Source organism: Eleutherodactylus coqui, chromosome 11, assembly GCF_035609145.1.
Source record: "Eleutherodactylus coqui strain aEleCoq1 chromosome 11, aEleCoq1.hap1, whole genome shotgun sequence".
Lineage (NCBI taxonomy): Eukaryota > Metazoa > Chordata > Amphibia > Anura > Eleutherodactylidae > Eleutherodactylus > Eleutherodactylus coqui.
Window position 1 is genome coordinate 111,054,949 of NC_089847.1, and position 72,089 is coordinate 111,127,037.

The window sequence follows — 72,089 nt, forward strand, 5'->3', positions numbered from 1 at the left end:
GTTATTAAAGTTTTGATTAAAGGGGTTTTCTATTTGTACACTATTGATGGCCTATCCTTAGTATAGGTCATCAATAGTAGATCAGAGGGGTTCACCTCCCAGGACCTCTGTTGAACAGCTGTTTGCCATGCCATTGTGCTTGTGCAATCAGCTCATTTCTGCATGAAGCTGCCAGCTCAGTTCTTACTGCATTGGCCAGATTTAGTAGTGAAGTAAATGGCCTGCAATACCAGGCATAGCCACTGCAATGAGAACAGTGCTGTTTGCTTCTTGCAGAAAACAGCTGATCAGTAGGGGCCCTGAGACGCAAAACTCTGTTGATGTACTATTGATGATCTATCTTGCGGATAAGCCATTAATAGTTTACAACAGAACAGCCCCTTTAATTCAATATGATTAAATTGAGGTGTTTAAAGGTAATCTGTTGGCTTGAACATACTGTCCAAACTGCAGGCATCTTATTATAGGGTAGGAGGAGCTGAGCAGATTGATATATAGTTTCATTGGGAAATATTCATTTAAACCTCTGCACATTCTGAGCTGAACAGTCCAATAGGCGGTCCTGCCAGTGGCTGACTTCTATCTCTGTATGTGCAGTCATTCCCAGACAGCTGCAAATCACTAATAGCTCCACCCACTGGACTATTCAGCTCAGAATGTGCAGAGATATACATGAATATTTCCCAATAAAACTATATATCAATCTGCTCAGCTCCTCCTGCTCCTCTATAACATAATGCCTGCAGTTTGGACTGCATGTTCAAACTGATAGGTTCCCTTTAAAGCAAATGTTTTTGGCTTTTTTGGGTACAGTGAAATCACAGAAAGTTATGTGTCTCCTGTAAAGCTATTGATATTTACCATGGATGTCATTAAAGGGCCACTTTGGTGGTAGTAAGGGGGGTTAATTAATTCATTAGCAGTTATCCCCTCAGTATATATTAGTTAGATAGTATTACCTAAGTTATTTATTCTTTTCTGTCTGTGAGCTCAGTTCTTACCAGCTCAGATCTACTTGGGTTTACAAATTCAATTTCTAGTCCGTTTCCCAATCTATTTTATACTGTTCCATAGATCTACCACCAAAATTGATCAGAGGAGGATACAGGAAGTCCTGTCACAGTTACTGATTATGATTACACAGCTCCTGTCACACAGTTATAATAGAGGAGATGACAGCTCATCCTCCTGACTGTATACTTCTGGTCTGTAGTTTATTTAGGTGACTATAGAAAGCAATGATAATTAAACGGTCACCTTTTCAGGCAAAAAAGTATAGCCTTATCTAGTGCTGCACTGACGCATTCTGGTAATGATTGAAAGTGAAAGTAAAAATCTCACTATCAAGATGGTGTCTGATAAGCATCAGCCAGGGGTATAGATGTAGAGTCCAACAGCACTCATTCAAATAAATAATCAGGCTTAACAAACACCACATAGGTCGAAACATTGCTGGTCCTTCTTGTTTTAATATGGAACGAATAAAGGTTTGATAAAAAAGCTTTTTCTACCTTTCATGCTGCTGTATCTCTACTGATATAAGCATCAGACAGGGGGCCGCACTGCATGGAAGTGGCTGCAATACACCGAAGTGTAACAGGCAATCGGGTGAAGGGGGAAGACATGGAAAACTGTGTTTTTGCCTTTTAATGATCATCTTTATTGTGTTTGGCTGTTTTCTGAGTATACTGAGGTATAGAAATGGAGAGCGCAAAGACAGTAGTGACACCTAGGTCTTGATGTGTCATAGGGAGCCAGTGGCCCTTCTTTGACATAAGAAGACGTTAATATTATATTATGGCGCATAGGAGGGAGACCTTGTGACAGATTTTGCATTAGTCCTCAGGACCTTCAAGTTACACCTCTGGGGTTGCATTTAGAGATGAGCGAGCGTGCTCGTTTAGAGCAATTACTCAAACGAGCATCGCTTTTTTTGAGTAACTGCCTTCTCGGGCGAAAAGATTCGGGGGGGCACCGGGGGTTGTGTGGGGGAGAAAGAGAGCTCCCCCCTGTTCCCCCCTGCTACCCACCGCTCTACCCACGAATCTTTTCGCCCGAGTAGGCAGTTACTCAAAAAAAAAGCGATGCTCGTCCGAGTAATTGCTCTAAACGAGCACGCTCGCTCATCTCTAGCTGCATTCATGGACTTATGAAAACACAATTGTTCTGCCATACCTTAGCTCAAAGAACACATAAGTCACCTTATCGTCACAGACTAAACCTCAAACCAAGCAAGACCCTATTTACTACAAGTATAACTTCCAATGTGCCACCGGACCATTGCACATGACGTGAAAACAAAAAAGTTCATCAATCGGAGTTGAACGTTTGTACAGCACAATCTTTCAGTTGCCCTAATTTATTTAAAAATAAATTACAATTAAAACAAAACGGACTTGACGTCCAATACCGGTAACAAAAAATTTTTGCAACACCACGCTAAAAGGTTTAAATGAAAAAAAATATATAACAAAGGAAATACAAAGGCTTTGGTATGGTTTTTTACAATCAACAATGGTTAATTTCGATATGTACTTGTGAACAACTTGAAAACACTTAAGTTGAAAACTCTTGCAAGCACTTTTAATCGGTATAAGGAATGATCTATATGCACAAGAATGATTGGACTGTGAACATTTTATACAATCTATCTAGGAACAATTAAACGACCTGCTGACCAAGAAAAAAAAAAAAAGTATGATGCATGAAAATGTGTATAAAACATCTATACAGTATCCTTGTCAAATATAAATGAAGTTGACTTTATTATAGAAATCATTTGGGGAGATTTCTAGGGAAGACAAAAAAAAGTACATTTTGACATAAAACAAATTGGATTATATCGAAGACATAATCTACCTTTCATCTACCAAACGTCTCTCTTGAGCTTTTCTTTTTTCCTTTTTTTTTTTTGTTTTGGGGGGAATTTAACGTCAAACTTTAGAGGTTACCAATGAGCGAAGGGATTCGAAAGAGGGCGAAGGTCTCTTAAATAAATTTTTTTGGAGTTGAGTTTTTCGCCAACCGGCCGATACAAATCTGGAGCGTCATTGGACAAACTCTTTGGGGGGTCGATATACTTTTTCTTGATAAATCTTTCGTGGCTTGATCATGGCTTCCATTAAAAAATTTTAAAAAAATTTCAAAACAATAATGACTATCGGAGAGCAGATCCTTCCACCCAGCCTGTGTTGTTCTGTTCGTCATTACATAACAAAGTCAGTTTACAAAGAGTACATCAAATGGATAAAAGTTTGGATATCAAAATGAAGATTTGATCCAAATGATATAATGCTCTGAATGTGCAAATGTCCGTTTGTGCAGTCCTTCCCAATGTTATCAGTACACAGTTGCTGTGCAGAGAAGTCTTTTTTTTTTATTATATCCCAAGACAGTTCTCAGTTTTTTTTCTTTTTGTTTTTTGTTTTTTTTTATAAAATACTGCTGAACATCCAACTGTTCTCCATAAAGTCATTGGTTAAATTAACACGGTTTTTACTGTAATCTTGGCCAGTACTGAGACATGTCAGGTTCACTGCCGGGTACTTGTACTGGGACTGACACTCCAGGGGAAATGAGACCTATAAGAAAGCAAAAAGTTGGAATTAACATTTCATATTGTTCTAGGTTGTTTATACCATACATAATTCATGCACTTTGTGGTTTTCGGACATTCGTAGGAACCGTCATTAAGATGCAGGGCTAAATTTTTGAGCATGCATTGTCTACAGAGTGTGATTTACTTTTCTTATTTTTTAAACTTTTTTATTATTGTTATCCACATATTAATGGACGGTGGGGCTGCACAGGGGCAGTCGTTGCTTGGTGTATGAATGTGTGGCTATTCCATTCCGGAGTGACTGTGTATGAGGAGTGAGAGAGAGAGAGAGAGAGGGTGGAAAATAATGGAATGCCTACCTGTAGAAGTTGTACCAGAGGTGCCCATTGATTGGCTGTTCATGTGTGTCTGCATGTGGGGAGGTGTGTATGTATCATAGCTCCGCCCATTCACAGATGGACTTGTGGGCAGCATGCATGAGTAGGAGGAGGTCTGGCTGGGTACAGGGGGCTGGAAGAAGAAAGAAAAGCAATATATTACTGCTCAGTGCCATTTGTGATGTATAAACACAATCACTGCACCTCCTGTATCCAACATCTGCCCAGTGCAAAAAATTAAAGTGTGTCTGTCTGTATGTGCCTACATAAACCATTGCATTTGCAGGTAAGCTACATTTCCCACTGTTTTTGTTTTAGGAAAATGGAGTTTACCAACAGTTGAAATGCGGAACACCATACTGTAGTAGCATGCACCTCATGATCAAACTGGAGTAAAGGACAACAAGAAAGAAGGGACAGTCGAAGTTGTGCACAGCTCAGCATAAAAATTAGCACCCACAAGCTTAATATATATAGTTTGGTTTAACCATTTCTGATGATCCCATCTGATCCCAGTGTGTAATAATGAAATGATACGAGCCTTTAGCTTACCTAGGTAAACATACAATTGCTCGGAGACAGTCAGATGTTATCAGTTGTGAAAATATTGGCATTAACGTGTGACCAAACCAGGCACACATCCATTCAATTAGTGGTCAGGCAGAATGAAACGATCACCACAGGAACTGTATGAGATCAGAAGAACATGGCTGCATCCAAAAAGGGCACCACTTTTGTCCATAAGCCGTGCCTGGTATTGCAGCTCAGCATCATCCACTTGGATAGAGAGGAGCCGTAATATCAGACACAACCTATGGATGGAAGTGGTGCTACTTATAAAAGTTTGCAGCCATGTTTTTCTAAACTTCTACAACCTCTTTAAGGCTCTTAAAGGAGCAATGTTTTTTCTTTCCTCTATCTAATGGGTCTGAATTTAAGATTTAAAGCAAACCTCCAGTCCCGGACTAACAAAGATGGCCAAACTGCTTCTCTGACTACCTGATGCATAGTGTGTATTAGTATGCATCATTAGTCTAAGACACTACACCTGCTTTGATTGACCAGCACTGCCCATGTGAGCAGTGCTGGCCCATCCGATGAGCATGTAGTGTCTTACATTACCGATGCATAGTGTGCATCAGGTAGTCAGAGAAGTTCTTCGGCCATCTTTATTTGTCTAGAGCCGGAGAGACACTTTAAGATATCAAAACTAGCACTATAGATGTCAGTGAGTTGACCAATGGTTGATCCAAATTCTAATCGGTGTGACTTAGCAATATGGTTAAACATCATATGTGATGGGCCTGGCAATATAATGTATATGATATGCGGTTTCCTGTGTCAGACGTTTTCAAAGTCTGTGCCTATTTATTCCAGTATAACATATCTGCTCCATAAAAAGATGCACTAATGCTGTAATAACAGCACTTAAATACAAGTGGAATTAAAGGAGTTGCTTGGGATTTTAAAAAAATGGTCTGTTTTTTTCCGAAGCAGCAACCCTCTTGTCTATAGCCCGATTTATTGTAATGGATATAAACTTCAATACTAGACACATCATGTGGGCAATTGGCACTACAAAGAAACCTTTCTGATCCAGGAAAGCCCCTTTAAGCATTATGTATCTTAAAGGGAGTTTGTCAGATGATGTATTCCTACCAAATCACTAACAACATTTGATATTGTAAGAAAATAGAAAAAAACTGGCAATGGAGACGGTGCAACACTCCAGATTAAAGCAAATAGGAAGTGACCAAAGGTATGTGAAACTTCTCCTTTTATTTAATAAAGTACGTGATCAGCTTATGAAAACGCGTTTCGGGGACTTCTCCTGCTCCTGCCCTGGCTGACCCGCACTCCACAGGCAAACAGATGTAATCATTAACCCTTTTGGGACCCACCAATTGCCTGTATATTTTAAACACCAGCTGAACTGATGAAGGGGTTATCCCCGAAACGCGTTTTCATAAGCTGATCACGTACTTTATTAAATAAAAGGAGAAATTTCACATACCTTTGGTCACTTCCTACTTGCTTTAATCTGGAGTGTTGCACCTTCTCCACTGCCAGTTTTTTTCTATTCTCTTACTCTATTACGCCCACCCAGGTGGTGCGTCATCTGGTCAGGCAGCACCTCCATTATTGAAGTTACCACTTCACTTCACAACTTTTATAGTATCCTTGTTCACAACAAACACAACGGTACGGGTTTTGCTCCACACGTCTTTTTCCTCCTAGTCCACAACATTTGATATTGAACTTAGAAACATATGGGCACATACCTTTATGGCTGTTCATAGCATCTTCATTGCAGATAAAATGAACTTGATGCAAATTGCTTGCAAGTGTCCCAATGTCATTACCAAGCCTGACAAGAGCTCTGGCTCTCATCACCTAACCCTCCCTCTTGGTGTTGACTGATAGCTCCAGTACTGTGCTACATGGTGCACATAATGACGTGGCACAATCCTAGAGCCATCAATCAACACCAAGGAGAAGGTATTAGTCAGGGTCTACTGACGAGAGCCTTACTGACGAGAGCCAGACCACTTACCAAGCTATGGGAATGACCATGGGGCACTTACAAGCTAATTTGTATAGGAAAATAAAGTTATTTTTGTTTTCCATAAAAATGCTATGAATGGCCACAAAGGTATGAGTCCACAGGTTTCTAAAGCTGTCAATAAACTCGAGAGAATGGTCACCCTAAATGGCCAACTTTGGCCTTTTTGAACAACCATTGACTGCAAAATTAATGCGAATGATTGTTTGCAATGGCCAATGGCAGAATACAGCTTACCAAAGATGTGACCCAACCTGTTGGAAAATTTCAGCCAACTGTGGTCAAAATTGCAAGTGCATGGTGTGATCAGTAAAATCCAGCTAATCATGCCATGCTGCGGGAGCCTGTGAAATAGTGTAATATTAAATATATGCCTATAATCACCTCTTTAGGGGTCTCCTTCTCCAGCACTGGAGCCAATTCACCACTGCACTGAACCCTAAAGAAGCTGGTAGAGGTCACATGCCATTCATTGTGCACGTAACCGATATCCGCTTCTAGGTTTGGCATGGTGGTGAACGGGGCTCCAGTACTGGTTGAAGGGATACTTTAAAGAGTTAAGTATAGGCTTATTTATTTTTTTAAAGCTGACCATACATGTAGGACAGGTTTTGATCATTACTGTAACCGGTAGGGTTGCACGAATGATCGCAATCTCGAATGAATGGCCAGCTTTAGTCCCCTACCAAGCAATGTGACTGGTTAGGCATAACAAATCTGACAGACTCCCTTTAATATTGCATTTCTCTATAGGGGATGTCTAACTCTAAAACAATTTTATTTACTTCTCTATGTCCTGACTATGTTTCCAAAATGTGTGGTCCCAAGCAATTTTCTTGAATGGGAATTTGCTCAATTTTGCCATAAGCTGAAGGAATGTTGTAGCAAAGGAGAAAATGGGGAGATCAATTTAAACTAAGACCTCGAAATGCTGACTGCTTAAAATTCTACTAAACTAAATCTAAATCACTATAGAACTACAGTGATCTAAGTTTGAGTAAGTAAGAGTGTGTACGGTTCAGGTGATGCGAACATGATTCAGACCCTAAAATGTGCCTATGTTATGAATTATGAATACAATGGAGGTAAAAAGCTGTATAGATTCCGGATTTGGAGCCTTTAAGAAGCAAATTGGAAATGTGATATTCAGTTCGAATTGGAATATTTTTAGATACAAGCTGTTCTGAATGTTTTAAGTATTTTCTTATATACTATATTAAATTGATGTGTTGAATAAATTAGCAGTAAATGTAGTAATCTAGAAGAAAATTATGTTTTGATTTATAATAGTTATGCATTTGTGGTGGCTTTTTTAAAGTAAACCTTCTCTAGGTTATAACTAGAGATAAGCGAGCACGCTCGAATAAGACAGTTACTCAAGCGAGCATCGCTCTTCTCGAGTAACTGCATTCTCGTCCGAGCAGGCTCGGGGAGATGGCGCTGGGAGCGGGTGGGAGGCGGGGGGAGAGTGAGAGAGAGTAACTGCCTTATCCGAGCAGGCTCGCTCTAGTTATAACCTGACTGTTCTTCAGTTCATAGAATGGTAGAGTTGGAAGGGACCTCCAGGGTCATCTGGTTCACAATTTGTGAGCTGTAATATTATGAACCATCCTAATTGTATTGTAGTTATGTATTGGCTCTTGATTATCAGATAAGCACATGACTATACTCACTTGCATAGGAAGGTTATTCGCCATGGTGAAGCTAGGCATAGGTGGCAGCGCACTGTACGTGTTTGTAAGAGCTGTATCTGTTCTTCCCAACATAGAACCTGATGTGAATGATGACACTGAAAAAGAGAGAGAATGACGTTAATATAATTTATTACGACTTCCTGCATCTTTTGCGCTCCTCACTTCATGACATTGCCCCTGTTTTCATTCAACACTTTGTTTGCAACTGTACAGTAGTTGCTTCTGCACCATGAACTATATAATAGGCCATCACTGAATAGATTCAGTTCTAAAGACAAGGGCGCACAATAAGTCACCTCAATTTAATGCCTTTTGTATAATAATCATGATGCATCTTGGGTGGAAGAGTTGGCCCCACTTCCCCTCCCGGTAATGACATCACCACCACTTTTCTCAGGGAGTATTTTAGCCTTTTTGCCTCTTGGTTTCTACTCACACTTGTTACATTAGGTGCTAAAATTCAGATTTTAATGTTTCCCCCCCAACTATCCTGTAAACTATCGAGGTAAACGACTTGCTTGGGCAGCTCTTAGATTAGATCAGTTTTGGCAGTGAAAAGTTGTAATTTGGAGACCAAGTAATTCTCTATTTCGACCCCTTCGATAAATCTGCTTTGAGTAAACACTCTACATTTTTCAAGTCTCTGTACTGACCTGGAGTAGTTGGTTGTGGGATTGGCTGGTAGACACTAGTGCTGAAACTACTACTGATAGGAATGTGACTCGGCGTGTTACTGGCTTGTCGTCTCTGGTTCCGTAGCTTTTCTTCTCTTCTCCATTTTGCTCGTCGATTTGAAAACCATACCTGGTAATAAGAGGAGACTCATTGAGTGATCGAAGGATCATCTTACTTAGTCAACCATAGGATAAAGCACCAACTGCTCATATATAGCAGAGAAGGGGTTGTATAATAAATAGAATATTTCAAAGTATTTAACACTTGTGGGACCTTTCAAAAGATACAATAATTTATTATTGTATACGGAAGACATTATTGGCTATGTATGTCCTCTCATTCTTCACATGTGTGGGATCTATAAATGAAAAAACAATGCAATCTGAGGTCCTTACACGTGTGTGTGATCTATAAATGCAACAGTACAATTCGAGGTCCCCACAGGTCTACTTGACTGTTGTGCTTGAACATAAATGTGATGCATTTTACACTGGGGTCAAACATTTTGTTTAATTACATAGTAACAGTTACCTGTATCCTAGCTTCTGGCAAATCTATTTTGGCAGCTAATCTTTCTCTGGCAAACACATCAGGATAATGGGTTCGTTCAAATTCTGCAAGCATAGAAATGAACAGGTTAGTTAAGAGAAATGTAAAGGTTTCATTATCAAAGCTGTTAAACATCTCCAATTAGAGGATGAGCTCTGGTGACCCCAGTTCTACTCTTTTTTTCCCTCTCCATTGAGGGAGGAGTGACTGTATGTATCATTCAGATCCTAGGGTTTATTTTACTTATGAAACTACTCATTTATAAAAACAGAGATCTTTTTTTTTTTAAATATGTCCCTACATGATGATATATTTGCAGCCACAACATATTTTACATTATTACAATGACCTGTACCTTTTTCTAGAGCCTCTATTTGTTCCTGGGTAAAGGAAGTTCTGTTCCTTTGAAGTTTTCGTTTCAGTTGAAGCCTCATTTGTGCTTCGTCTGAGTCTTCACCATTAGAACTGATGGAGTTAGTGTTCTCTGCACCTCCTTCTTGCGGTGGGCATCCGTCTAGAATAGAGTGGGCAAGTTAAACTCAAGAGACCTTCTCCAATAATTACTATTCTATATAACAGTTCTAGTTTTTAAAAAAAAATCCAAAAATATAATTAATATTTTTTGAGTTGTTCTAGAAAGAGACTTGATAAGCATTTTCCGAATGATTATACACCTTAGGCAAACAATTCTTCAACTTCTAGTTAGCCAAGCCTGAAATGGACATTGAATCTTGAAATATTGGTAATTTTTCAATTCAAAAGAGTGGATAAAGCAAATTTAAAATCGGCAAACCGAAATTTTTTAAAAGTAAATCCACAACTATTTTTGCGGCCGGTAGGAACCATTCCGCCCTGTTTACACTTTTCTAAGATTTTCTATAATCAGTAATTGTAATCAATTAAGTGTTGATAGGTTGGCCTAAAATTTGATTAAGAACTCAAACGAAGCTTGAAATCTCTAAAAGAAATATTTATCTAGTTTTCTTTTTTTTAATATATATTTGAATTCTGCACAGTCAATTTCATGTTTAAAGGTTCTGAATTTAGAAGTGCGCGCATTGTTCTACAATTTTATTCAACCATTGTACGAGTGTGCAATTCCCTGACACCTATTACAGTGAACAGTTGTAATTATATCATCAGTAAGAACAGCCTATAATTGCTGAAAATGGAATTTTATATTTAGATAAAGGGACTGTCCATTCTTTGTAATATGGTGTACAAGAAAAGTGGAATTTCTTCAAAAATGCTCTACAATTTTTTACAAGATAATTCGGGGACTTCGGTAACATATAGTAACTTTATAATATTTATGGTGAGCGTATGACTTATGGGCGTTGCATAAAAAAAAATCATTACCCCACCTGTATTTAAAGTAATGAATGTCTAGTAGACAAATGCTAAAATCATTTTAGCCTTGATTACCCATAAGCCTCAAATGTTCCTAGAACTCATCCCAGGCAAATTCAATTTTTTAAAGTTTTGTTAAAATTAATTATGTATTTACTTTTGTGTTTAACTTTCCTTTTTTTACATATTTTTAGCGTGATTTAATGATTTCTACTTATTATGCATTATTGCATAATGATACTAGAGATTTCAGATTTTTTTTTTCAAGATCGGTGTAATGAATTCTAACTAATCTATAAATACATTAATGGGGCACTGGGAATTTCCAAAAAAAATGTTTTAATTGTCCAAAGAAAAGAAGAAAAAAACAGTGACCCTTATTCCTTGAAGGAATATGTACCTTCTGTAATTAAATATTGTGGGAATTAACATCAGAGGAATATCCTAACACAATAGTGTTGCCTTCAAAGGGTTAAGAGAATTGTGACAGAATCTGGTGGGTTCTTTTCAAACACTTTGAAATGTTTTAAAACCCCAACATTCCCTTCCATTTAAATCTAGGGATTCATCTACAGTGAGGACCATATGGACGTTTGTAGACCTATTGAGATGACCACCAACACATGAATAGAATTGGAGCTGCTTTTCAACAGTGCACAATGGCAGCAGAGTAAGAGAAACTATTAAACACTCGGGCTAGGGGGATTGGCAAACTTCCGTGGGTAGAATTTTGAGGACACAATCAGGACGTAGAACAAAAGGATTCTCTTGAATCTCGCAGTGATCTACATTGTATCACAAGGGGTCCAGTCAACAGACTGTTAGGCAAGTATGTTAACCTTTAGGCGCAGCTATCATTAATCACTGTCCTCAAGCCTGGCCTACTCAAAGCTATATAGGATATTTTTTTTGTAACTTTCTATAGCACCAGAAGAAGAAAAAAAATACCTAAAATTGTCAATGGGATAACTCTATACACTCCAGCTATTTACTCAGCAGCCAAAAAAAGAGGCGGAAAAGTACTCAGTTAACATTAGATAAGCTTCAACTCACATATTAACACACAAGTGTCCATCTATTTACTCATCAAATCTGATGTGGAGCTTCTTAAGTATTCTACTACTAATGCCTGAAGTGTGTTTGTGTATAGGAAATCAACTGGCTCCTCGGAGTTATAGTTTGGAGCCATTTTACTTTGTATAGTCTACAAGGCCACAAAACAATTAGTACACCATAAAGAATGCAGTGACAACTGGGAAGTTGTTTGCAATAATTTTTGAAACTTTTTTTACACAATTCGAGAACATTTTCTAGGAACCCCTTATTGCAAATGGCACGTAGAGTACCAACCTAAAAAAAAATGTAAAAATCACATGGAATTAATGAATTCACAATCACACATAGAGTTTAGAAAACGAATGAGCATAAAAACTGTCCCCCAAGCCTGCAAAACTTTTTTACTTTGGAGTAAAAAATAATGTTCTCCTATGAACACAGGATACACAATTACACTGTTATATGATGCTGATATATAGGTTAGCGGTATTTTACTGAGCCCTAAGTATGCAGGGACTTTAAAGGACCATGTATACTGGATCATGTAGGTTCAGCTGCCACAAGTGGAAACTTGATATTCTACAATATCTAGCAAAGGATGTTAATATGTAAGATAGTAGTGATGATGACAGCAGACATTTTTCTATACTTCCCAACAGGTAGACCATTGAAGGACTTGCCTCAACCTATAATGGCTGCTATAGTACAACAATAGAGTGCAAGCAACTTCACTTTAAATAGAGGTTAGACATTAGGTTTAGAACTCATTAACTATATGCAGTTCATAGAACAATGATATAGTAGAAATGCCAGTGGACTAGATAGAGCAGAAGGTACATCACAGAAGAAGAGAAACATAAAGGGGTTGCCTGCTGGTGATGGTTGATGGCATCACACCCCAACATCCTGGGGCATGATGGCTCATGCTTGTTGCCCTTTACCAGCATCTTCCCATTCTCTCTGGATTACCCAGGCAAATAGTGAAGTAGAATATGGCTAGTCAGAGCTGGCATGCCTTTAAGGTCTCATACCAGCTGTATTGGCTATCTCTATGCCCTTGACATATAAAGAGGGAGACCAATCACGTATAGGTGTAGAAGAGCGGAATCTGTCACTTATCTTCTTCTGTTGTGTGTTGTAATAACACATCTTAAAATGGGTCAGTAGGTTTACCTGGGCAACAATAGATTACTAGAATTTACACTACATGACAAACTCAGGTTGACTGCATTTATACATTGTATACGTGCATCAACAAAGTATATACCGCAGTATATGAACAACTGTTATGCAGCAGACCCCAACAGATGTGTCCTTCCTTAACTTGTCTCTAAACCCAACATAATCCGAGGTGTATAGCGCGAGATAGTAAACAAACATGAAAAAGGAACATAGATGTCCAACGGATGCCTCGATGAGCGCAATTTGTTAACGTATACGTTTCCTTTTTTTTACTGGATGGTGTAAAATTGTATTGAATTGGTATTGTGACAAACTGTTTAACTTCGAAAGCAAAATTGTTCCCCATGCACCATCCAGTCCTCCATGCTAACCGGTGTGGTCTTCCCATCAAACCACCATTTATAGTAATATATAGAGAAAAATTCAAGGCACCATTGGTATCCAGAAATAAAATGCAGTCCTTGGCTCATCCTTTAAACATTCAAAGCATATATAGTATATTTACATGTCCAAATATATGCTCGACGGATGCCTTGATGGGTGCAATCTGTCAACGTATACGTTTTTTTTACTGGATGGTACAAAATTGACAAATTGTATAGCTTAATGCAATCTAAGAAAACGTAAGGGTGGACACATCTGTATATCTGGATTTAGCAGAGCTGACTGGCACAATTCATTATAGTATTATTGAAGACTACCATGACGCAGGAACGATGTAACCTCACGGTGGTCAAAGACAAAGTCAGCACTGCTGCATCTGTATAAGAGCATTTACTATACTGCATGAGCCTGGTGGTCGAAATATTCTGTCTCCTGCATTTCCTAATTACACTACTTGTTCTGTCTGTGAAAGAAGACACAACCAATACAAGAGAACATATACAAGTGTACTGTACGTAAGAACTTACTAAACTGCCGAGAGCTAGCCCTTTATAGAAGATAGGGAGTAACATTACTTTTCATCTATCCATCTATCTATCTATCCATCTATCTATTATCTATCATTTATTATCTATCTATCTATCTATCTATCTATCTATCTATCTATCTATCTATCCATCTATCTATTATCTATCATTTATTATCTATCTATCGAATAAACCACAGGTAGCCAGACCATATATCCAAAGAGCAACTATCTATCTCGCTCATATCTATCTATCTCTTTATCTATCTATCTCATATCTATCTATCTATCCTGTATGTATCTATCTATCTCTTTATCTCATATCTATCTATGTATCTATCTCATATCTATCTATCTCATCTATTTATGTATCTATCTAATATCTATCTCCTATCTATCTATCTATCTATCTATCTATCTATCTATCTATCTATCTATCTAATATCTATCTATCCATCTATCTACCTATCGAATAAACCACAGGTAGCCAGACCATATATCCAAAAGTAACTATCTATCTCATATCTATCTATCTATCTATCTCACATCTATCTATCTATCTATCTCATATCTATCTATATATCTATCTCATATCTATCTAGCTATTTCATATCTATCTATCTATCTCATTATCTATCTATCTATCTCATACCTATCCCATATCTATCTATCTATCTCATATATATCTATCTAGCTCATTATCTATCTATCTCATTATCTATCTATCTATCTCATATCTATCTCATTGTCTATCTATCTATCTCTCTATCTCATATCTTTTTATCCATCTCATATCTCTTTTATATCTATCTATCTCATATCTATCTATCTTATATCTATCTATTCTCGTTAATTACTTAACCCAATACAGCTATATACTACAAACATATACTAAGTGCTAAATACAATAGATGCTGCATTTAATGACACTACTTGTGTATGGCATGTTGTATGTAGGGCAGTGTAGTTCTATAGACAGTATCGCGTATGGCATTAGAAACTGTTTCCCTGCTCTCCCAGCAAGAGATATAAAGCCAGAGATAAACATCCTTAGTCACGCAACATCAGCCGTACGAGCCACGCTGAGTTGCACATACGTGCATGTGAAATCTAATGTGATTGATGCAGCTTGACGGGATTTCAAAAAGTCATAAAACTTTTGTTTCATTGCCCGAAATCATATGAAAATCTCTATCGATTTGTTGCATTCAGAAAATACTTTTTTTTTAAAGACTGCACAACTATGACGCCAATGTTATCGCAGGAGTCACGACTGCAGACCTTCATACGACATGTTGCTGTGTAGCCCCCCCCCGGCCTTATCTAGTGCTCACATGTCACCCCCTCCAGTGCTCAGCGATCTAGAGTTACATATACGTGACACTCAATTAAGATATCTGGTTTAAGGTCTCTATAGAAAGGAGTCAGGGAGTGAATGGACTGCTCAGGATAATCCATATAAAGACTGCCCGCCACTATTATCCCGCAGCTGACGCGCCGGCCTGTGTGTGTGTCATGTATGGGATTTACTCCTTGGAAGAAGACGACACAGGAGAGAGAGAGACTCGGGGAAATAAGACTCATTCCTGAGTTTCTTAGTGTCTTAATCAGTGAGGCGGAAAGCCAGTAAGATCAGACAGTAACTCAGCAGCTTCCAGAGGACACACAACATGGCGCCTCCGTGTACTGGGGGGAAAATGGCTGAATCCTAAACAGGAGCTTTATAGTCTTATCTGAGGGGGTAAAGTTACAAAAGTGTCTGAGTCGTCAGTAAAGCGCTGCGTAATTCTCTCCCCGGACTGAGCGGACTCTTTTATGTCTATTATAGAGTTCTCTGTGTGCAGGGCGGTGGTAATATTGGGAACATATTTGTGCCTCGTGAGGCCTCAACTGGCCTTATGCTTCCACAGAAATGGCCTCTTATGGAGCAAGTAAAGAGTGAGGAAATGAGAAGGGCTGGAGACACATCCATGCTCTAAGGGGTTTAGTCAAGACGAACATCTTTCTATATGTATCTATTGATTATCAGAACTGAATCACAGAAATTCAATTGATATATTAAATATGTCATATAAATGATCGATCTATTCATTATCTATCTATTTATCCATCTCATTACCTATCTTATTATCTATATATCTATTTATCAATCATTTATCTATCTCATATCTATCTATCATCTATCTATCTATCTTATAGCTATCTATCATCTATCTATCTTATATCTATCATCTATCTATCTTATATCTATCATCTATCTATCTCATATCTATCAATCATCTATCTATCCCATATCTATCAATCATCTATCTATCTCATATCTATCTATCATCTATCTATCTCATATCTATCTATCTATCTATCTATCTATCTATCTATCTATCTATCTATCTATCTATCTATCTATCCCATATCTATCTATCTATCCCATATCTATCTATCCCATATCTATCTATCTCATATCTATCTATCTCATATCTATCTATCTCATATCTATCTATCTATCTATCTATCTATCTATCTATCTATCTATCTATCTATCTATCTATCTATCCCATATCTATCTCATATCTATTTATCTATCTATCCCATATCTATCTATCATCTATCTATCTATCTCATATCTATCTATCTATCTATCTATCTATCCCATATCTATCTCATATCTATTTATCTATCTATCTATCCCATATCTATCTATCTCATAGATAGTAAAGGCCAACAAAATTCAATTAACTTAATCTACATTAATAGAGATAACTCGTAGATAGATAGACCTCTATCTATTTTCATAACTGCATTACAGTAAAATTGAATTTCTATATAGATATATATGTATATATGATAATGTAGACGCTATCTATCTAGCTATTTTCCTAAGTGAATGACAGCGAAATTCACTTAACGTAGTCTACATTTTATAGATAGACATGAGATATTTTATTATTATTTATCTATTTTTATAACTGCATTACAGTAAAATTCAATTAACATATATGTATAGAATATGATAATGTAGATACTATCTATTATCCTTTCTATCCATCTCTTGTTCTGTCTATCATATAGACATTATATGTCAATCTCTCCACATTATGGGAACACATAGACTCAACTTTTCCATAATTGTAGGTGATCACAGTTTATACTTAGTTTTATTAAACTATAAGAAATTGGTCAAATACTATTGGCAGAGATTCTTCTATTCCCGCCATGTGCTAACATTTTACATTTTATCACGATTAAGGCTGTCTCCTGCCATTACGAATAGTGACGTTAACGAACAATCATTTGTGCCAAATGACAACCTCTGCACTGCCGTATCTATATGCGCGTGGAAGGTTATCGGTACAATGTCTATATCTGTATTACATTGCAAAGTTTCGTCCAAGCTCATCAGACTCAAATTTCTTTCTTTCTTAGTATATCAATAAATTTGGGATAAATCGTTTTTGTTTCTAGAACGTTCATTTTTCATGCGGACCCAATAACCTTAGCTGATCTCCTGACCATGAGATGGAGCCTCATTCAGGGTGATGAGAAGAAGCATTAAGTGACACATAATATAAGGATCAGCAGTGATGGGACTAATCAGGATATGGGTGGGGGGGAGCCCCACTTTCCCATCTTAGCCCCCTTCTTCTTATATTGTTTTTCTAATTGGCAAGTGGAGACGTATCGTGTCCAAGGGTCTCCTGTGAAACATTTCTACAGCTGCCCCTCCAACTAGACGCTTTATTCATGTCTCCTTAATGAGAAACAAAACGATCTCTAATGAGCAATTACATCGCCACAGAATTCTTCTTCCCATAACTAATTCTTGTGTGTGACAGAAACATCTATTGTGGCAGATACTGGGCATATTCCTTCTACGGGGTCCTGTTCTGCTACCTTGTCTGGAATAATGCGCCAAGACAATATTGCGCCACATCTACTATCTAGGAAATATCGGCTAAGGATTATTACTTCCCATCCAATTACATTCCATATGAGCCTTGGGAATAAGTCCGTCATCTATCTCCATTCCCAGACTCCGCCAAAACCAACATTAAGCCATGGAACTACCGCTTTACACTGATGTAGCAGAGGTGAATTGGTTGTAAGAGCTTCTTCGAGGTCAGATAACACAGGCGGCTTCCTTTCAGTCTTATGAAGATATTACCATATGTGTTAGCAAATTACCAGTTCTGCTCTGCTACATCTGACCAACGCATTTGAAATATACGTACGTCCTAGTACTATATACTTATCATATCATTCCGCTATAACTCTAAATTAATTACTACATACCAAGATGGCTTGAAAATACAGAATCATAAGTGGTTGGTAAATGTAAGACAATACTACACCAATGCCTACTATGTAGCATGTCCACACAGAACACCAATAGTACAACCAGGATTGAGCTTGTGCAAATCTTAGCATTTTCTATATAAATTATTGTATGTACAATCAATTATCATACATAATTAACCCAACATATAACTCCGTCACCTATACATGCTCATAAGCATAACGTAAAAATGACTGATCCATCGTAAGCTACCATATACTCTCCAACGAGCAAGACTACTACAATAGAGAAAACATATACAATAAATATTTATAACCATTGTATGCAAATGAGACATCACTAGCCAACAGACTAATTATAATGTTAGCATATTTAGCATTATTACATCCGCAGAGCATCACGTCTACAACCTCCGTCCAATACTGAACACGCATAAATATTTACCTTGTGTAGGTTGGCCTGGCACTGATGTACCCGGATACCAACCAGGCCTGGTCCCCCAAGTCCCTGTCTGTCCGTTCAGCATCCTCAGCTTGTCATACATGCCATCTGCGCCCATCTGTTGCTTCTCGCTAGCCAGGTTGCGCAATACTCTGTTTATTGACGATACCTGCAGGACGAATAGCGATACAGATAAGTTTATTAGCTCTATACTGGGTTGGGATGTGACAATTATCTGAGTCTATTATCTTGGTGAAATAGGGGTTTGATTGAATTGTGTCCTGCCTCGGATTTTGAATTTGATCATTAGTCTATTATACCCAATGCATTTCGGGTTGAGTCTTTAATTAGTAGATATTTTTGCCTATAAGACTCCTTCCATACATTCTGAATTATATGCGTTAACTTAAGTGATTATTTACGATGCTCATGATCCTTATAATGTATGTAATGGTGGTACGTCCCTCTTTCCCAACCCTAGGATGTATTGAGTGCATCTCTGTTGAGCACAGTTGACTTACACTGGGGATGTTATCGTTGGTGCAGACGCCTTCAGACAGTAACCTGTCTCGTATTTCCCAGGCAAAGATGGAAGGGCACTCTCTTTTATACTGGGCTATTTTGCTGACCACCTCTGGAGTGGCCACCCTAGGTTTGCTTCCCCCGATGGCTCTAGGTCTGATGGATCCAGTCTCGTAATATCTCCCTAAAATCTTACTCACGCAACCGTTTGACACCTGCACGGAGAAACAAACAACAAATCACATTATTAATAATTTCAAGACAATAGTACAATTTTATAGTAGGCATTAAACAATGACAAGCTTACGTTTTGACTATCCAGCACTGGCACTTTTGCATCTGCATGGCTCTATAATACAAAAATATACCTTCAATGGTATGAGAACTTATGTCTGTTTCTTTTTCTTTTTTTTTTTTGCTTTTTTTGTTTCTTTTTATAATTACATTTGTGGCCCTAGAAACTCTAAATATTAGAAAACATTTTGAAATATTTTATAAATTTCCTATTTAAATAAATGAATTCTATGGTTTAGGAATAACTTGGGATTAATCAGAGCCAAAACATAAGACTATAATTCGATCTCGAGGCGTGGAGGGGTAGCAGCATATTAAAGTAAATGGCATCAAGCCAATATTATATTGAATTTACTAAAAAAAAATTGGAGAATTTTTGATAAGCAGATGATTGCTGTAGTAATAAGCTGGAGAAATCTTTATATATTGGTAGAAGGAAGGGGTATAATAAGTAACAGATGGGCATCACTTCATAATCAGAGCAGTTGGAATGCAAGAAGTATTTTCACCTGCAAAATTCTCGAAATATCACAGGGTCTTGCTCCACTATGTGCCAGCTCCACTATCTTCTGTCTGGTAGAATCTGGTAAGGGTCTACCGTTTACAAACACTCCACCGAGCTGATTCACTCCACTGTGACCTGAGAATAAAACATAGTAACAACAATTGAATTACTCTATAACACCGCAAAATTATCATGCCACCCCCCCCTTTCCAAGCTGCAGTGGGGGGTTGCACCCTGTAGACAGAGTTATAGTCAACCTTGATATACACAGCAAATAGGAAACCTATACATATCTATATACAACAACTCTCCACACCAATCATCTAAAAGATTCCAAAAAGTCCTTCGCTATTCCAAAAACAAATGGGTTCCAGCTAATAACAACAGGCAGAAAAACAGTTAATTCCTCCTCACCATAGAATGCCTCCATCACGCACACAAAAACGACAAAAGGTTCCAAGACTCAACGCAATGACCACCTTAGCTAATGAAAATAAATGGCACAAAATACGATGGGATTCCAATGCTACTCTATGGAAAAGGTCTCATAAATACCCTGAGAGTCCTCTTCAGACATTGGCTTGAGCTCCCATTCCTTTGTGCTGAGATATTATAGGAGTTTAGTTCATTCAAAAAAAAAAGAATCCTCAAACCTGAAGTCTCAGAGCAGAGACAGTTTCCCTGGAGAAGAAGGAAGGAAGGAGATGCGTGTGCTCCTCAGCTTGCAGACTACTGATAATAAATGGACTTGCAGGAGGCTCTGGCTTCTTAGCAAATAAATAAGCACCAAATATAGAAGAAGGGGGAAAGTATGATGAGTCTTTGTGACATTTGTCTTTAAAATAAAGCTAGCTGCACGTCAAGTTTGAGCTTAATTTCTGGAAATAGGCGGAAGTCGCCCCAGATCATGCATGGAAGGCTAATTGAAAAGATCATTTGAAGTACTTGTGGCAGACATGTCACTTTATGACAGTGCTCTGCTTTTGAAAATTGCATCGTCAGGACAAATGGTACTATGATAAAAACGACCCTTTCTATCCGGATTTGGAGATCACTCAGGCTGGAGATAAGGCTAATACTAGTTACTTCAAGAGAAAGACACATTTTATTTTAAGGTAGCCCAGAGAACAAGATGGGGGGGGGGGGGGCTGGGCGAACACTACAAATGGAGGAGTCTGGATTAATATTGACATCCACTTTTACGTTATTACTGTTATTTTCTATAAGGTTTGCTTGACACCTTAAATATTCCCCCCAAGCTATGGTCTTAAAAATCCAGCCCCCCAAGGGGACCATAGCCATATCCATTTATATATATATTACAGACCGAACTATAGCAACTTTAACATACATGCAGTGTAATTTTACAATATTACAGGTCTTCATGGCCCAACATGGCAAACAAAAACCCAATTCATGCTCTTTTTGCAAAATCAAGACATGCTATTTTTATTAAAGGCCCCAAATTTTTCCGATATTATTATAAAATATCTAAAAGCAACATTTCATATGGATTCCAAGGGAGCTGAGCATTCGTACATGGCCATATAGGCTTGTCTACAATACAACTCCTCTTATTATTGCAGGGACCAGCGTTCAGTCTGCATCCCCTACAGGAATGTCATTTGCAAAGACCATTTATCAACTTAAAAATTGACACTGACAATGGCAAAATACTAAAATTTCACTTAAAAGGTTAAAGCCTTAATCATGATGTGATTTCCCCAGGGAAGGCTGTAGAGCTGGCTCTGTGGCAATCATTAGCCACTCCTAGGCAGCTAATAAGAAAGCATATGGTGTTGATTTGGACTCCTTGAATTTTATACACCCAGGAATTGTTGTCACATAAAGCTACAGAGATACTAGTAGTGACCTTTACACACGTAAAAAGAGGCTTAGTCTATGCAGGACATCTCAGAGCAGATCACAAGGCACCTCGGAACGGCATCTTTCACAACTGCGACACATCCCTCTAATAATACTGCCTTATAGGTCAACACATGAATAAGATCTACAAATTGGTACAAAGTTCTGGACGTAATTAACCATGTAGCAACTAGAAGCTCCTTAAATGCTAACATCTACAAGACGTTATGAGATGTGAGATAGATAGATAGATAGATAGATAGATAGATATAGATATTAGATAGATAGATAGATAGATAGATAGATAGATAGATAGATATGAGAGAGATATGAGATAGATAGATAGATAAATATGAGATAGATATTAGATAGATAAATATGAGATAGATATTAGATAGATAGATATGGGATAGATAGATAGATAGATAGATAGATAGATAGATATGACATAGATAGATAGGAGATAGATAGATAGATATGAGATAGATAGATAGATATGAGATAGATAACCATATCATAATATAAATAGTATGCAACTTCATGTTGATTTTAGGCTATCGGAATTATTCTTAGGAAGTTAATGAATAAAAATTTAAATTTCTGATTTACCCCAATACAGTCACTATATTTGAGGCAAAAAAAGTAGATAAAGATACATCTTCGGAATACATTTTTCTTAAGCACACACTATCTTCCTCCCACAAGAGAGCAAACATTCTTAAAGCAACAACAACAACAACTGATTAAAAATGCACTACACCAAATTATATTTTACAACCAATGGCCAAAGTCCTAAGTGCATCCACATTACTAATATCACAACCAAATAATGACAGTTTCATTTAAACCGCTAAATAGCCAAAACACCAAAACAAAGAGTCAAATCTACTATAGACTAAAACATTCAGAAGCAAATCTAAACCAAACTAAATGAACAACCATAAAAACTAAAAGTAACAACCCAACCTTCCTGCAGAGCCTCCCTGCTACCAGCTGCCATTGTAAATAACTGTGACAATTTTGCCCAAGTCTCTTAACAAGCGCTCAGTAAAATATTAGAGGGGTCATAAAATAAATCACCCACTTTAATTGATTGATGCCCCTTAGATAAAACAATAGACTAATAGCATTTTATTCCATAGTGATTCATTACTTACTGTTCTGCATGGTGGTGGGGATGATCTGTAGTAAATTCCCACGTGGTGACTCCAAGGGATTCTATTAAGAAATAAACACATTTCCTATTAATTAAGGAGCAACTTTGAAATATCCCTCAACGAGCAGAAAATGTAAAGCTATAATTCTGTTTTTGTTTTTTTAATAGAAATTGTGGTTTAAAGGAATTTAAGAAAATATATATGATTTTTCGTTTCCCAAAAAGTGCAATAGATTAAAAATAATATAAGGGAGAAGATATAGTAGCAGTTTATTGCAAATAAGGAACCAGAATCATTCCTAATAATTGGATCATTAAGAATTGATTTGGAATAATTGCCTTTTTTTTCTAAGTAGAGACCAATATAAAAATAGGGAAATGGAAATGTAAAAACTGAGGGTTAAATGGACTCAGTTCTGCCTAATTACCAACTAAACGAGTAATACCTAATTTTAATTTCAAGGTTTTATACTGGACTCTGGCATATCACCATATATCCATATATAAATGTATGTGTGTATATATGCATCTGTGTGTATACATGTGTGTGTGTATATATATATAATATATATATATATATATATTCATACATATGTGTGTATATAATATACATTATATACACACACGGATTTATAGGTATAGAGATGTGTGAATATATATATATATATATATATATATATATATATATATATATAGTATATCAGGATTTATTACGCTATGTGCAGATATATAAATATTTGTATGTGTGTATATATATATATTTTTTTATATATATTTATATACACACACATAAATAAGAATATTGTATTAAAAGGCAAAAAAGAAGGAATGCAAAATATACATAAATTTGTAACAAAAAATAATAATTTTTTTTCCTTTCTTATAAGGCTTACCTGATATTTGCTTTTCCTCTCCCAAATGTAGTGCACGCTTCAGCATCTGCTCCTAGTATCCTTCCTCTAATGCAAAATAAAGGTATATTAGATTTACAAAAAAGTTACATAAAAAATTTCAATACGATTACATTTCGAACTTTTACACAACCCTTCCTAAGTTCAAAACTTAAACTTTTAAAAAAATTTTTAAATGTTTTTGCTTTTTTCAACTTGTCCAAGTTTGTTTTTTTTTTTCTCTATTTTTAGCTATAAATAAGCAACTGCATCAATAATATGTTTTTTTTTTCGCCTCAAGATTTCAATATTTTAGGGGAAAAATAATTACAGGGCAAAGTATTACCATAGAAACCAGAGTCCTGCCTGCTAATTAGATATGGAGTTAACGCTAACAGCTGGGCAAGTGCTGATCGTCTTATTTTAACATTCTAAGCTTCGGTTTCTGCTAACTAACTTTTAGGTTTTAGCAGTTTAGATCTTTACGTCGGTGACTGTACAATGACACACGTTGTCTATCTGGCCTTAAAAAGTAAAACCAGGAGGGGGTGAGGCTACTTAACAAAGCCTACAATGATTTTCATTCTGCACCACCTACCCAAAACCAAAGTCTATGAATGCAAAGCAAAGGCAACAACCCATTTCCAGAATCGAACTTAAAGCAAATATTCCCATTTTCCTCCGTTAACTCTTTCTGTTTTGTGTTACCATGAGGATGTTGTAGCAGATATTTAGCCATAAAACGGGAAAATAGCATTTAATTCTATGAATATTTTTTGGAAGGTAATTGTTTTACTGGTGCAAGTTGTTAGGGGTTTGTTAAAGCCACACAACAGCTCTGTGGGGAGCTCAATTGGCAATAGACAATTACAAAAGACAAGGCTTTGGAGGGTTTTAGTAAAAAGGAATAAAAAGGGGACGACGGGGAAATAAAATAAAAATAAGCGTTTGCCTGTTCAAATTGCTGCTGCCTTACTTCATTTTTGTATAGAGTGAATATTAATGTTCTGGATTCATATTTTGGAAACTTTTAGGCACAGCCATGGGAACCCTAATTGTGACACTAGAAATATTTCTCACAACTTGCAGATAATTGGTAAATATTTACAGTGACTGATATTAATAATGCAGCAGCGTAATCACAGTCCCATTCATATTCCAGCCCTTTACAGTGGCTGTTGGTGGAGGATACGGGCAGGGATTTGTAAACACTTTTTTTTTTTAATGGGTAACCAAGCATATCCCCTTATAAGGCTCCTGCACAGAACACTACTAATCACTTATAACAACATACTTAATCCGTGTAGGGTACAGTTAGCACAGTCCATTTATTATGTAAAGCAAGTCAACGCATTGCAAGCAACATGTAAACCTTCTACAAAGTGCCCCAAAATAATCATTCACTAGTGAAACGGTCAATGGAAGAACTTTTACCAGGGTTTCTATGCAATCTGGTTAATTGCTAAACTCAATTGTGCAAATTACAACACTCAAGGCCTTCTTGTCACACCACTAGTTACCATAATGCACAACGGTGCTCAGTAAGATGCACATAGCATTATTTTGTACTAATATGATGTATGTTTCATACAATGTAGCAAGTTCATGGTTGGCCTTCGTAGGAACATAAATGTAATCTTGAAACATTGGTATGATGTTCTTAATCATATACTAGTCACAGTGTAATAGCATTTGCCACAATGTAACAAGTGGAAGCCTCTATACATTACCAGAGTGTTTACTAATAACACTGAACGATACAATGTAACAAATCCTCCTACATAGACTTCAAAGGCTTTCATAATTATTTATACAAGCGAATAAACAAATCCTTCTGTTCTCTCCACAGCAGCAATTTGTTTGTACACAATGTAAGGACGGTGTTAATTTGCACATCACCTGCTTATGTGGATTACAAATCCCTCCACATTTACATACCACAAACTTTTTAGAATCTCAACCTGAAATGTTTAGCCTAATGAGTGATCAGGGGGTCATTAGTCCACAGCAAATACACGTATATCACTACATCACTGGGTTGCTGTGAAAATGAAGCCAGTTTAAGATAGTTTGGGGAGATATCTAAAATTAAAGTAGATTAAAGATCTAAGATTCGATCTTTTGGGGGGATTGTTGGGTTTGACTTCGGGGTTACATTAAATGTTACAGTAAACTAGGCTAAATAGGTCTGTTATATATATCTATATCTATCTATATTTATATCTATATATTTATATATACATATATATATATATATAGATATATATCTATAGATATCTATCTAGATATCTCTCTCTTGAGATTATATATATATATATATATATATATATATATATATAGAGAGAGAGAGAGAGAGATCTATATATATATATATATATATATATAATATATATCTATGCATATATATATATATATATATATATATCTAATATATATATCTATAGATAGATATATATATTAGACTAGATGATTAGATTAGGTATTACTAGATTAGATTACATATTAATAGACATGTGGTGGAGCTTGCAGAATCCCAGAATCTTAAATCTCTCATATATAGATATATCTGTCATATATAATAGTAGCCAGGCAGGATCATCCTATACTTTATATATATATATAGTTTTTCCATATCGTCACGTATTACAGAGCATCATCTCTAAAAGAAATCATACAAAAAGCCATACGACACCATGACACACACAACCATGAGCTTAGCTGCCAAGCCAGCACTAACAAGAGTATAGCAGCGCCCCTACCCCTTCCATCTATACCAAAGTTCGCCACTTGCCTGTGCCAGAAAGTACTAAAAAATGTGCAAGCGAGATATAACGTGTGCACGGTCCACGAGCCTTGCAGCTTGCACGGAAGCTCACCTGTAAGAGGCATCCTATGCTTGCAGGCTCCTCGGGATAAATTGGTGTGTTGCTTAATAAAGAGTTGCTGATTTTATTTTGTAGTGCCCAGGAAAGATGAAGCAGCTCCCCTCTCTCTCCTTCTCTGTCTCCCAGGGATGAGCCTCCTTGTTGTTGTTGGTTAGATTCTGAGGAGGAGATAGAGATTGACAATAAGAAGAACTGTCAGGGAGGCAGGGAGTGTGTGAGAGCAGTGCACAGGCACCGTGCACACCTATACTGATTGGTGATGCTTCAAGTGTATTAATGTATGTGTGCTTGCTCCTTGTTGCCTCACCTCCACTGTTCTTCACTGGCCCATTAGTAAAGGCTGACCCCTGTCATCATGTCCCAGTAAAACACTTCCTCCTCCTGCTTCTCCTCCACCACCAGAGCGGGAAATGAGGCAGTGCTTGGGCTTTGCTTTCAAACCCACTAATCACTCTAGACATGCAAATGCACTGACTACTCCACACACAAAAATATTGCTTTATGCAAAGCATCGGGGCTAGCCCTGCACATGCCTATTGGCTGCGCCCCCCCCTAGTGCATGCCTCCATTGGCTCCTTTCTTTGAATATGAATACACTTGATTTTTTTTTTCTTTTTTTCACGGCACAGATTTTTTGTTGTGTACTGATTACTCTCCCTATAACTATGTGTGTGTGTGTGTTTGTCACACCATTTGTGAAGCACATTCAAGATTTCGTGATTGGATTGCACTCTTCTTCAGGACTGAATAAGGTGGCTCTTTATTGCAACGTTGAAGACGGATACCCCCCAAATTTTTTTTTTCATTAATGACTCCTCTGATCCACTAGAAGGTATCACTACCTGACAAGTCTTGGTCCTTTTTTTGTTGTTTTTTTTTTTTTTTTTGAATGAAGGCACTGTAATTGTGTACTGCTCACAATAGGAGTGAAATAATTTTCCTTGTAAGCTGCATTTTCCTGTAAAAAAGGCCATTTTGGGTGTGAATGAAGGGAGGGGGGGGCATTTGCATTTTGGAGGAAAAAAAGCCTCAGTAGACAATAGGGATAAGAAAAATATCATTCACATGTTAAAAGCATAAATATTTTGCAGACAGGCGCATTGTAAGCTGGGAATGGCCCCCAGCCATGTAAGAATTCCACTCCCCCCCCCTTTTTTTTTTTTAAAGAAGACCCTGTCTCAAGACTCAAGCAGCAAATTCTCAACTCACTAAGTGTGTTGACAGAGTGGCCTTAAGTGTCCTTGGCAAATACTTACAAACTTCTTCCACGTGTCATTGTTGACTAAAGTGTTTTTTTTCTGGTATCTAAGACATCATCAAAATTTAAGAGTCACTTTTACTTTTATGCCAGATAATATTTGCAAAATTCTTCAACCTGGAATGAATTCTCTTTCCTGCAGGTAATGCAAGAAGAAGCATTATGTATAATGTATGTGATATGTGGTGAAATAGAATATACAGATGTAGCAGTGCTGAGTGTGTCATTGTGATATCCATAGGTGTATCACTAGGAAAATCTAGGCATATTACAAACTCAGCTCTGCTACATCACTAGATACAAATGTAGCAGTTTTGCACTTCTCTGTTATATTTTGCTGCATCTGTATATTCTAATGCTATTGATGGTTTGCTTTTCCTAAAACTGTCAATGTTATTATTACAGTAGACAGGAAGAGGGTGTGACCAAGGCCTATATATATATATATATATACATATGTGCATTAAATACATGCATTACACAAATGAAGCATTTTCTCCATCATTATACAATGGCGCCTTGATTTATGACATTAGGAGGTGACAGCCATCAAGTCCAACCAAGTTAATGCTTTTTAGTATTTTGACCACACACCAGAAAGTACATTTGTAGAGTAGTACACTATTAATACACACCTCAGTACACTCCAAAGCAACCCCTGGGTGCTAGTTTTAAGGTTACATTTAAAGTACCAGCTTGATCTCTGGTTGCCTTAATTGTTAATTTCACAAGTTGCGAGCATGGAGAAAAAGAGAACTGAAATAAAAAGTTAACAATAAAACAAGCCCGGAGAGGAGAGGGATGGGGAATGCGAGGGGAAGGGGAGAAAATGAAGTATTAGATGTGTACACTTGACTTTTCTTGACATGTGAAAGTGTTAAAAGTCACATCTCATCAATAAAGTATGTGGACAGTGAATGAGAGGGCTGACAAGCATTGCATTCTTACATAGACTACAATAGGGAGACAAACGACTCTGCCAGAGAGTTTGCATGTTAGTGAATGGGAGCAGGATAATGAGCTGCCTGCCTGTCACTCTCCGTCCTCTCTCGGCCTACACACAGCTTCTGTGCCCAGCAGTGCCCCCCTCACAGCGACTCAAGCCGTGCCCCCTGACTGTAGTTCCCTCTAAGCTAATGCCTGGAAACCTTCTCCCAATCCTCACTGTCTGGGGTGCCAGGAAAACTTACTCCAAAATGTGGTGAAGATCCTACCCCAGCAGCGGAAATCTAAAGGGGTTTATGCTATATTGTACAGAATAGTGAGAGTCTATCTATCCATCTATCTATCTGTCTATCTATCTATCTCATATCTATCTATCTATCTATCTATCTATCTATCTATCTATCTATCTATCTATCTCATATCTATCTCATATCTATCTATCTCTATATCTATCATCTATCTCATATCTATCTCTATCCAGTTTATATCTATCTATCTCTATATCTATTTCATATCTGTCTATGTATCTATCTTTCCTTTTTCTTCTTCTTGGCTAATGGAAGAATGTCCTGCACATATTTGTGAGAATGGTAAATCCTTTACCCCTTGCGATTTGATCTTTTTTTTTTCCAGACGACTTTATAATTAGCGCATTGCAATGGTTAGGAGAATAGGGAATTGAGTTACAGTGAACTGGTCACACCCTCCACGGCTGCTTATAACTTACTTAAGAAAATTGAATTCTGAAGGAGAAAAATGTGGCCTGTTCTTCTAGAATATCAATGAAAACATCTGCACACTTGCAAAAATATTTCAACAATTTAGAGTATTCCTAGAAAGATCTATCTATCTCATATCTATCTATCTATCTATCTATCTATCTATCTATCTATCTATCTATCTATCTATCTATCTATCTATCCCATATCTATCTCATATCTATCTATCTATCTATCTATCCCCTATCTATCTATCTATCTATCTATCTATCTATCTATCTATCTCATATCTATCTACCTATCTGATATCTATCTCTCTATCTATCTAATATCTATCTATCTATCCCATATCTATCTATCCATCTATCTATCTATCCATCTATCTCTCTATCTAATATCTATCTATCTATCTATCCCATATCTATCTATCTATCTATCTATCTATCTATCTATCTATCTATCTATCTATCTATCTATCTATCCCATATCTATCTATCTCATATCTATCATCTATCTATCTATCTATCTATCTATCTATCTATCTATCTATCTATCTATCTATCTATTTAATAAATGCCTTCTAAAGACCAGTATCTGCCAATGTGATCTAAATACTTAGATCAATCGTCACTTTATTTTCCCCTTATCTAATCACCTCTTTAGTGTGCTGCTATTTGTCACACGTTACCATTTAGTCACCCACAATTATTGTAACTTTGCATTTTAAATTGTATCCATATTTCAATTGGTTTTCAAGTAAGAAAAATAATGAGCAGAATAGAACCAGGTAAGAAATTACTTTTTATCTTTGTGCTATATTTTAGTGCCTGTATCTAAATATCTGTATATATTGGAAGTTTTTTTTCCTTAAAAAAAATCTATAATCCTGCCACTGGCCCTCCTCCCTCATTAGAGATGTTTATTAGAAATCATGTTTATCCAGCTGTCATGCCACAAAAAAATGCAGCATAATTACTTCGAGCAGATAGGCTTTTTATATGCATATCAGTAGAATACAATAAATCGCTGTAAAATGTTGCAGGATTTAATCCAGTCCACTCACTTTATAATCCAAGTGTCTAGAAAAAAAAAAAAGAACCGCTCTGTGCCCATAACCGCCAGCGATTGCCGTCTACCGTCTTGTTGGAATTATAACATCATTTCATGTTGTCTCCTGTGAATTGTTGTTATCAATAAAAGAACAACCTCGGCATTGGATTGCCCATCCTAGTTATTGTAACACTAAGCTGCACTCACATATTCCAGATGTCACGCAGGACAAAGTGGTTAATAAATTGACCTCTAATTGAAAATATATCACGGAGAAGATATGAAGTGTGCAGCCATTTCATCTGACCCGCAGCCTAGGATCTCCAGTCGCTAAGAAAACTAGCGCTGAGCCTTGATTAACACAGAGATTAGTGTTACAAGACTTTTTGGAACAGCTTGTATTAATCAATAGTTTAGCCTATCAGCATATGATGGTCTTTTGTGGAAATCGCTTTTCTTTTAATACCGCTAGGTTATAATTAAATGATGGAGTTGAAAACAAAAGTTAAAAATGAAAGAAAAAAAAATAATAATAATAATAAAAAATGATATGAGTAGAGAGAGGAAGAATAAGCGCTGTTACAATCTATTATACAAAAGTGAATTAAAAAGTAATTAAAGAAAAATTAAAATTGAAGGCAAATTTTCAATAACTTTAAAATAAAAAAATATTAAAAATGTTAAAATCTAGTGTCCTCAATAGAGATTTTTTTTTTAAAGTTCTATTATCTTGTTCCGTAAAAGGCTTCCAAGTAATTTGTTTAAAATAGTATATATTTATACTTAGCTGAATATGCCCAAGAACTGCAACTCTATCTACTATCTATCTATCCATCCATCCATCTATCTCTCTCATATCTATCTTTCTATCTCCTATCTATCTATCTATCTATCTATCTATCTATCTATCTATCTATCTATCTATCTATCTCATATCTATCTATCTCCTATCTATCTATCTCATATCTATCTATCTATCTATCTCATATCTATCTATCTATCTATCTCCTATCTATCTATCTCATATCTATCTATCTATCTCATATCTATCTATCTATCTATCTACCGCATATCTATCTATCTATCTATCTATCTACCGCATATCTATCTATCTATCTATCTACCGCATATCTATCTATCTATCTATCTACCTATCTATCTATCTCCTATCTATCTATCTATCTATCTATCTATCTATCTATCTATCTATCTATCTATCCCATATCTATCTATCTATCTATCTACCGCATATCTATCTATCTATCTATCTATCTATCTATCTATCTATCTACCTATCTATCTATCTCATATCTATCTATCTCATGTCTATCTATCTATCTATCTAGCTCCAAACCAGCCTAGCCACAAGTTGACCAAGTTTCGATTTTCTATAGACTCATATTTCATGAATTTATCTAAATTGTTGGGACTCAAGTACCTTTTAGAAAAGAATAAGATTTTTTTTTTCGATTTTTGCTTGATTTGAAAATCTTCATCCCTATTCAGCATGACTAGGGTTAAAAGTAGCACCTCTAATGGCATGCTGGCTCACTATGCTAGGTATAGGTGAACTATCCAAACTTTGTATATTGGTAAGCTTCCCTTCTAATGTAAATTCATGTATGTGTATATTATGTATATTCTGAGCACATGGCGGACATCAAGGAAAATGACGAATTTTCCAAGTTCCTAGTTGCCCAATCTCTGACTTTTTCTACCATCTTCTCGTTGTCCCTTTGAATTCACATTTCTTTATAAAATAATTAAATGACTTGTACTTCTCCCTCTCTCTTCCATGATTACGAGTAAACGTCTGACCATTTTCAATTAGCAACTGTTGGGATTAACAGCAACTAATGCCTTCTCCTGAATCATGCTCCTATTTCTCCCTGGGGCAGAGTGGGCTTTGTATACCCTCCGAAAAGGAGGAAAAAAAAAAAAGTTTTAGTTTTGGGGAATTAAAAAAAAAAAAAAAAAGCATAAGGGGAGGGTGTAAGTGAATGCAAATTACGTCATTTTAATGGAGACTTGGGGGTGTGTGTGTCAGTGGCACTTACAAAAGGTGAGTGCTCTGGGCGCCTATCTGTATGATTTCATTTACATCGGAGGGTTTTTTTAAAATAAACTCTAGAGCTATATACAATTGCCACTTTGCCAAAGACAAGTATCCAAAGGTGTCACGGATTATTAATTTTATTGAAAACAACAAGGTCAACAGAAAAGTTTTCTTTTACCCAAAAGCGAACATAGAAAGATCTAAACTATCTCAGAACACTTTGTTGTAATTCTCATGATCTCTATGAAAATGATCTAGAAAAGTATTCTAAGTTTTTTTATTGCATACTGTGTTTATGAAAAGTAATAAAAATGTAAATAATAAAAAATTCTAAAAAGTCACTGTGAGTACAATCCTTGGTCTGCTTTTGATGATGAAATTTATTATTATTCTTATCATTATTATTTCTACTTGTTAACCTTAATTAGCTCAAAAAGTGCAGGTTTTTTTGTTTTCTTGTATTATTGCTTTTACATTTGTAATGATCTTTATTACGACTAATGCTGCTGTTGTATTAATATAAAATATTATTTTGAAAATTACTTTTTTTAAATGTTTTCCAAGAAAATCAACTATTGGTTTTATTATTTTTTTTTGTGATTGACAAATATCCAATTTTATATATATATATATATATATATATATATATATATATATATATATATATATGTGCGTATATATATATAATGTGTGAGAGTGTGTATATATATATATATAGTAAAGTTTTCCTATTAACAACTTTCTTTGTCAAAGTCGTTTGTGTGTATATATATATATATATATATATATATATGTGTGTGTATATATATCTATATATCTATCTATCTATATATATATATATATATATATATATATATAGTGTGTCTGTTAAATATTGCAGTTGTCTGAAACTTTTATACATACTCCAGCATATGCATAAAATTAAGTGTTTCTGGTCTTAAGCTCTGTAGTATTCTACTCTACAGCATTTTTGTGTTTCTGTGAATGCTACATTGGTGGCAGTGCTATGTGTGTCTTGTTGCATTAATATCTGTTCTACAAGTCACCTTTTTTAATATCCAGAAAAATGCTTAAAGTCCCCTTGTCCAGATCACTTTGAACCTAGAGATAAACACCATTCCTGACGTGTTAGACTGAAATGCATTTGCCTCTAGGAGAACCAATGACTATTTGTGTATATGGGGCGGTGTTGGAGTTCTGTAGTGTTGGGGACATTGAGTTAAGTGTAAATTCATCATTTTAAAGATATACACGCAAGCCTCTTGCATATCAGAGGAACACAGCCAGGCTGATACTGTCCCAAATATTTCAAAAGGTAATTACATTTTTGATTGCTTTACGATATTAGATTTTAGCTACATTTTTTAGAAACTTTATCAACTTTTTGTTTTAATTCATATTCATTTCTTTGGACTCTCTTTCTCTCTTTCTTTCCATCTATAGAGGATTTAAGCATTAACTTGATTTCTGCGGAAGACCATCCCAAGCTGTTCCAAACACATTTAATCTGTGTTAATCATCGAGGCTTTTAAACAGCTCAGTATTGATTTTATTAATTTGATTAAAGATTGAAAATCCCAGGCTGTAGATCAGATCAGGCGACAGAGTATATATTTTTTTTTTTTTCTTAAAATTTTTTTCTTTTTTCTACTACTTTTTTTTAATTGTTGTTCTCGTTCATAATCCATAAGAAATAAGAGTTAATGAAAAAAATCGCAACTTTTTCAATATTCTAACAAGACCCCAAAAATATTAAATTGTACAAAAATACTTAAACCCCCAAAACTGCATAACTTTTTTTTTTCAACTAATAGTAATAATGGGATCTATACATATAAAGTGACCGTGTTTTTATTTCGATTCCAGTATAACAGGCCATGACTGTTTTGGGGGGTTTTTTTGTTGTTTTTTTTTATTTTCTTGAAATTCAATTTTCTTAAGTAAGTTTTTCAGCAGCCGAGGAGGGTGTGACCAGTTCACTGTAACTCAACTCCCTATTCTCCTAGCCGGTGCAAATCACTAATTATAAGGTCTTCTGAAAAAAAGATCAAATCACAAGGGGTAAAGGATTTACAATTCTCACAACTATGTGCAGCACATTCTTCCATTACACTACAAAAAAAAAACTTCCAACCAGTCAGACAAACCCAACTGGGAACTGTACATGCATTAGGTGTAACACAAATTTCTGCAAGTTCGACACATTTAGAGTATTTTACTTTTGGGTCCGTATTTTATGTTTACGACAAACGGCCAAATCTTCACTTCTATCCTAAGTTTTTTGCAGGACAAAACAGCTTAGGAAATGAATGCTAAGGCTATAGGATATGTCAGCAAACAGGCAGAACAAATACAATAGATAGCGTGGGATTAGCATGATTTACACAAGTATTAGGAAGAAATATTACCTGTTGCAGCTTGCGACGAGCAATTCACATGATCTGTGATGATAATTCTGGCACTTGAGCTTTTCCTTGATAGTTGAGAACTGGCAGGTTTGATCTTCAGATTTTACATGAGAATCTGCCACACAGTTTAAATGTCAGTGACAGGAAAAAACCAGGGTGTGTGACTACACTCTAACTTTCCCTTAATATCAATGCCAGCCATGCCCTGATTGGCTGAGACATGCCAGTGACATCACAGGGGAGAGTAGTGCTCTCCATACTATCCTATTAACAAGAATAGAGGGGACAGACAGGCCCGGGCTAATCTATGGTCTCAGAGAAGAGGTTATGAACTTAAAGTATAATAATAAGTCGGATGGTATTATAATAAATACATTATATATATATATGTGTGTGTATATATATATATATATATATATATGTGTGTGTGTGTGTGTGTATATATATATATATATATATATGTGTGTGTGTGTATATATATATATATATATATGTGTGTGTGTATATATATATTATAATACCAATACATATATATGTATAATATAATGCAAATATGTGTGTACATGTGTATATATATATATATTGGAATAAAAAATGTAGACAAAGGTAAATATATAGAAAGTAGTGTGACGCTATACTTTCATGTACGTTGAGAGGAATTATTACAAATATATTTATGTAGTTATTTCTATAGATATTTATTTGTGTTACTTCTATAATTCTATAGGTTTGTACATTTTAATTATATATGTAACATATATATTATACATACTTACATATGTAATATATAGTTATATGTTATGCATTTTATTTTAATATTTTTTATTATATATATATATAAAATCGAAAGTACGCCTACTATTTATATGCAAACAATAATATATGTAAGTCCTCTTTCTCATCAGTCAATAATCTTGGTCTAATTCTGCTTCTTTCTCTTCATCATTGAATCAAATGTGCCATACTGTTCTTATTACTAGAACTTCATCATCATTGCCTAATTGTATTTTAATCAATTTAATACATGTCATCCCAGTCCTCTCATATACGTACACCTATAAAATGTCCTTGCCATGTTTGATTTCTGGCACCTACTGTATGTATATATATATATTCCATTCTATTTTTGTTACAGGTAGCTCCTATAATATTAGCACACATAATTCAATTTACACATATAAAACAACTGAGTTTGTGAAACAGAACAGAGCTGAGTTTGTCTCCTGTTGCACAACTCATTGTGATAATATCCTGGTGTGGTAACTGTGGTATTACATGGGACTGCAGGTAAGCCCATTGCATTTCACTATGCAGTCACTACAGTGTTAAATGACAAAATCAGCTTTGCTACATCTGTAAGTGGGAATTTTTAATCCCAGATGACAGGCAAGGACAATGCAGTTCCATGTATGTTTAGCAATGAGTAGATTTATGCATATATATTTATGTGTGTGCGTGTATATATGTATGTGTGTATATATATATATATATATATATATATATATATAACAGACGTGCACAGGTCGCAGTAGCATGGGCAGCTGTGCGGTGTGTGTTCACATCTGTAGTTACAGTATTTGCGATTTCTGTCAAGTCAACTAATTACTGTCTAAACACACATGAGCGCACAGCCCGGACAGTGACAGACACTTACCTGTAGCCTGCATCTTACGCTGCTTGCCTGTCACCCATTCCTTGAGCCGTCCTGTTAGATACACAGATGGGAAATATTTTTTTGGTTTCCGTCACTCAGTATATATATAAAAGAAAGGAATGAGATCCAGCAGAACTAGATTTCAGATTTTGCCCTTTGGGGTTGTATCATTTATACATTGTAGTAACTCTCTGAGTGTGTGCAGCGAAAGGTGTGCAGAATGTGTGACTGAGCGCATATACATAGTACACAGCGTATATATACCTATCTGTCTTCATGGAAAACTTCATCTGCTTAACGTAAGCATATCTTGCCTATAGATTTTTGTTGATCTGGCATCTGACAGACTAGAAATGCTGCCACTTCTTTTTGGACACGACTGGAAAAGGAATTGAAATCTTAAGAGAATGGAAGAAGAATAAAACATAATAAAATAGAGATGATTATTTTCTATCCTTGCAAATGTACTTAATATGCTTTTAATTGACAAATAACATATCTATTTATCCGCCTATCTTTCAACACACACATCTTCATCTATCTATCTATCTATCTATCTATCTATCTATCTATCTATCTATCTATCTATCTCATATCTATCTATCTATCTATCTATCTATCTATCTATCTATCTATCTCATATCTATCATCTATCTATCTATCTATCTCATATCTATCTATCTATCTATCTATCTCATATCTATCTATCCATCTCATATCTATCTATCCATCTCATATCTATCTATCTCATATCTATCTATCTACCTATCTCATATCTATCTATCTTCTATCTATATATCCCATATCTATCTATCTCATATCTATCTATCTATCTATCTATCTCATATCTATCATCTATCTATCTATCTATCTATCTATCTATCTATCTATCTATCTATCTCATATCTATCTATCCATCTCATATCTATCTATCTATCTCATATCTATCTATCTACCTATCTCATATCTATCTATCTTCTATCTATATATCCCATATCTATCTATCTCATATCTATCTATCTATCTATCTATCTATCTATCTATCTATCTATCTATCTATCTATCTATCTATCTATCTATCTCATATCTATCTATCCATCTCATATCTATCTATCCATCTCATATCTATCTATCCATCTCATATCTATCTATCTCATATCTATCTATCTATCTATCTATCTATCTATCTATCTATCTATCTATCTATCTATCTATCTCTCATATCTTTCTATCTATCTCATATCTATCTATCTATCTGCTATCTATCTCATATCTGTCGATCTCTCTCATATCTATCTATCTATCTATCTTATATCTATTATCTATCTATTTATCTTTCTATCTGTCATCTATCTATCATCAATTTATCTATCTCATATCTATCTATACATGCAATATCTACCTATCTATTTATCTATTATCTATCATCTATTATTTATCTATCTATTATCTATGTAATATCCGTCTGTCTTTCTATCTATACAATACCTATCTATCTATATATCATTTATTTATCTCATATCTATATATCTATGCATGCAATATCTATCGGTCTATCTATTTATCTATTCCATATTTATCTACACACATGTTCGTCTATCTGTCCGTCTATTTATCTCTATCTATCGGTCTATCTCTTTCACATCTATCTACTATCTATCTACCTATTTATCTATTAGCTATCTATTATCTATGCAATATCTATAAATTTTTCTATCTATGCAATAGCTATCTGTCCGTCTACCTATTTACACACATCTTTATCTATCTATCTATCTATCTATCTATCTATCTATCTATCTATCTATCTATCTATCTATCTATCTATCTATCTATCTATCCATCCATCCATCCATCTCATATCTAATTATTATCTATCTATCTTCTTATATACTAGCTATCTTATGCCATTATGTGCTTTCTTTCTCTTTCTTTTCTTTCTTTCACTTCATTTTCTTTCTTTTCTATCTATCCACTATCTATCTATCATCTTGATATCCATCCATCCTTCTGTTGACAAGAGTTCACTTGCTCAGTGTTTGCTCACATTACAGAGTAGAGGTGCAACACTCCTCCAGCAGGTTTCTCAGGAAACTGGTGGCTAATATTTCACTGGCTTAAAAGGGGCAGCCTGGGAAAGAGCTGTCACAAAGGTGTTTTACTGATTATTTGGAGTTGTTGCCATTAAGGGACTCGGAATCCCTGCAACCCAGCAGGGTTCTTGAAGGAAGCACTGGAAACACCACGGCTCCCGCCTGCTTATCTGTCTGTCAATAACAGGAGATGGATCCTGAGCCTGGACCAGGTGCGCTTACTACCCCCCTATCCAAACGGCACTGCTCTCCAGGAACCGATCAGGCGTGAAGAGAAGTCTGCCTGGCCTGACTACATACAGTGCACACACTGCCAGGCACACACTGAGTGAGCATGCACACAAAGACACACAATGAACACAAGACGGCCTCTGCATACATAGCCTCCCTCTACATAGATACATACTATCTCATACACACACTCTTCCAATTCCATGCATATATACATACATATATATACAAATGTAATATACTAGCCCACACCCATATACAATCTTACCATAGTTTCTGAAAAATCAAGACAATGAAGACCCCAACTGGACTATCTTTGGGAAATTGAACCACCAACAAACATGTCCACACAACTAGGCCTGCTTGCGCGAAGAGTCATGGCAGAGTCATAGCTAGACTTTCCTTCACCTGAGGAAATGTTTGACAACCAGAGTGGTTTGTTGGTGACCCCCTAGTACTCACATACCCTGTTAGACCTTCGGGCTACGCCTATGTCATTTCCTGACCTTTTCTTGCATGCCAAATTCTAAAATAGCCAGAATTATGTCATTACAGAGGAACATAGTCAACATATAACTACTACACCCCACCACTCATAGGGCAAAAGTGCAGAGCTGAGGTAGTCATTTGGCCTAACATATTGTGATATGTATCGTCTATGATTTTATATAGGACTGCAGGCCAACCTGCCACAATATCTTATCAGAGGCAGTTTTCACAGGGTTATATGACAAATGTTAATATAGTACATATATATTCAGTGGTGCTGAACATCATGGGGTTTTGTCCCCATTGAGGCTCTAAATTCACTTATTGGTATGTTTTTAGAGTGTGGGAGGAAACCCATGCAAACAAAGGGGGAACATACAAACTCCATGCAGATGTTGTCCTTGGTCAGGCTTGAACCCAGGACACCAGCACTGCAGGACAACAGTGCTACCAACTGAGACACCTTGCTGCTCCCCTGACAAGTCTGCTACATCTATATGATATAGAAAACTAGAGCAAGTCAGAAAGTATTTGAATAGATGTTACCCACAGATATGTACCACAGTATAGAATGATATGTACTGCAGGGTGCACAAATGCTGTATAATAACACTAAGTAACATACAAGATGGAACAGCAAAAATATTTACAGAAACACGATTGGCTTATGCCGGATCTCTGAGGCCCAATGTCCACGGGCGGATTTGATTTGAAGAACCCACGCGGGATCTGCAAATCAAGCTGCCCATAGGGATGCATTAGCATCCGCAAAACTATTTAAAGCATGCGGATGTGATTTTTTTCCCGGCATGCGGACTCCATGCGCGGGAAAAATAGCAGTATGCGTCCATTAAAATCAATGGAAGCCATCCGATCCGCGGCACAGCCACAGATGTCACTGTGGACGTGCCACGGATCCGCGGGAAAGCAGGTTAAAAAAAAAATTGCACTGCAGCTGGCACGTCGCTGGCGGGTCTGGACGCATCCGCCATGCTGAAGAAAGAAGATCTGGCCGGCACGGAGGAGATCTGCGCTAGAGCTGGACAGGTAAGAAAAAGTATTTTCCTGTCCATGTTCGCGGGCACGGCTGGATTGCGCTGCGGGATTCAGCAGTGGAATCCGTGCATGCAAGTGGACATTGGGCCTAACTCTCCTGTCGTTCTCTCTTTCTTGCTTACTCTCTAACTCTCTCCTTAATCACATTTATCTCTCCTCCTCCTCCATATTTCTGTCTCATCCTATCCTTTCACTCTCTTTCTCTCTCTCATCTTGATCACATTAACCTCTCCCTGTATACAACTCTCTCACTCTCTTTCCTTCTCCTTCTGATTTTCACCCTTTTTTCTCTTTCTCTCTCCCTTTGAACACATTAACCTTTCCACTCTCTTCTTCTCTCTCACTCTATCTTCCTCTTTCCACCACTCTTCCTCTATCCCTTCTCTCTTCCCCCTTTCTCCCACTCTCATTTAACTCTCTTACACTATTTTCTTTATTTGCACCCTCACCCTCCTCTTCCTCTCTATCACCCCTCTCTTATCCCTCTCTTCTTTCTCACTCTCTTCCTCCCTATTACTCTTCTCTCTTTCCCTTTTCTCTATCACACCATCTCACTCTTCTCTCTCACCATCACTTCTTCACTCTCTCCTTTTTACTCCCTCTTTTCCTCTCTCTTTCCCTCCCTCTCCTACACCTTCTCATTCTCCTCTTATACTCTCTCTTCCTCACCCTTTGCCCTTCTCTTCCTCTCCCTCACCATCTCTTTTTCTCTCTAATACTCTCTTCTTTCCCTTTCTCTCTTACCCTCTCTCACACTTCCTATTACTCTCTCTCTCCTTTTCTCTCTCACCCCTACTCTCTTAGTCTCTCTAATCCTCTCTTCCTTATCCTCGCTTAGTTCCTCAATGTCTCTTTCTCGCCCTCCTCTATTACTCCCCTATTCTACCCTCTTTCTCTTTCCCTCTCTCTATTCCTTTTTATTACTCTCCTTCTTTCTCGCTTTCTTTCATCCTCCCACTCCCCTCTTTCACCCTCTTCTTCTCTCTCTTCCTTTCTATTACTCTCCTCTCGCTCGCTTTCTCCCATCCTCTCATTCCCGTCTCACCCTCTTCTTCTCTCTCTCTCTCTCTCTCACTTTCTCTCATCCTTTCACTCCCCTCTCGCCCTCTACCTCTCTCTCTTTCTCGCACCCTCTCCCTCTCCTTGTGATATTAACCCACTGGTCTTATAGTGTCACAATGTACAACAACCCTCTCACCATATGGTGATCAGGGTTAGAAGCCTCCAAGTAACTGTAGCTTCACCAAAACTTTTGAGATTTAATTTGGGTAAAGTCTGTGTAGCTAATGGGTTAATCCATATTTTCTAAAGGCTCACTTTATTTAAGACACGTAACATATATTATAATGACCACATGCAGCAGAGCTGAATTTAGGTTTTGGGTTGAAAGTCAATGCAGTGGGTTTACCAACAATCTTATGGGATACCACAGATAACATTTGTGCCAAGTGACAAACTCAGCTCTACTACATCTCAAAAATAGGTAAGCACATTGATTGGTGAATGCATTTGCCAGTCTTTGAGATATTGACAACACATGCATATCGCTGCATTGCCCAAGTCCATACATTTTGCCAGTAGAAGCTGTCAGCCAGACCCAGTTCTATGTGTTAGAAATGTATAATGCATCTTTCAGTTACTTTGCAATGTGAAGTTTTGAAGGATGCCCTAAGCCCATGTGTTCCCATAGACTGAGCAATTCTCAGCACACACACTGTAATAATGAGCTTTAATTCTCTATCCAAGCAGAATCTGAGCAATAATAATAAGCGCATCAAGACAATTTGTTTACTGTGGCATTACACAGACTGCAGAACCCAAGAGAAGCCTCAGCTCTGCTGCACTCACAGCATCCCTGCAACCCAGCCAGCTCCAGCACCAATCATTCTGCCTTGGATGTGATGCCCATCAAGTCACACAACGGTAAGTGTCCATCAGGGTTCCCTGCTGGATCACCTGTGCCCAACATTACACCCTCTGAGAGCCAATCCTCATACAAGGTGGGTAGAAGGGAATGGAAATAGGTTAGCAGTTGCCTAAACTTCAACTTTTCTATTAGGTAAAAAATATTCTAATACAAACTTTTGATATTCTTTATTTTTGGGTGAATTTTTATCATTTGTGCTTGACTAAAATAAATGTATAATATCTGCATTACATGTTGCCAAGGACACCTAAGATGATATATCATGTGTGTATATGTATATGTGAAAGTAATGGCATTTCAGAAATTCCACATTTATATACAAGTATTTCCCAAATCTTTAAAAACCGTATAAAATAACTTGCAAATCAATGAAAAATTAGCGTAATAATCTAATAAATACTTTGATAAATAACGAGGCGGTCATTGGAAATGACATGTAAAGTCTGAAAATATATATTAAAGGCAGAATAGAATGTAGTTATAGTAAATGGATAAAATGGTTGTAACACATGTTGTAACACGTAATTACATAATAGTATAAAATGCCTAAAATGATAATAAAATATACAATTTTTTGATATAAAATGATCAGCAGCATTCCTTATATACCATAATAATACTCCACAGCTCATTAATACGTAGTGGTAATAATAATATTATAACATTAAATATAAAGGGCCTTTCTACCATTGAATTAAAAAAAAAAAAAAAAAAAAAGATATATATATATATATATATATATATATATATATATACATACACACATATTTAGATATATTCACAGTTAAACAATAAAATGTATCCTCGCATTTACGGCAAATGATCCCAACTTCTCCCATTTTATTATTAATAGTAATACTAAGCTTGTCCAATAGTTGATTTGCTTTTGTGCCTCCTCCTGGCTCTAGACTGAGACATTAGCTGGATTCCCTGGGGGTGATTGGAGGCAATGAGCACAGAGTAGACAGTCACGTCGTTGATGTTACGAATTCACTTTTGCTCAACTTGACAAGGCAGAGTTCGATCTACAATTGTATTTGAAAGCCCATGGAGCGGAAAGTCCCCCCCCCTTCATCATCATCATTACCCCCACCCCCACCCCCCACCTTCTTCTACAGCAACATAACAAGATATTACATTTAGGTTCAATCCCGCATCTCTATAATAGAAATTAGAAAACCTCTGTATAATTCCAAATGAGATATTTAAATACTGCCCCCCCTTCTTCTCGGCCATCCATGTGATCACACTGACTTCAAATCTTGAATATTAGACAGGAGATGTAACAAGGGGATTTGCACTGATGCCCTGACCCTTGTAATTGGATTAAATATAGACTGAATCCTCCAAAACATAGCAAGACTGACACCTGCCAAGTGGACTCCCCTATGATTGATAGTGATGATTCGTGTTGGACACAATAATGAAATAAATTGTATGGATAAAACAAGCGCATTTGTCATCCCTGGGCCATCAAAAGGAAGTCAATGTAAGACTCAAGCTGTTCTATGACAACATACAAGAGATGGGACCTTACCAGGGGGCTACAGGCATTAAGGAGACAAATTACAACTTGCCACCTCTATTTCCTATTCTATTAACATATAGATTGCTGTTACATAGAAGATTAGGGAGACTTGAGATTTGCATTTGGGGGTTTCGGCTTGGATGTTGCCCTCTGGGCACTGGTAGAAAACCCTAAGTACCATGTAGAGGGTGACATGTGGAGCGAATGTTGGCCTGGGCCCAGGACACATGGAAGAGGACCATGTCAATCTCTTCTGGATTCTCTCCATGTATTCCGGTTGTTACACAAGGTCCATTGTTTCTTTTTTGATTCTGTATTCTTATTCATCTGCATCGTCTTAATGTTAATCTCCTTATTAATCTCATCTCTCTTCCTATCATGATGCTTGTGATTTGACCTGTCTCATTTGTACGAGTGTTCTGATTCCTGCTCCTGGACTGTAGGTCTTTTCTTTTAGGTTTTCCTTCCCCTCCTTCTCATTATTATAGTGTTACATTGTAGACCATATATTTATATTCATGTGATATGAGTATAATGTAGGCTCACTGAAGACGGATTTAGACAACATATGATAATTGTGATGTGTGATCTTGCACTACGAGGAATCATTTGAAGTATTCTACTGTAAGGACATGCTACATGCAAATTTGTAATATTGTATACTTTTAGGTTCATTATGTAACAAAATGAACTGAACTTTTTTTTCCACTGTAGATCTGTCTGTCTATACATCTAACTCATAGACAAATATAATAGATATCAGTGAGATGCATTAGATATTTTACATTTTAGATATATAATATCTAGATAGATGGACAGACAATATATATGGATATAATGGATATGTGATCCAGAGATGATAGATTGATAACTCAACTGTATCTATCTATCTATCTATCTCATATCTATCTATCTCATATCTATCTATCTCATATCTATCTATCTATCTCATCTCTCTATATCTATCTATCCATCTCATATCTATCTATCTCATATCTATATATCTGTCTCATATCTATCTCATATCTATATATCTGTCTCATATCTATCTATCTATCTCATATCTATCCATCTATCTCCTATCTATCTATCTATCTATCTCATATCTATCTATCTCATCTATCTATCTCATATCTATTTATCTATCTATCTCATAGCTTTCTATCTCATATCTATCTATCTATTTCATATCTATTTCATATTTATCTATCTCATATCTATCTATCTATCTCATATCTATCTATCTATCTATCTCATATCTATCTATCTATTTCATATCTATCTATTTTATATCTATCTCTATTTCATATCTATCTATCCATCTATCTATTTCATATCTATCTATCTATTTCATATCTATCTCATATCTATCTATCTACCTCATGTATATCTATCTATCTCATATCTATCTATCTATCTCATATCTATCTATCTATCTCATATCTATCTATCTATCTCATATCTATCTATCTCATATCTATCTATCTATCTCATATCTATCTATCTCATATCTATCTATCTATCTATCTCATATCTATCTATCTATTTCATATCTATCTATCTCATATCTATCTATCTATCTATCTATCTATCTATCTCATATCTATCTATTTCATATCTATCTATCTATCTATCTCCTATCTATCTATCTATCTATCTATCTATCTATCTATCTATCTCATATCTATCTATCTAATATCTATCTATCTATTTCATATCTATCTATCTATCTATCTATCTATCTATCTATCTATTTCATATCTATCTATCTATCTATTTCATATCTATCTATCTATCTATCTATCTATCTCATATCTATCTATTTCATATCTATCTATCTATCTATCTATCTATCTATCTATCTATCTATCTATCTATCTATCTATCTATCTATCTATTTCATATCTATCTATCTAATATCTATCTATCTATTTCATATCTATCTATCTATCTATCTATATGTGTTTCCTAGCTTTTGTCTGCATACCTTTAATTGTTTTTGCTAACAATTAAAAAATGTCACAGTGTAAATATCTGGTCATTTCTTTCATATTTAGTAATGCTGCCATCTGGATAAGTATACGGCCTCATGCATAGAAACTAGTATAGACAAAAACTGAAGGTGTTACAACCAGTCCCATGACTGATTGCATTTATATTTAGTGCAGGTTATGCTATAGAAGCAGGGATCTGATTACTTGTATAATTACTATGGGAAACTGTCTAGTTTTTATATAAGGCCCAAACCCTGTTGGGTTTTTTAACTAATACAGAAGATAGGCAGGGAGACTTTCATGTAATTAATACTTAATGTTTGTTTCCAGTGACATATATCAGATGACATACAACCTACATATACCCTCCTAGCTGTGTGTCCCTGGACTCCAAGCCACAGGGGTGTTTATAGGAGCTGAGGAAGTAGCTGGAATGTAGTAATAATAATAGTCATGATGATTACTGGAAGTCTTCCTGCAACTAGACCCCAGAGCAACAGAGGTTGCTTGTCCCGGCAAGGAAGGGGTTACGCACCTCCAGTTGACCTGCTATAGAAGCCTCTTGTTTGTCTAACATCTACTGACGTGTTCAACACAAGTTCCTCCTAAACAAAAATTTACTCAGTGAAAAAAAACCACAAAAAGTAATTAAAAAATGATAGATATGAGATAGATAGAAAATGAGATTGATATGACATAGATAGATAGAAGATAGATAGATAGATAGATAGATAGATATGAGATGGGAGATAGATAGATATGAGATAGGAGATAGGTAGATAGTTATGAGATAGATAGATAAATAGATATGAGATAGATAGATAGATAGGATAGATAGATAGATAGGATAGATAGATAGATAGATAGATAGATAGATAGGCCAACTACTTGCCCATTGTCTCTGGATCACATATCTATTATATAATATCTATTCTCTGTTAATCTATTTATATATTATATATCTAATATTTAAAATATCTATCTTGAAATATACAGATATCCATTGTATCATATCTGTTGTCTGTCTATATCTTATTCATCTAACTGACATCTATAATATCTGTCAGATAGATAGATATGAGATAGATATTAATGAAATAGTTAGATATGAGATAGATATGTAGATGGATATAGATGTATAGATAGATATGCGATAGATATGTAGATGGATAGATAGATATGAGATAGATAGATAATAGATATGAGATAAATATTAAAGAGATAGATGATAAATAGATACAAGATAGATAAATAGATATTAGATAGATAGGAGATTAATAGATATGCGATAGATAGAAATGAGAGAAAGATTTGAGATTGGTACATAGATATGCAAAGAGATAAGTAGATGGAATGTATCAGTATATACGTAAGAAGCTTTGACATTCAGGAGTCTGGGAAAGCTGGGTTACAACCTTTGTAGGAGCTTTAATGGCCACCATATTTGGCACCACCCAAATTTTGCAAAAAATTATTCTAAGGGTTATTCCTTTTTCGGCCAATCATGGCCATGATGAGGATACTCATGAGACAGCTGGGGTAGTTGTTAGTAGTACTGAGTGATTATTGAAAGAATGGACTGACTGGATTAAACAATAATTGTGGATCTAGACTCCTGATTTCGACTTGCTTTGGAGTAAAATCAATGGGAGTAAAAATTGGGCTCTCTAATTTGACCTCCAAAATGTGCCTTGAACAATGTTGGAGATGGAGGCGCTGGTGGCAGCGGCCCAGTGGTTAGCTAGTGGTTACTCCCAGTGAAGTTCCAGGTTCAAGTCCTCATCAAGTTCAGAGAGTTTGGGAAACAGCATAGCTCAGCAAGTTGAGGAAACAGTGTAGCTTGCTGTGCTACGCTGTTTCTATAACTCCCATTATTTCTATGGGAGTTACAAACACAATGTAACGCAGCCCACTCACCTGTTTCTATATCTCCCAACCCCCCTGGTGGCTGCATGCAACCGGGATGCAGCCATGGGGGTAATTCTCAAGATAGGTTTGTGTCCCGTAGGTGCAACCCACACCTAACATATTTTTATGACAAATTCTGTGCATATGACCTAAAAGTCCCAGATGGGACTACCCCTTTAAGAAAGAGCATCAGAGTGCTTAACTACAAAAAAGAAATTCAATCTGTAATCATCGCTGATAAGTAAGGGATCATCAGAAATAGCAACGTTTTATGCCGATTTTTATGCAGTTTTTGATGTTAATGGGCAACAAATTTCACACTTTCAATAGAAGGGGTGAATTCTGCTGCAGAGCTGCAAAAATAAATGCGGAATCCAGTGGTGCGCATTCTGACGTGGAATTTGACACAGATTTTGGTGCGGATTTTTCTCTGCAGAAAATCCACACCAAATCCGCTATATGTGAAGTGCCCTATGCAGAGGCATAACCTGAAGCTTCTGGGCCCCAAAGCAAAATCTGCAACAGGGCCTCCGACTATAATGCTTTATTCATAGTACTGGGCTTCCTATATGGAGGATAGAGGCCTTATGGGCCCCCTAAGGCTCCTGGGCCTGGGTGTAACCGCATCCCTGCATCCTCTATAGTTACTCCAGTGCCCTAATGGTATGCTTAGATGGTGGAATTCATCATTGAATTTTCTACGGGCATTCCGCCCCTAAAAACTGCATCAAATTCCAAGGCTTTCTGCTACAGTTTCTGGCACAGATCTGAATGTGGATTTTGTCCTTGTTTCCATGTCAGAATTCTGTATGCGGGTTCTTGTCCATTGACATGGTAAAATCCGCCTGCGGATTTGTGCCAAAAACAGTGGCAAAAAGCCACGGATTTTGACATCGTTTTAAGAAGCGGAATTCACAGCGAAAAATTCCACGGCGATCCGCCATATGAACATACCCTAAGGCTTCCTTTGTATGTTGCTACTATGCAGCGGTTATATAGTCTTGTAAAGAAATGCAATAAGTTTTATGTGCTTTTCAGAAACTTTTTTTTTGTTACATTGCAAAAAAAATGGTTTGTTCTCATAAGAGAACCGGGACTTCTTTACTTAGACTGGTGTTTCACATGCCGATCTAAGAAAAACCTGCACCTGGCTGTGAGCAACAAATGTATGAGGGCTCAGTCACACGGGCGTTGTAACGTCTGATTATTCGCGCTTTTAAAAAGATCGCACTATATAGAACCAATGCTTTCCAATGGCAGCGGTCACATGTGCAAATTTTACGTGCGCAAAAACATCAGCGGCGAAAATTATAGGACACCGTTTGTTAAACCGCAGGTAACTGCAGCATCAGTGTTTTTTGAACGAGAAACCCCTGGATGCTGTCGCATCCAGGGGTTTCACCTTGAGCTCAATGGGGCCGGCGACAGCAGTGCCGACCCCATTGAGAACATATAGTGAAGATCACGATCCTCTGCGACAGCTGTGACAGCTGTGGCAGAGGAGCGCTATATTCTTCAATTAAATTCAATGGAGCCGGCGCTACAGTCGGCTCCATTGAAAGCAATGGGCTGCTGGCAAGCCCTGCAGTGATTTTCGGGGGAATGGCTTTAAATATAAGCCCTTCCCCAAAAATCATCCCTAAAATGTGTAAAAAATTAAAAAAGATATATACTCACCTCTCAGCAGCTGCCGTGATTCAGGCATATCCAGCCGGGTCTTCTCCTTCACTGCTCTGAAGTGCTTTCAGCAGGCAGGGGTTTAGAATCCCCGCCTGCTGAAAGAGCTGCCTCTGATTGGCTGAGCACTGTGACCAACCAGAGGCAGCTCTCAGCTATTGAATGACAGCTGAGAGCTGCCTGTGATTGGTCCCTGCACTCAGCCAATCAGAGCAGCACTCACCCATTCATGAATTCAATTAATGGGTGAGTGCTGCCTCTGTTTAACCAGCGCTTGTTCAGTCCCTCTCAGTCACTTATACAGCGAATGTGAAAGTCTGAACGATGCTCCTTTGAAGGAGCCAACGATCTGTCTGCCTGTCTCAACAAGCTGAATAAGAGCGAATGAGCTAGCGGTGACGTTACTCGCCAGTTTGCTTGTTCAAATCTCGTCTAAGAGGACCCTTATCAAGACAGGAAAGAGATTTGTGATGTTGCTTTTGTATTCAAACGTGTAACTTGAAGTTTCTGGGCCCCAATGCAAAGTGTGTACCAGGGCCCCCATCTGTAGTATTATGTGCCATTTATAACACAGGTGTCTTTTTATGCAGCAGAGCAACCTTTGGGTGCCTTGGTGCTCTATGGCTGGGTGCAGCTTCACCCCTTTTAAGCTTTGCCCCTAGTTGTACACAGGATGGGCCACAGAAAAGTACCCGGAACCAGACTTTTATGAAAGCTGCCTAAAAGAAAATCTGTCCTTGCTGCCCACAGTGACCCATCATTTGAGGACCCAGTTTCTGTCCCATACCCATTTTTTAATCCCTTTAATGTTTCTGTCGGGCATTTATTTTCTTGCTTGTACAACTAACTTTTGCTCATTTTAATGATGATCCAGTTTTTCTTCAGTCATTTCCGTACATAAATTTGTCTAACATGTGATCATAATTTATGTTCATTCGACTAATGAAATTCATAAAATTTTTTATTTATTTATTTTTTATCTGTCACTGCGTATTAATGGAGTATTATTATCTCATTTATGTCATGGTGACAAGATATGCCGTAAGTCTGTTATAGAGGCTGGTCCCACCGCTGGCACCTGCACCTAAACAGGGTCCAATCCTGTCCCAACTCCCCTCTACTATCCTAGGTGGCTGAGATTATGGAAACAGCTGAACTGGCTGTTCTATGCAATTTCCTTAACCCCTATAGAAGTGAATGGGAGCTGCAGAAACAACATAGTACAGCAACTACACCACTTTGCATCGGAGAAGTTACAGAAGCAGCATAGTTTGCTGTGCTACTCTGTTTCAATGGTTCCTGTTCACTTCTATGGGAGGTATGAGAAGAGTGATTGGCTGAGATGGTAATACCCCTTTAAGGCTTGGGATCTACCTGAAAACGGATGTATTATCTCTGTTAAGAACAAAAGCCATACTGGTACTATGAATAGGGAATTATTATTTTTTTTCTTTTCTCTTCTCTTCTTGTTATGTCCGAGCTGGACGTAAAACACCTCATCCGAATCAGACATAATATATTGCCTTGAAAGACGGATATTCACACAATATATTAATGTGGGTAACACAATACATATATAATGAAACCAAAAAGTGGGGAAATGAGGAAATCTGATCCTAACTTACTAATGCAAGGAGACCCTACCTAAAAGCGGAGCGCTCGCCTTGATCGGGGCAACCCCATGTCAGGAACCTGGGGCGACCCAGACTCTCTCTAATTGGGAGCAGAGATATTGACTACAAAGAATGCACAATAGTATATGCAAAGGTAGATATTACCCAAGTACACAATGAACCAGATGTTGCACAAAGGCATAAATAGCCAACAGATGGATGCAATAGTACCGCAGATTACACTTACAGCCAAACAGACTTATCTGAACTGTGGAATAGGAAAAGACCTGCCAACTGGATCAGAAACGGCTTCAAACAAGGAGTATCACCAGCGTCCTCTCTGAGGAGGAGCCAAAATAAATCTATACAGGCAAGCACTGATTGGCTTCCTGGAACTCCATCCAACCAATCCATCCACACATCAGCAGAGAAATGCTCATGTCGGCGTCCAGCACTAAAATGACATTGAGCATGTTCTGGCGTGTTGATCACATGGACCGGGGCTGATGCCTTGAAGTCACCGCGGTCCCGATCCAACATAGCCAGCGAGCCGTAACACTTCTCTTCTTTTTTTCCCCTTTTCTCCTCAATTCCTCCCTGCTTACTTATTTTTCTTCTCCTCCATTCCTGTGTTTTTTTTTCTAACATTCCATCCTTTCTAATTTTTCTTTCTTTCCTTGTTGTACTGTATGTTCGCTTTCTCCCAATTTCTCGGGAGAAACTCTTTTTTTATCTCATTTCATCCAGGCTAATAAATATCAGGGTGCACAGCTAGAAGTTGCTCCCAGATCATGAAGCCCGTGGTAGCCCTAAGACCCCTCCATAACATTAGAAAACTCCAGTATTATAAATGGCACATGGTAGGTGAGAGCCCATAAGAGATCTTGCATGGAGCCCAAGAACATAGAGTTAAAGCTCTGCTTCTCTCCATTTTCTTACTTTTCTACCTTCCATGACAGTTTTGCTATATTAATTTTTAAACAGATACCAGTAAATGCTAATGGCATCTATTGCCTTTAATGGGATCCATCAAGGTGTCTTCTGGGGTTTGGTATTTTTGATAATGTGGAGAACACTGCAGGCTGTGCTATTCTTGCTGTACAAGAAAAACCTGAAAAGTCAACAGAACCTTCATTCACAAGTGTGAATAGAGACTTACAGTACTGGGTAAAAGTTTTGGGCAGGGGGTGGAAAAAAATGCCGCAAAGTAAGAATTGAAAAAAAAAATAGAAGCATCTGATTGACTCCAAATTTATTCTGCAGCAGAAAAACAACCCCAAACGTACAGCCAATGTCATTAATAACTAGCTTCAGCGTAAAGAAAAACAAGGAGTCCTGGAAGTGCTGATATGGCCCCACAGAGCCCTGAGCTCAACAGCATCCAGTCTGTCTGAAATTAAATGAAGAGACAGAAGGATTTGAGCAACTCTACATCCACAGAAGATCTGTGCTTAGTTCTCCAAGATGTTCAGAACAACCTTCCTGCTGAGTTTCTTCAAAAATTGTGTGCAAGTGTATCTAGAAGAACCGATGTTGTTTTGGAGGCAAAGAGTGGTCACACCAAATATTGATTTTATTTACATTTCTCTTTGCATTTTGTTAATTGACAAAAAACTATAAATATTTCTATTTTTGAAAACAATCTCACTTTGCAGTATTTTTTTCGCACCTGCCTAAAACATCAGCACAGTACTGTATGTTACTGTACAAGCAATACTTGTGCAGGAGAATACCAGTGTAGTATAAAGTACCGGAAATAGTCCGCTTGGACGTTTCTGCATCACAATGTTATCCCAATGGAGCCTGAAATCCGCAAGATTAAATTCTGCAACGGAAAAGCTTCCTGTTGTGGAATTAAGAACGCCTTGCAGAATTGTTGTTGCGGATCGCTAACAGATGTAGTTCCATAATTAAAGTCTGCGTAAAAAATGCAAGAAATTTCGTAAGACATTCCGCAGTTTAAAAAGCAACACAATCCACATCAGCGCAGCGTGCTGCGAACAATTCCGTCCCGTATGAAAGGCTCTGAAGAGTTTTGCTCCTGCTAATCCTCAGGAAAACCATAGGATTGTATATCAGTGGTGCTATGGAGGCCCATAGAAGTCTACAGGTCCCAGTATTATGGATCTCTGTTGCACATGAGCTCTAAGAGTAGAGCAAAATGTGGTATAATTTGTCCAATATGGATCACACCGCCATTCTAAAGCAAAATCTGCACGTGTTACATGGATGTAACCTCTAAACAATGAGGGGTTGAAATTCGCAGAAAAAAAGGGCTTCTGCAGACGACCGTATTTGCTAATGTTTTTGCACCTGTAAATGTACGCGCCCATTGCACTGAAAATAGAACCCATTGGTGTCAATAGATTCATTTTCATAAGCGTATTTTGTGCGCACACAAAAAAAAAGGTACTGCTCTATTTTCCTGCGTATTTGCGCAGCCGTGGGTTCCATAGAAGTCTATGTGGGGTGCGCAAATATGCACTCAAAATGCATGCAGATACACAATACGCTGCACAATTCTGTGAAATGAAGAACACATCTGGACCTAAATAATGGAAGGGTTGTGCCGTGTGTATGTGTGAACTGTGTGCGCAAAAACTACAGTACTGTGTGCAGACTCGTGTGCAAACTACATTATTAATCCGCATTCACTGTGCAAATGCGTTGCACTGAGACGGGCGTACATGCGCATACGCTTGTGTGAAGCCACTCAAAATCTGTGGCGTTTCCTCAGCGTACATGTGTATGGCATTTTCAAGACCCCTTCCATATATATTGTACTGCAATTTGCTGCAGAGTTGTCTGCAGAAGAGTCTAGAACAAATCCACCGCATCCACGCCGCGAGTCTAGAATAAATCGACCGCATCCACGCCGCGAGACTAGAACAAATCCCCCGCATCCACACCGCGAGTCTAGAACAAATCCACCGCATCCACGCCGCGAGTCTAGAACAAATCCACCGCATCTACGCCGCGAGTCTAGAACAAATCCACCGCAGCCACGCCGCGAGTCTAGAACAAATCCACCGCATCCACGCCGCGAGTGTAGAACAAATCCACCGCATCCACACCGCGAGTCTAGAACAAATCCACCGCAGCCACGCCGCAAGTCTAGAACAAATCCACCGCAGCCACGCCGCGAGTTTAGAGCAAATCCACCGCATCTACGCCGCGAGTCTAGAACAAATCCAACGCATTCACGCCGCGAGTCTAGAACAAATCCACAGCATCCCCGCCGTGAGTCTAAAACAAATCCACCGCATTCACGCCGCGAGTCTAGAACAAATCCCCCGCATCCATGCCGCGAATCTAAAACAAATCCACTGCATCCACGCCGCGAGTCTAGAGCAAATCCACCGCAGCCCCGCCGCGAGTCTAGAATAAATCCACCGCGTCCACGCCGCGAGTCTAGAACAAATCCACCGCGTCCACGCCGCGAGTCTAGAACAAATCCCCCGCATCCACGCCGCGAGTGTAGAACAAATCCACCGCATCCACACCGCGAGTCTAGAACAAATCCACCGCAGCCACGCCGCAAGTCTAGAACAAATCCACCGCAGCCACGCCGCGAGTTTAGAGCAAATCCACCGCATCTACGCCGCGAGTCTAGAACAAATCCACCGCAGCCACGCCGCGAGTCTAGAACAAATCCAACGCATTCACGCCGCGAGTCTAGAACAAATCCACAGCATCCCCGCCGTGAGTCTAAAACAAATCCACCGCATTCACGCCGCGAGTCTAGAACAAATCCACAGCAGTCACGTCGCGAGTCTAGAACAAATCCACAGCAGCCACGCCGCGAGTCTAGAACAAATCCACCGCAGCCACGCCGCGAGTCTAGAACAAATCCACCGCATTCACACCACGAGTCTAGAACAAATCCCCTGCATCCATGCCGCGAATCTAAAACAAATCCACTGCATCCACGCCGCGAGTCTAGAACAAATCCACCGCAGCCCCGCCGCGAGTCTAGAACAAATCCACCGCGTCCACGCCGCGAGTCTAGAGCAAATCCACCGCGTCCACGCCGCGAGTCTAGAACAAATCCACCGCATCCACGCCACGAGTCTAGAACAAATCCACCGCTTCCACGCCGCGAGTCTAGAACAAATCCACCGCATCCACGCCGCGAGTCTAGAACAAATCCACCGCGTCCACGCCGCGAGTCTAGAACAAATCCACCGCATCCACGCCACGAGTCTAGAACAAATCCACTGCTTCCACGCCGCGAGTCTAGAACAAATCCACCGCATTCACGCCACGAGTCTAGAGCAAATCCACTGCATCCACGCCGCGAGTCTAGAACAAATCCACCGCATCCACGCTGCGAGTCTAGAACAAATCCACCGCGTCTGAACTCTCCCTTAGTTTTTCTCCATTCTCTCTTCTTTCTCTTTATTTCCTCACTCCCTCTCTCCTTTTTTCACATAAATCTCCAAAGCTTCGCTCAAAAGCAAGCTCCTGCCAATATTGTATTACAATCGATTAGCACTGCTTGTGTAATTTTAAACATAACTTTTCTTTGTAATTAACTGCTAGAAAGGATTAGTATCTCCACACAGGAAAAGGAATCAACTTATATTGAATGAGCCGTACATTACCCCCGGCTCCCTTGTGGCAGAATATATTAACATTATAATCTCCGACACTATTTTTTTATGTTACACTATTGTTAGTAAATCAACTCCTCGGGTCCGCAGAGACTCTGACCCTTGGCAATTTAGTGAAAGTGTAATTATCTCCCCGAATCTTGGACAGATTTAAGAGATTACATTTCAACTAAATCTATATCAATGCTAATTTTCTGTTCTTTGGGCTCCAGGTGTTCGGAAATAAGGCTTCAGCCTTCCTGCCCGGCCTGCCTGGGTGTACAATAAAGAGAAGCCTTGCTGAGCGTAGGGTAAAAGAAATGCAACTCTACATCAAATTATACCTATTTTTTGTTACAAAATCTGGTCCTTACAGGACAAAGTTAAACAAAACAGCTATGGTAAATTAGCGTTAAATAAAGGCGAGTTTAATGCTCTGTTACAGGCAACTGGGGCATACACGATGGCTAATTGGCTATCACAATTAAAAAGAATAGAGCAAATGATTCATTCGAAGGGGAGGACAAAAAGGAAGCTCTCAAATATAATATTAGGGGTTGTGAAAGCTGTTCAGTGAAAGCTCTGACTGGCAGAGGCCTCGGACCCTTATGGATACAAAAATTGTTTGTAAACAGGTCCCCGAAACAAGGCTGTAGAAGATGTGTGTTGTGTCCTTCAAGTACCCTTGAGATGCGGTCATGGCCTTGGCCCTAATTTGGACTTAGACTCTTATGGATTCAAAAATTGTTTGTAAATAGTCCCCTATAGAAGGCTGTAGAAGATGTGTGTTGTGTCCTTCAAATGCTCTTGAGATGCAGTCATGGCCTTGGCCTTAATTTGGGCTGAAACTCTTAATTGTTCACAGCAGAAGTGACCTTTAGAACAAGAGCAACAGTCTATCGTATCTAAAAGTATCATACACGAATCTTAGATTGTGTTTTACCATTCACGTATAGGGTTAGCTTTTGGACCATGGGTTTAGATTCAACCAGGGCACCTTCATTGAGTTTGTATGTTCTTCCCATGCTTAAATGGGCTCTTCTCAGGTGGTTTTTATTTCCTTCCAAAATTCCAAAAACTGATATGACCTGTCAGATTTTGGAAGAAAATAAGAACACCTAAGATAAAGTAGAAGGATAGATGTCCAGCTGGCTGCATCTACGGGCTCACCTTTGGCTAGTTGTGTTGAGACAGTAGAAAAAATGCAAATAGTCCAGCACTCAGATGATCCTGATGCAAATTTTATGAAAGACCATGTATAAAAGCTGGGGTAACAGAAAATAGAGTATAAAAAAAAACCTCCTGCACATTTTGGACTATCACAAAGTGCTCAATCATGTGATAGTCCGAAATGCGTAGGATTTTTAACTACGTTTACCGTTGCCCTGACTTTTATATGTGGTCTTGAACAAGGTACCGGGATCTTCCAAGTGCTGGACTGTGCATTTTTTTCGACCACCTGAAATGAACCTACACGTTTTTCTAGCATATTAGGGCCATCATCATAGGAAACCAATTAGCTTAATATGCCAGAAAAATTTAGACAAATGTATTAATTTTACTATGCCAGTGTTCTTTGGTAATTAAATGGACGCCATATTTATCAAGCTTTCCCACCACTTTATCTGACAGATATTTTTATGGGTTCTGGAAAAAAAAGGGGGACAATTAAATAGAAAAGTGCATGTGAATTACGAAAGGTAGAACTTGGCTTAGGTCAGTAGTCTGCATCATATCCTTCAGTAGACATGGGTGTGTGATGGAATAATAAAGAAATTAATTGTATAAAGTGATATATCAGTATTTCTCAAAATACATCCCCAACTCAATAAATAGCATCACAGAACCCACAAGGCTATATGACCCTAACACTTTTAGAAGCACAGCATCAGTAGAGTGAAAGAACCCCATACGGATAGGGTGTGTACCCTTGTTTGAAATGTAAATTCTACATAGAAATGCAACATTAACCCTTTGCAATCCAATTTTGGATTCAGGGTTTTCTAGGGGGCTTTCTCTTTCTGCCATTATACAATGGCGCCACTTGCTGGCTAGAGCCAGTACTGTGGTATGTGACTTGCTGGAGAGGCCCCCGACAACAGAGCGGCCAGTAATCTACAGTAAGAATACCCTGCCGGATGTCTTCCGATATCGAAGCTGTACAGCCTTCAATCAGAATGTCTTCAGATGTCAGCCAGTGGATTGGAAAGGGTTAACAAAGTAAGATACAAGTAAAGTTGTTTCAAATGGCAGTTATTCCACTGAGGAAAGCTTCAATGGAAACTTACAATGAAAAAGTAACCAGAGATGTAATAATTTTTCATACGATATGACTCACTACTATATCTATGGTACTAATATGATCAGATATGATCACTGAAATCCGTCTAGAATGTAGCAGACATTAAAATTGATTGTTGTGTACTTGGAAAATGTATTTTGACCCTGGAGGTCCCTTCCAACTCTACCATTCTATGATTTGACGAGTCATAAATACTAATTTTCTATGGCGTACCTAGAACATATTTTCCATGTTTTTTTAGTAGTCAACATTCCTGATATTGAGATGTTGATTCATTGGACAAGTTGAAGAAGGGCCTGGATGCCTTTTTTGAAAAACATAATATTACAGGTTATGGGTACTAGATTTCTGGAAAATGATCCAGGAATTAATTTGATTGCCATATTCGAAGTTGAGAAGGATTTTTCCCCTAATATGAGGCAATAGGCATTCTCCTCATAAGTTTTCTCTTTGCCTTCTTCTGGATCAACACGATAGGATTAGACTTAACAAAGCCTTTAGATGGAACAACTGTTTGGTGCATAAACGCCCAACAGTCGTTCCAATGACTATCACTCCTGTGCTTTCACACAGAAGCGCTAGTCATTCATTGACTGGAGGCAATGTGTGCCAAAGATCTCCTATAGCTGCCCACCTCCATTCAAACAGGTAGACAAAGACATAAGTTTGTCCCGTTCAGCCCATTACCCCCCCTCCAATGTTGATCCAGAGGAAGACAAAAAACAATGAGGTAGAAGCCAAGATTCCAATCTGGCAATCGGAATAATCCCTGAATCACCAGCCCTTCTCAAGTAATCAGTGACTACACCATTAAATATTGTAATGGCAATAATCACCCCAAAACATCGGCTTGTCTATATCGATACATAAAATAAGTAAAACTGTAGTCTTTATAAAAGATGGGATTCAAACATCTCCGAATTGTCACATTGATAGAACCTCCCCTTATCTTGACCATGGCATATTGATAGGCTGGCACTAGGAATAAGTGAACACTAATTTGGTATCAAATGTGACATTTCCTAAGATAAAGGGCAAGTCCCAGAATTAACTTACAGATTTAGCAAAGTTTAACCCAACACTGATAACTTGCTGAAAGTTATCTTACTATAACACAACAAAAGTCACTGAAAAGTTACTGAAAAGGCAAGAAAAAGTTCTGAGACAGTTTATTCAATACATTAAGTGTTAAGTAAAATTTTGCTGCATCGGTACTTGAAGCCACATTTATTGGTCCTCTAAAAAATATCTGACCAACTGTCGTCTATTTCACGAAGAGAATGAAGCCAATAGCAGCGACATTGAATGCATCACTCCACCGTTTTTGGTTGGGGATTGGTCATCTATCCTCTCCTCGCCTCTTCTCTGGTCAACAGAGATGGTCATGTGATTGGCACCAGTGACGTCTGGCACATGTGGCCAATTCCGAACCACAGATGGCGGAAATGCTGCCGCTATTGACTGCACTGAGACAGACTATAGCTGGACACAATTTAGCATGACAGTAGTCTAAACAGAAAGCCTTCAGTTGCTCATGCTGACTAGTTAGGATACATCATATATATTTAACATAGTTCGAAAAAGGGCAGGAATGGCTTGAAATGTTTCATTCCTGTTGACTTCTCCTAAGCAAACTAAGGGTTGTTTCGCAGGGTTTCGGTTTCCTTCTCCATTCGTTGAGTAGGAAAGAGGAATACCCATGGCTGAACGGCTCCGTCTCTAGACAGAACCACACAGCACCAGACGGACTCTATTGACTATAATAGGGTCTTTTCCCCCAGCTGCCCGGCTTTTCTTCAGATATTTTGACCGGATCTGTGGTGGAACCTCCGATCAGAGGTTTCAACACAGATGTGAAACCGGCCTAAACAATATAGTATATCAGAAACATCCAGTAGGCCTGGGTCACAGAAACATCAGGAAGGGCTTATTGTGAAGAAGAGAAAACAAAGATGATATTGAAACCTGTAAATATGTTTTTTATAAGGTTCAGGTGGGCATCCCCCCCACCCCTCCTCCCCCCAAAAGTGAAATCAACAAAAAGTATAATATTACACTTGAAATTGGAAAGATCAGGTTGAACATTACATGGTATTTATTTTGCTGATAGCTAGTAGAAGCTTGGAAGAAGCTTCCTGCTGATGTAGTAGAAAAGTTGACGGCAAGGGATTTAAACATCCCTCGGCTAGGCATAGATTCATCAAAAACAAAGAAAAAGATTTGAAACCCAAAAAAACAAAAAACAATAAAAAAAGTAATACGTTAGAACAAAGCACACACAACAAACACACTGGACAGACCTTTTGTACTTTTTACTTACTTATTTCTCATGAGACTATCATAAAAAGTTTCACCAACTCATTGCAAGTCCACCACCATGTTGGCAGGTCTGACCGCAGACCAAAATCGCCACATTTTTTACCCATGGCTTTGATATGTGATAATTAAACTATTTGCTACCCTAAACTTACTAGACATTGACGGTGTATACAAAATGATTAACTTTGCTGTACATGTGAAACCACCGTCAGTGTCATCTGTGACCAGAGATTTTAGTTACAGCATGCCATAACTTCACACACCGTCACTTCTGCTTCATATACGGTATGAGTGATCAGAAGGTATTTCTAGAGCTATACTGCCCCCATATGCCCTCTTATCACCAGCACATATTTTGATCCGTCCCACCCAGCACACCTGTACATTCTCCACATACTCAAGAAAGCACAAGTCCCGGAGTTGAGTTGCTGAAGTTAAGGAGCTCTATATTATGTGTCCGTGACAGCAGAGTAGTCATTGACTATATGTCTTATATACCATTACCAGTGATTTATCTACTGATTGATAAGCATTATACATTTATGGTGGAAATCATAAGCATACTGCTGGCCATAGACGGAATGCTTCTTCAACTAACACTACAAGATTTTACAGTGATCGTCATGGTTCCAAAATTATTGGGTAGGATCCATGTACACCAAATAGAACTTAAAAAAAAAAAGAATTTCAAAAATATACCAAATGTGTTAAGTATATTTTGATACACATGAGCTGTAAAAACTTCCCTGACATATTTGGATTATTTAGTTTCATACACATGAGAATTCTTAAACCATAAATTACAAACAAATCAGTCAGAAATTTACTTCGTTGAGCTCTTCTCTACTCTCACGTTTTTGGCCATTTTTTATTTAGGGTGCATTCAGCACTGTCACAGTGTTCAGTGACAAGGGGACTCCCCGTGAGGCTGAAGAATTCCCCTGCCACAGCTGTGGCAGAGGATCGTGATGTTCTCCCGTTGCTTTCAATGGGACCGGCGCTTCCCATTGAATTCAATGAATGGCCAAGTGCTGCTTGTGATTGGCTGAGTGCTGTGACCAATCACAGGCAGCACTCAGCTGTCAGTTAATGAATGACTGAGTGCTGCCTGTGATTGGCTGAAAGCTTAGCCAATCAGATGCAGCCCTTTCAGCAGGCGGGGATTTTAAATCCCCGTCTGCTAAAAAGAGATTTAGAGCAGTGCAGGGAGAAGACAGGCTGGACGTGCATGAGCCCCCGCAGCTGCAGAGAGGTGAGTATATATATTTTTTTATTTTTAACACATTCTAGGGTTGATTTTCAGTGAAGGGCTTATATATAAAGCACTTCCCTGAAAATCCCTGCAGGGCTTGCCAGCAGCCCATTGCTTTCAATGGGACTGCAGAAGCGCTGGTCGCATTGAAAGCAAGGGGATTCTTTACTCCCCGCTGGGAGTCCCCTTGTCACTGAACACTATGACAGTGCTGTCATAGTGTTCAGTGACAAGGGGACTCCCCACCGGGAAATATTTACTTGCACCACGGACCTATAGTGCACACACGTTCTATCTTTTATGTGAACACACCATAGGGAACCAATGGTTTTCCAGGCTGGTACACCATTTTACTGAACTGAATTCTGCAGGAAGCAGACAGTGCCGTCCTTTCTTTAGTGGCCATGCTTGGTGTTGCAGGCCAAGTTCCCATTGAAATGAATGGGAACTTTGCCTGCAATATCAAGCTTGGCCACTGCAGTGGGAATGGAGCTGTCTGCTTTCTGCAAAAATCAGCTCAGTGCACAAGCACACCAGCGTGGCAAGCAGCTGATTGACACGGGTTCCAGGCAGCAATGACTGAAGAGAGGTCATAACGGTTTACAAATGGACAATTCCTTTAACTTACAGGTAAGTCTTCTTATTGTAGGGGAAGCTCTCCTGACATTCCTGTTTTAGTAAATACTTGTATTATTCACATAAAATACAATTTTTCTCTTATGTTATTCTTCCTGGAAATGCACGAATCAATTAATAAGTGGGTGTTTCCATTTCTGTTGTCAATAGGGTGAGTCAACAGCATGTCTAATAATGCTGTGGATTTATGCTGTGGATTTCAACGCTGCGGCAGACCTGCAACAAAATCCATAGCAAAATCCGCACCATTTAGATGACCATTTGGCCAGTGTGGATTTTGGGTTTATTTGCTGCAGAAAGCCCATAGTACATAGGCTGTATGTGAGGGAGGCCTAAGTATTTAGTAAGACTGTCATGTCAGGAGACATGAGAAGACCCCTTTAAGGAAAGGCGGGTGTCATTATTTTGGTATATTGTCTGTCTTATGTATTATCTTGATCAATCCGATACTTTGCTCATATGCTATAAATGCCCCGGCCACACGTATCAGACAGACGGCTTTACATTAAACCCCCTGAAGGAGGCCACTCTCCTCTTACCAGGCCGCATTGACATCTTCTCCACACCATTGCTGTCTTTGTGCATCAATAGAAAATAATGCTTCTTGGAGGAAACACTAAGACAATCCAAGTATGCAAAGAAAAAAGAAAAACAAACTTAGTCAAGCAGCAGGAAGGACAAACCGACTGGAAAATGGAGCCACAGAGCAGCAAGAAAGTACTTTCTTCCCTTTGACAACCTGAGTCCTATGGAAAGTATCTTGAAGATAATTGGAATGATTATAATTCACTTCTGCCTCGCTTTGAATAAGATCAACTCAAATAATGCAACATTGAGAACGGAAGCCAAATAATTTTATTTTACTGTTGATTGTCTGCCTCGTGTTCTTGGAAATTCTCCGCTAATACATAATTCTGTACAGTGCTGAATTATTCATATCTTGGATTGTTCCCCAGTAATGGTCTTTGCAACTTCAAGGTGCGGATGTAAATGAGATGTGGCTGCTCCAGATCAGGATGTATTATACAGCAAACATCTCATCCCTGACTTAATGGGGTCTCCACCAACTTGTTCCAGTAGCTGTATGGCTGATTGAAATATGATTAACCAATTATTATGGAACTCCCCCCCCCCCCCCCCCACACCCGAGTAGGACTGGAATACATTAAAGGATATGGATAAATTATGTTGCCAAAAAATAGCTTCTATGATAATGTCAGTGTTAATTTAAATCTCAGTTTCTCATTATACAGAATATGAAGAGATATAAAGAAAGAATCCCACTAGAATTGTATTTAGTGTTATTACATCGTGTATGCAGTGTCTATATGTATCCAAAATATGTCTCATAATAGAGTGTCTCTACTCAATCTTCTCCTGAGAGCCTGGATTATCATACAATTCTATAGTGTTGGAAGCAAGTGCCGGATTATCAGAAGTTGAGGACAATCAAATTCTATCTATCTATCTCATGAAAGAGAAAATTAACTTTCTGGCTTGAGATAGATAGATAGATAGATAGATAGATAGATAGATAGATAGATAGATAGGAGATAGATAGATAGATATGAGATAGATAGATAGATAGATATGAGATAGATGGATAGATAGATAGATATATAGGAGATAGATAGATAGATAGATAGATAGATAGATAGATAGATAGATAGATAGATAGATAGATAGATAGATAGATAGATAGATAGATAGCGGATGGATAGATGGATAGATAGATAGATATGAGATAAATAGATATAGATAGATATGAGATAAATAGATATAGATAGATATGAGATAAATAGATGTATATGAGATAAATAGATAGATAGAAAGATAGATATATTGATTGAAGATAGATATGAGATAGGGATAGATAGATAGATAGATAGATAGATAGATAGATAGATAGATAGATAGATAGGAGATAGATAGATAGATAGATAGATAGATAGATAGGAGATAAATAGATAGATAGGAGATTGATAGATAGATAGATATGAGATAAATAGATAGATAGATAGATAGATAGATAGATAGATATGAGATAGATAGATAGATATGAGATAGATAGATAGATATGAGATAAATAGATAGATAGATAGATAGATAGATAGATAGATAGATAGATAGATAGATATGAGATAGATAGATAGATATGAGATAAATAGATAGATAGATATGAGATAGATAGATAGCCTTGAGATACATACCATAACATTAGAATAAACATGTCTATTTTACAAATTATTATTATTATTGATAGATATGAGGATGATAGAGAATATCTGGATAGAAAGATAGATGATACATAGACATGAAAATGATAACATACATATACGAGATATGCATAGTTTATATAAATGAGAGGATAGATAAATAGATCATAGCATTAGAATAAACATGTCTATGCTGCCAGTAAAGGTTAATAATAATATTATTTATTACAGATATGTGAATGATAGATAATATCTGTATAGAAAAAGATAAAGTACAGAACATAACATTAGAATGATAGTTATGTCTATATCGCACATTATTATTTTATTGATAGATATGAGAATGATAGATAATATCTAGATAGATTAGGATGATAATGATAATGCAAATATAAGACATATGCACAGATTATATAAATGAGATGATAGATAGATAGATATGAGATAAATAGATAGATAGATAGATAGATAGATAGATATTAGATAGATAGATAGTATATGAGATAGGTAGATATGAGATAGATAGATAGATATGAGATAGATAGATATGAGATAGATAGATAGATATGAGATAGATAGATATGAGATAGATAGATAGATAGATAGATAGATAGATAGATAGATAGATAGGCATGAAAATGCTAATATAGATATGAGAGATATACATACATGATATAAATGAGACTATAGATAGAACACAGCATTAGAATAAACATGTCTATACTGCAAATAAAGGTTAATATTATTATTTATTATAGATATGAGAATGATAGATAATAGCTATAGAAATAGATAATAAAACTGAGTTATGCATCTATATTTTAATTAACAGCTTTAGTGTATAGATAAATGCAAACAGAATATATTACCAGTCACTAACAGACTGGATAGATAGACAGACAGACAGATAGCATAGTGTATGAGTGTATTGTAGGCTATGTCCTTTGCTTAGCATTGTGATTGTATTGGAGAAGGTGAATCTTCTGACTGTAGCTGTACATTGTGGAGAGGCAGGCCATCTGCTAATTGTCCTTCCTCAGATTTTCCTTAATTATGCTTTTAATTAAAGATGGTTCAAGGCATGGGACCACATAAGGGGAGTAATTACAAATTACATTACAAACCCAACAGATGTAGCTGTGCTGGGAGAGAAGGTAGAGCAGGGAGATGATGGCACTACACTGTGTACATAGTGCAGCCCAAGCAGGATGGATAGATGGAAGTTGTGTGTCACCACTACTCTCATATGTGTGACAACTATTGATCTAGAAGCAGCTGCACAGCTCTGTCACTGGAGAGGGCCCAGTCACAATGTATTAGTGTGATGGCATAACTGGGAAGGGGGCAGCGCCCATGTGACTCAAGCCTGGCACCTCAATGAGGAGATTAAACATTCATATACATGCACTTTATACTCTAATACACCTAATGCCAAGCTGAGGCGTGGGAAACAAAACATATGGACTTGTACAATGTGTAAAAGCAAGAAGTAATGGAAGAAATCTGTTATTTTGTGCCCCAATGCTAGTGTACATGTATGAGGACTGCACTATGTATCTTCATTTATTTACATGCAATTTATATGTAAATATATATATATACACACACACATATATATATACATAAAACTATCATCTATTTTCTGTTTATATGGTACATATCTATTTCATATCTATTTAATATTCTACATTGTTTTCTATTTATTATCTATTTATGTAACATAACATATTTGTATATTCTATGTATTATCTATCTCATATCTATTAGATATTTATATTAAATAGCTCTGATTGTATATGTGTATATATCATATTAATACATAACCTAAATATTGTATATTAATTATGTGTGCATGTATTTTGGCATTGCTATCATTGCTTTAAGCATCCTATCGGTGTATTATGTCTAGTATTATGTATAGTAATATGTGTTATAAGTGCTAATCTGTATTGTGTGTAGTAATATATATTAAATGTAGCAATGTGTGTCATGTGTAGTATTATGTGTAGCAATATGTGTTATATGTTCTAATATGTTTTATGTGTAGTAATATGTATTATCTGTAGTAAAAAGGATTATATGTAGTAATATGTAGTATTCTGTATTGTGTGTAGTAATATGTTTTGTATTTTGTTATTATGTATAGTAATATGTGTTATGTACTAATAGGTATTGTGTGCAGTAAAATGTATTATATGTAGTAATATATATTATGTGTAGTATTATGTATAGTTATATGTATTATGCATTATGTTTAGTAATATGTGTTGTGTATCGTATTATGTGTAGTGATATATATTATCTGTAGTAATAAGTATTATATGTAGTAATGTGTAGTATTCTGTGTAGTAATATGTTTTGTATGTAGTAATATGTATCATGTGTAGTATTATGTATAGTAATATGTATTATGTGTAGCATTATGTATAGTAATATGTATCATGTGTAGTATTATGTATAGTAATATGTATTATGTGTAGCATTGTGTATAGTTATATGTATTATGTATAGTAATGTTTATATTTCAAGATATTTACAACACAATTATAAGAAATATAATTGCCGGCAATAAAGTCCTGATCGTCCCTTCTATTACCGGAGATGATGTGTGTATGTATGTGTGTGTGTGTGTATATATATATACATATATATCCGTGTCTAGGTGTGCAGCCGGATTTCACAATACGGGGAGACGCCTGCTGTAAGGACTGCAGAAACCTTCCAGCGTCTTATTCTATGGTGAAGACTCCTCAGCAGTGGCAATCCCCTGATTCGGCTCTGTATTAATACGCTCCTACGTACCATAACCGTAAGGAATACATATATACAGCATCGTTAGAGAAGCGGGAGCCGCTAATACAATACAAACAGCCCGATATTACATGCATTTGTGCATTTCTGTTTAGTTATTATTTATTGCGTTATTTTATTCTTCTTCTATAAAGTATCGGTGAAAATAATTCTCCTTTTAGAAAACACATTTTCAATTCACTTATTGTGTAAAATAACCCGATGAGCAATAATGATGGCAAAGGAGAAAAAAGACGTCTGGGGAAGAACTAAAGAAAAATAAGAAATAACCTTCAAAATGCAACAATCTAAAAAAAGGGAAATAACTAGAGCAAAAATACTACGATATTCTAGCTATAAGCTATTACTGCGTCTGTGGATACTATATTATTACACATCTGTATTAGTTATTGTGTATTTATTATGGCTCTGCAGTATTGTTCTTGTTCTTATTAATAAATATACCAGTGCTATTGATAATAACGTGTCATCATGTGTTTATCAGCAGAAAGCATACGAATATTACAGGTAGGGAAAATAATAAGTATTTAAAGCAAGTCAAATGTTACAGAAAACTAAAAAACAATCACGAATGTTTTTCTAATACATTATAGTGAATGCGGGATAAAGGAGAAGAGTGTTCCTAGAGTCATAGCAGTAAAATGCGGCTTGTCCGCAGAGCTTGCATTTAGGTCCGGCTAGAGGCAGGCAGGAGGCTGGGGATGGGGCTGGGTGACATGTAACTTCTTGTGTGCCGGTGAGTACGGCACTAGGAGGAAACTACAGAAGAAACAAGACCCGATGTTATATTATGTATCTAATTACTGTACATGTATGGCATGCACGGAATATCTATCTATCTATATCATATTTGTTTATCTATCTATCTATCTATCTATCTATCTATCTATCTATCTATCTATCTATCTATCTATCTGTCTGTCTGTCTGTCATTTCTGCATCTGTCTATCTGGATAGGTAAGTATAAGAGATAGATAGTTGTATATATATTATGTATCTCTCACTCTCTCTTTTCTATACCTATACAACTTATTTATCAATGTACTGAGTATCTATCGATCTCTCATCTATCTGTCTATATCTAATTATGTATCTGTCTCTTTTATGGATAGGTATTTATCTGTCTGTCAGTCTGTCTATCTGTCTATCTACCTTGCCAGGTATTGATAAGTTTTAGAGCTGCCTATCCCTGCACTTTTTACCTATTAATTTATCTATGTATTTATATGTATTTTTATCTATTTATCTATCTATCATCTCTGCATCTGTCTATCTGCATAGGTAAGTATGAGAGATGATAGATATATAGATAAAAATACATATAGATACAAAATATGTGATAGATAGATACAGTGTATACAGATAGGTGATTGATAGATATGACATATCTATGGGTTATCTGTTTATATATGTATTCATCTCTATATGTACACAATATTTATCTATATATCTTATCTATTTGCATATAGCTTATTTATTAATGTACTGATTGTCTATATATCTAATTATGTATCTGTCTCTTTTATGGATAGGTAGATAGACTTATACTCTATGTATCAATCTGTATGTCTGTCTACCTTGCCATCTATCTGTTCTTCTTTGGTAATTGCCATCTATCTACTTATCCATATACTTAATTTATCAATGCACTGATTATCTAGTTTATCTCTTTCTCTCTATCTCTCACAGATTGATAAATAAATAGATATTTTTTATAGCTACCTATCTCTGTACTTTTTACCTATCCATCTATCTATATATATTTCTGTATCTAATACATATTTAGTATGTATCTATCTCATATCTATCTATCTATCTATCTATCTATCTATCTATCTATCTATCTATCTATCTATCTATCTATCTTTCTATCTATCTCATATCTATCTGTCTATGTATCTATCTATCATCTATCTATCTATGTATCTCATATCTATCTGTCTATGTATCTCATATCTATCTATCTATGTATCTCATATCTATCTGTCTATGTATCTAATATATATCTATCTATCTCATATCGATCTATCTCCTATCTATCTATTTATCTATCTATCTCATATCAATCTGTCTATGTATCTCATATCTATCTATCTATCTATCTATCTATCTATCTATCTATCTATCTATCTATCTATCTATCTCATATCTATCTATCCATCCATCTCATATCTATCTATCTGTCTATGTATCTCATATCTATCTATCTCATATCTATCTGTCTATCTCATATCTATCTATCTATCTCATATCTATCTGTCTATGTATCTATCTATCATCTATCTATCTATGTATCTCATATCTATCTGTCTATGTATCTCATATCTATCTGTCTATGTATCTATCTATCTATCTATCTATCTATCTATCTATCTATCTCATATCAATCTGTCTATGTATCTCATATCTATCTATCCATCCATCTCATATCTATCTATCTATCCATCTCATATCTATCTATCTATCTAATATATATTTGTCTATGTATCTCATATCTATCTATCTCATATCTATCTGTTTATCTATCTGTCTGTCTATTGAACTCTTCTCTCCATTGAAGCAGAAACTTCACATATGTGGCGAATAAAGGATACACTTTACCTGCTTTCACTGTGTTATATTTGGAGTTCTGCATACTTTTCTTCGTTATCTATTATATTTATCCAGTTCATGTGGATCCATGTGAACAAAATCATTGTTTCCGAATAAATTATACTTTATCAACAAAGTGGAAAAATCTTCCTTCCATCTATTGTATTTACAACTTGATGTAGACATGCACTCTATCTATCTATCTCCTATCTATCTATCTATCTATCTATCTATCTATCTATCTATCTATCTATCTATCTATCTATCTATCTATCTATCTATCTATCTATCTATCTATCTATCTATCTATCTATCTATCTATCCATCCATCCATCCATCCATCATCCTGATAGAACATGTACACACAATATACAGAGATAGAAAGTTAATATGTAAGTGATACCAGAAGTTCAGTGCGGTAAGAAGATTAGTAGATTAGGTCGGATTAAGCAGCATATGGTAAATGGATGAAAGCTGATTTAAATATATAAGCATAGATTGGGTTTTGATATAGGATGGTAACGAGTTGATCATTTGTTGCCTAATCCCAGGCATTTGTGTGAGCCAGCATTTGCGCACAGTAATTATTAATGTAATCTGTTAATTAATCTATGAATGTACTGCTTTTTCTATGAGAACAGGCTGGATTACACAATATACGTCTGTAGCTTTGAGTTCCAGTCGCCAGAAAGTAAATGATGGCATTATACTATAATCTTACACTATATTATAACTCATTCACAATAAACCCTTTATGCCCCGTATTAGCGCAGTAGATGTCATTTTTCTAGATACAAGAATTTCACTTTATCTGCATGTAAACAATGACTAGAATTTCCAAATTAAACAAGGCTGCTTTCACATCTGTGCTAGGGGTTCAGCTTTTCTGCTCCATTTGGGGAGCAGGAAAGGGGAATCCCTGTGGCTGAATGGTTCCATTGACTATAATGGGGTCCGGTTGCTTTCTTCCCAGCTGCCTGGTTTTTGGATGGAAGAAAAAGCGCTGCACACAGCGCTTTTTCCTCCGGTATTTTCGGCTGGATCTGCGAAGGAACCTCCAGCCAGAGGTTGTGATGCAGATGTGAAACCAACCCAAGTCTGTGTTCACATGGTGGAATTCACATTGAATTCTTTAGCATGGGTTTCTCCTCAAAAACCCTGGCAAGAAACCTTAGTCACTGATTTCTGCCACAGAATTTCACCTAAGTCTATTGCGGTTCCGCACGCAGATTTAGAACTTTTCAATAGAGTAAACCCCCCCAAAAGAATTTTCCATAGCGACTTCTGACATGACATGTAACTTCCACTTTTTCACATGCGACGCAGATTTGCATTAAAGTCGATCGAAGACTTTTAGGACACAGATTTTCCATGGATTTGTAGGGGAATCGGCACGGAATCTGCTTTAAATCCACTGCAAAATCCACCGAGTGCCGAAGACCCAACAGAAGCAGTAGAGTGTTTAGACATAATAAATCTTATTACAGGTCAAAGTTCTAGTAGCAGATTTTGTGTTGATATGTTATTTTGGATTGTCTTCCTGGACTGTTCCCCTAAAATTGAGTATTAAGTACGGTCCTACTCTATGCCTCTACAAACATCTAAAGCATCTGAGTCTAGCACTTTTTACTTTGATGATAAATCAATTTTCTGTTTTGCAATTTTACGAATTAGAGGAAGACTCCCAGCAAAAGCGATGAACTATGTTATACAAGGCTTGAGGGTGCGGAGCCTAATATAGGGAATCAAAGAACACTAAATAGTTTCTTGCACCGCCCTTTAAACCAAGTATATGATTAGACTGCGCGCCCCTCTAATTCGTACTTCTCATTCCCACCTCCAAGACTTCTCCAGAGCAGCACCGGTCCTCTGGAACGCACTACCAAAGGCTACCCGAGCAATCCAGGACTCACAAAACTTCAGGCGTGCTCTAAAAACGCAGCTCTTCAGGGAGGCATACCACATTCCCTAAACAAACCCCTCAGTATGCTACCT

General features: G+C 37.2%; 1 protein-coding gene across 6 annotated transcripts; it reads right to left on the reverse strand.

Annotated features, from left to right (window-relative positions):
* Nucleotides 1-2,865: 2,865 nt before the first annotated feature.
* PAX6 (paired box 6) lies at nucleotides 2,866-35,295 on the reverse strand. Of its 6 annotated transcripts, none has more exons than XM_066582218.1 (14): nucleotides 35,205-35,295; nucleotides 26,760-26,926; nucleotides 23,887-23,952; nucleotides 22,995-23,055; nucleotides 19,976-20,106; nucleotides 19,480-19,521; nucleotides 19,172-19,387; nucleotides 18,654-18,819; nucleotides 9,773-9,931; nucleotides 9,400-9,482; nucleotides 8,847-8,997; nucleotides 8,173-8,288; nucleotides 3,919-4,069; nucleotides 3,441-3,581 (listed from the first exon to the last, which is right to left on the reverse strand). In XM_066582218.1, exons 4-14 carry the CDS (start codon nucleotides 23,002-23,004, stop codon nucleotides 3,496-3,498), a joined length of 1,311 nt encoding a protein of 436 aa, XP_066438315.1. In that variant the 5' UTR covers nucleotides 23,005-23,055; nucleotides 23,887-23,952; nucleotides 26,760-26,926; nucleotides 35,205-35,295; the 3' UTR covers nucleotides 3,441-3,495. The 6 variants fall into 6 exon arrangements, with proteins under 6 accessions (XP_066438318.1, XP_066438319.1, XP_066438315.1 ...); XM_066582217.1 differs by lacking the exon at nucleotides 35,205-35,295 and adding an exon at nucleotides 27,076-27,204; XM_066582221.1 differs by lacking the exons at nucleotides 3,919-4,069; nucleotides 35,205-35,295 and adding an exon at nucleotides 27,076-27,204 and having other exon boundaries at nucleotides 2,866-3,581.
* Nucleotides 35,296-72,089: the final 36,794 nt, after the last annotated feature.

Coding starts and splice junctions, on each gene's coding strand:
- PAX6 (XM_066582218.1), bottom strand. Junction 8,289..8,846: donor CCCACAACCAACTACTCCAG/GTCAGTACAGAG, acceptor TCTCTTTTTCAG/TGTCATCATTCACATCAGGT. Junction 3,582..3,918: donor CTCTGGTACAACTTCTACAG/GTAGGCATTCCA, acceptor GCTTTCTTATAG/GTCTCATTTCCCCTGGAGTG.